The sequence below is a fragment of the Prunus persica genome, chromosome G2 (genome assembly GCF_000346465.2).
Source record: "Prunus persica cultivar Lovell chromosome G2, Prunus_persica_NCBIv2, whole genome shotgun sequence".
In the NCBI taxonomy this organism is placed as follows: domain Eukaryota; kingdom Viridiplantae; phylum Streptophyta; class Magnoliopsida; order Rosales; family Rosaceae; genus Prunus; species Prunus persica.
This window is the reverse complement of record NC_034010.1, coordinates 19072120-19140929: the sequence shown is the minus strand read 5'-3', so window position 1 is coordinate 19140929 and position 68810 is coordinate 19072120. Positions and strand designations below refer to the sequence as shown.

Here is a 68810-nt window from a genome sequence, read left to right as displayed (position 1 = left end):
TGGTGTTGCAGGAAACCACTCAAAATTCACCACACATACACTATTGTAAAATGAACTCGTTGCTCTTTCACCAATTTTTGCATACATTTTCCCTTAGTTTCAGCTAGAAAGCTCCAAACTATTGAAGAATTACAAAGTTACATCAATTGTTGAGAACTAGGATGAAATCAATTAAAACAAACATTCAGAAGTGAGAGAAAAGGTAACTGTGTGACGAATCAAAATTTCAATTCAACCGAAACTTGCATACACTATAATCACAAAATTAGGAAAAAAATAGAGAAAAATATATAAAATTGGCTCACGCACCACAGCAATCTAGAATATCAGAAAACATCAAAGGAGTGATAACTTCAGCGATACTAGGAGCTCAATAAATCTGAGTAGCAGATCTGAGCTCCGAATTTTTTTTTTTAGAGGACAAACGCTGAAAGAGATAAAAGTTTTAGAGAGAGAAAAAGTTTTCTTTCTAAGAGAAAGGAAGAGAGAGAGAGAGAGAGAGAGAGAGAGAGAGAGAGAATAGGAAAAAAATAGAAAAAGCGAAGAAAAATAAAAGAGAGTAAGCGCAGACTACCAGAAGTTGAATGGCAGGTGTTGCCACGGTCGAGACCTTGAGAAATCCTCCGAACAGCGACAAATGAGCCTCCTCTATCGTCCATAATACTCATCCACTACACCATAACCACAATCAACAATCCGATCAATCACCGCAGGTCCTAGCCCTAAGCTCCCTCTCTCTTCCCTCTCTGAGTCTCACCGGAAACTTGCTGGAATCGGAAATGCGGCGCGAACCGGCACCGAACCGCCGAAATATTGCAGAGCTGTAAGAGCGAGCACCGGAGCTTCTGGCACTTCGCCGAGCAAGACAAAAGAGCTCGATCGGAGACGGAGGTGAAGAAGAAGACGAGCAAAAGAGGTGCGGCGATGGAGGTGAAGTGAAGAGAGAGCTAGAAGCGGTTCTTGGAAGAATGGGAGAGAATCTTGACGAAAAAAGCTAGGGTTTCTCGAAGATCTGGGACTCAGATTCCATTGTAGAATCGGTTACAAAGCTCTCTCTCTCTCCTCCCCTCTCTTTCTCTCTCTTTTCTTTCTTCTGTTTGCTGTGAGTTGTGAGCATATATGTTTGTTTGGTGCGGTGGCGTTGGCGTCGTTTTGTTTGTTTGGAGAGAGAAGAATCGGAGGTTACGAAATAAGTGTATTAATAAGTATCCTAATTATAATTATTATTTTTTAAATGAATTAATTTGGTAAAGCCGGCACACACACTCTCTCTCTCTCTCCCCCCGAGTCTCCGTCTTAAATTCTAAAAATCTTTTGGGCCTTTTTTTTAATTTTGGGAGTAACGGAATCGGAGATCGATGAGAACGATGGGTGGAGAGAGTGCGGTTTGAATTAAATCGGAACAAATTACAAAAAAAATGGGATTTTCGGTTGAAACTGAGAAAACCAGTAAAGCGGGAAAAGCGAGGCAGTGTGTCATGACTCACGACTGATAAGTCTACAGTTCGATTTCCTTCAATGTAACCATAGAAAAAAATCGTGATGTATCTCTAGATCATGATCTTTGAACGGCTACGCCAGGAAAGATTGTTACCCATGCGTGCGAAGTCCTTGGCTGCAATGTAGCCACAACATCTTTGGGTTGGTAATTCAATTATTTTTGTAGACAATGATAGAGTTACAAAAAAGAATCCTATTTTTTTTATAACAATTTAAAAAGATAAATCATATAATATTAGGGTAGCTTCTTTGGCCAAAAATCGTATCCCAGTTTTCTTGGCACGTTTTCTTTGTATAGATAAATTTGCGTATAGTACTAATTGTATGTAAAGGATGTGGGCCAAAGTTTGAAAAATCTATAATAGGCTTTGTTTGGTATTCTACTTATAAAATTAAATTCAAAAATTATGATTTATTTTACAAATATGAGTTTTCAAATAGTGATTTTAAGATCTAAAAACTTGTTTGGTATTGAACTCCAAACTATTTTTAAGATCTAAAAAAATTGAAATTAAAAACTCTAGATTTCCAAATTGAAATTAACAAAAGAAAAAAGGAAAGAGATGAAGAGATAGACGGAAGAGTGAGGAGTGATAGAGATGAGAGAGTGAGGAGGAAGAGACGAAGACGAGACATGGAGGGGAGACAGAGAGAGAGAGAGAGAGACCGGAAGGAGAGAAGAAAAAAAATTATAATAATGGGAATGTTTTTGAGTTTTTCTTGAATTAGAGTTTTTAAAAATGGGACTACCAAACATCTTTTTATGGCTTTAGACTTAAAATTTATTTTTGAGTTTATAAAATTGAATCAACGTAGGATACCAAATAGGCACTTAATATTCTATAGACATAGTTGAACGTGGATAAAAATTATGTGTATATGTGCAGAAATATAATGTTTGGCCCAAATTTTGTGGTATGTTTTATTTATGAAAGTTTATTAAGGTTTTTATTTTATTTTTTATGATCCATACCTTCACGCCACTAGCATTTTTGGATGGGATTTTGGATCGTTATTAAATGATGTCATAGTGTAACCCAATTCATTGTCATGTGAGATTCGAAAGCTATATTTATAATGACGACTCCTTATTAATGAAGAAAAATAGCACCGCTTGTTATCCATTAGAATCTGTTTCTTAGTATAAGTAATTGGGAGGAGGGGGGAGGTTTACACAAATATTCACTGGTGTTTGGGTTTTTGAACCTCTATCCATATTATAAATTGAGGTGGAAGAGCTCAACCAATCAAGCTATATACCCACTGACAATATTGGGAGATTTTGTAATAAATAAGGGTTTTAGCTATATTCATAGAATACTCACTAAAATTTATCATAACTGTCTTCATTTTCTGAAATGATCTCTTTAATTTCCACTACTTTTTTAAAAAATATAAAAGAGGAGTTTCTCACACACTGTCAAAATGTTATGAAAGTTTACACATAAGATCACTTGTCTGCAACCATTTTTCCACTGGGTTTTCATTCAATTTTCACTTAAATGAAGTCTTCTTCGAGTTTCATCATTGTGTTCATGTTTAATTGGTTTTCAAATCTGTAATTTTCCAAGGCACAGCCAAGAGGTTAGCTAGGAAGTTTGATTCTGCTACCTATTCAATCAATCTGTAAAAGTTTTGCACTTGGGCTTCATAATCGAGTCGCCATATATGGGGGGAACATTGGTATTTTGTGAGGAACACTGGTATTCTTTTACTTTTTTCAAGCCTACTCCGCTGTTATTTAAAAATAATAAAAAATAAATTATATTTCTTGAAAAATATAAACTCATAACCTCATTCAACAAAATAGAAATTAAATAGTGGTAGATCATTCATTGGGAGGGAATTTGTAGCTAAATTAAAATTTGAATTTTGATAAACATTTTCGCTTGTTTTTATAACTGCGAGGGTTTTGCAACTTTTATGTAACGTCGTCAAAGTTTAACTTTTTTGTTTTTTTATCAAATATAAACTTCAATGATACAATAAATATTTAACTCCAAAGTTTAACACTTGTTTTCTCGGTTTTCATATAAACATTTAATTCTTTACGAAACAAAATATATATAACTTTTTTTTATGTGGAGCAAATGAGGCCAAAAGGCCCGAAACAGAAAAGATAAACCAGGATGTCTCTTCATATAGGCATAATTTTTAACAACATAAAGCGGGGGGGGGGGGGGGGTGGTTGTTTCTTTATCTAATAACTAAATAATGAACTTTCTCCTATTATAAATAAAATTATTAAAAAAAAAAAAAACTTTTTAATTAACTTTATGACTTGCAATGACAAAGTTTGACCTCTTGAAAAAGAGAGGAAAAAATCACATGGGCTGTAGCCAAGCGTGGAACAAAGCCATTATGGATGGATTCAATTTGTGAAGAGACCCTACCAGCCTATAACATCATTTTGTACTTTGGTTCCATATTATTAAAGCCTTCAAATTGTAATGGTCCACACGCATGGATCTCTAACAAAGTTGATACATATTAGAGAAAAAGGCAAACAAATTTTTTTAGTAAAAGCCTCTGAGTTTACCCTAAATTTACTAAAATCTTTGACGGATTAGTTGACAGAAATGATCAATAATACAATATAAGACCTAATTTGACAATGACAACAACAATTATTGAAATTTGAAAACGAAAATACAAATCGAGATATAATTTAGAATTCATTGTTACATTATAACAAAGATGTAAGATTGTGGGCTCAATCTATCACATGAGAGAGAGAGGTATACAAAAGCTTTATATTACTTTTATTTGTATTGTCCCTTGCAAACTTGGAGTCTAAGTAAGAACTCCATGGACCATAGTGCTGAAACATTGCCTTCTTGATGACATTTGGCGCACAGAGAGACCATATCTATCGTGCAAGCCTGGAGTTCTACAGTCGACATCGCTTTGCTGAATTCAAGAATCCTATGATGCCAAGCCACAGCATCATTTCAATGGAAATCGACATTGACTTTTCCAATTAAAAAAGGCATGAGTTTTTTTTTTCTTTTCTTTCTGAGTCGTGCTGGGCACATCAGATATGTATTTATGGGAAAAAAGTAGGTTTAGAAAGGACTTTGAGGGTTTTAGTTTGTCGGCCAAAAATGGGAGGGTGGTGGGGTTTTTGGGTTGAAAAATTTTAGGGTTCATGACCTTCACAAATGCGACACTGACATATTCATGTTTCACCCATTTGTCAAGCATCATGATATTTGATTTGTACAAAACAGATTTACTGGAATGCCATTGCCATGATTGATGTAAAATTAATAGCAACGCAATGCCGGGGGTCATTCATTATTTATTAGGGATACACGTTTACTTACAAGCAATGAGAATAAAAATAAAAATGTATATTTATGACTTCTAATCCGTTTATTTACACACAAAAAATCATTTGATATGCAACTCCTACCTTAAAATCCTTAATCAAATACCCTCAAAAATCAATAATTGAATAAAGTAGAAAGAGTAGTTGATCTGATTTCCATTCATTGTTTAACATATCTCATTTCTTTTTATTCTTGCTACTTGTAAACATGTTTAATAAGATAAAATTCGCCGGTACTACAGTTCCTCATCTATAAAAAAATTTTAAATCTCACAAATTCGCTATTTTAGTTGTCGCTAATCACTCGAGATTTGTGTATAATGCAAATTTATACATATGAAAATGAAAATGTGTTTTTGAAGGCTCCAGCTTTTCTTAGAGCTATGTTAGCTGCTGATGTTTGAGGTGCTGATGTTTGAGGTGTTGCTAGACCTCATCTAGTTTCTATTTAGTTTCTTTTTGATTTGGGACTTTATCCCCCCTCTGTACCAAACAAATAAAAAATTAAAAATGAAAATGTGTTCCATGGCGACGCGTTAACCATTCTCTACTGAAGTGTAGATTTTATTTGATCTCTTAGAATGATTGAATTGATTTCCTCAGTGTCAGTCAGATTTTGGCAGACACTTGGGCAGGCTGGGGGTTGTCAAATAAGAATATACAATGGCATATGGTGTGGGCAAATAAATGTAGGACTTTGGCAGGTAAAGCTTTGTACGAGCATATATGTGATTTTCTGTAACTATATATATGAAATCAGTCAGGCATTTGGCTTCTGATCTGATGGGACGAGACTCTGGAAATTGGGTAACGGACAAGGGCTGGTGCAGCTGCCATGCCGAGCTAGCCCGCAAGAACCTCACCAACTTTGACCAGCGCATATCACCAAGGAGGAAGAAGGGGCTAATATTACTAATTAATTAAAGAAAAAATTTGGTCGAAACTAATTAATTAATATCTAGGGGAAGAACATTGGATAATCAAAGTATGTGGCATTAAAATTTTATTTTTTTGGGATAATAATCCAAATAGTATGAAGATTCTATACCAAACACACTTGCATCATGACTACACGATTATTTTCTTTTAATACAAGCAATATTAAATTATAAGAAATTAAAAAGAAAATTAAGTTAGATAGAATACTCTCAACTATTTGAGGTATAAGTCATTTGGGTTATATAATCATTTTCAAATAATACAACGATGGTCAGATTCATCTAAAAAAAAAAAAAGGAGGACATTAAGAGATTGTTAGTGAATGCAGATCATAAAAAGTCAAAGTCTTACGTCGCATTTTAATCTTTGTTGAAAGTATTAAGTAGCATGTCCTTTATAGGTTGCACCGAAAAACTTCTTAAAATAAAACTCAACAATTGAACACTCCACGTATACAATGGTTAAGTTAGGGACAATATTCAAATAAAGTGGGGGTTGAGTCAGCCACTGAACCTCTAAATAATAGCATTAGTGTATCTTAAAACGTTTAAGGTTGCAACGACACAAAAAGTATAAATGAGTATGCATGATTACTTACTCAAGGTTGAGTGATCGCCTCCAATTCAACAGAGTAACTCAAGGTGGTAGTGATCATTCTGTAACAATGTCATGAGCGGATGAAGTATGATTTGGTGTTTAATTACCACGAACGCATTTGAAATGATGAACGATTAGAATAAGCAACCATCAAATAGCAAAAACATTCGGGCAAATTTCTTTTTGCGGTGGAACCTTTTGAGTTGCAACTAAGTTGCTAAAACAAAAATTAACATCACGTAACGGTGGAATAATTATAAATAAAAATTTCTAGAGGACAAAGGTTGTTATCTTCTTTTTTTTTTTAATTATTTATTTATTAAAATAAAATATCACCAGTCATTTGTTGCGTGTTCTTGAGTTGCCCTGCATACACGCAATTTCGTAACACGTGGCCTGTTCGTAAATCTGCAAAGGAAATTAAGTAGAACAAAAGTGACCAACTTTTAGCATCTCTTTTCATAAAGAAGTGACCAACTTTCCAAAAAAGAAAAAAAAAGTTGCAATATTATTATTCTGATAAAGTCAAAGAAATCCCCACCCACGTAAAAATAAATAAATAAAAATAAAGCATAAATAGTTAAATACTCCGATCAACTTCCACTTTGACCTAAATAGACTTGGTAAAAAGCTTAATTAAGTAAGGATAATTGGATCACACCACCATGATTAAACTAAGCTAAACTCAATGAAGAGCATCTTCTACGATTTTTTTTTTGAACTAATTTATTTATTTATTTATTTTTGCTTTTTTGACTCACATTGCTCATTGGAACTTGTATATAATTATTTTCTTTCGCGTATGAAATTGGCTTTAGGTTGCAAGCTACAACTATATCCAAGAAAGTGGTACGTTCATGGACACAATCTTGTGATTTAGTTAGGGTTTAGTCAAAACTAAAATAAGATGTGGATGTCATGTTGTGCCCATGGCCCCATGATAATAATGTTAGTTTATGTGCCTTGCCAACTGAAGATTACGTGGAATTTTTATTTGATCAAGACCTTTGTCTAATCATATTTCTTAAACAGAAAGCAACCACGACGTTGAAGCAGAGACAGGTATCAATATCATGTCCGAGGGTTCGGTTACGATACATTCACATATTCAATACGAATATATGAAAATATTATATTTTTATTTGGTCATCATAGTTCATTGAGTGGAAAATGTCCCACCCAACATCACTTAACAAGTGTAGTCTTTTTACGTGTTCGGACTGAATATTTCAAAATCAGAAAAATTCATATTTCACTTGAGCCAATAATCACGACATTTTAAGGTTCAACGATGTGAATCTTAAACATAATTAAACATAATTAAACACAATGAATATATGTGATCTGGACTCTGTATTCTAATTGATTAAAGAACTCTGAATCTAAAATGAATTAGAAAGCTAATGATTTCGTCGGAGAATATATATATGTTTGTTTATTTATCCATTGCTTTGGAGAATGCAGCCACACACCTGGTGGTGCTGTTTGCAATGTTATGAGGATATAGATATGTGTGAAGAGATTATCCAAAAAAAACAAACACTAATTGGAACTTTGTTAGTATGATAATGAGCCTTTCTTTGGTCAACTGAGAATCCAGATCTGTTGAATACATCTACTTTTCTAATTTAACAATACAAAAACATAATTAAATTGCAAATATATGACCATGAATTTGTGCTTAATTGTGTAATTATAATTAACAGTTTAATAACATAACATGTTAAATTTGATTAAACTTTTATAATGATGATTTTTTACCGAAGATCTAATAAATAAATAATTATAGGATCATATGTGACACATTGTTGAATGGACTTAAACGAGTGGTTAGTATCGAGTCGACAGTGTAGTGAGATAATTCCCTTGATATATTGCCCACTAAAAGTTGTGGTGGGGTTTGAATCTAGGACAATATATAGACACCAAATCCATGTTTACCTACCAATAATCCATGATGAAATGGGGATTAGAGGGCAGGGTTGGAATAGGAATGAATAATGTTTCAACCACATCATGAAATGGGCTCATGATAATATATGTTAGGAAATAATTAAATTATATTCTAAAGATAGAGGAGCAGCTAGAGGTCCTGATGACATAGAGCAAAAGTGAAGAAAAGCTGTTACCCTTTTCAGGTATGGGGGGGTATATATATGTACCAGACGTTCCTTGTAGATTTTGTTCCACTAATTCAAGTTTGTGTGGACTGGTTTGCAGGTCACTGACCAAACATTGGGTCATGAAGAAAATCATTGAGATCACAATGTCACTCGGAATCATTATTAGTGGACAAGAACTTTGTGAGCTGTCCATGACATTGTTGAGCTCATGGTGGCCTAAATTTGTTTTTCTATTTTCACCGTTTCTTATTTTTTCTTCATTTTGTTGTAAAAATGACCTCATCAAACGATTTGGGTAAAAAGAAAGAAAATGAAAAACTAATTATAATGTTTGATTCAACTCGTTTACGTTCTTATAATATGAATGGATGATATGGTTAAGATTTCTCATTTTTAGAATATAACATTGATAAAATTAATTATATTCTAATACGTAAACGAATTATACCACGTGACCATACTCAAATACCACACTATAATTACTCATCTAACCATCAAAACTCCCTAACTGAGGTCTAGTCTAGTGACAAAAGGTATTGACTTGCAGACTATGGTTGTCTCAAATCCTCATGACACTGTGGCAGTGTGTGTGTGAAAAAAATTCTCATCTTCTTATAGTTTACACGATCACTTGTACTGAAAAAAAACCATCGAAACCATCGAAATCCACTAACCCTATGTTCATATCTTCTCAACTCAAACCACTACACACCCATCCATGAAAAAATTCCATGAATCATGACACAAGGAAAACTCGATTAGCCAATACCCAATAGCCATTGCCTTCAATTTTGTAGGTTTGACTTTTGGTGAAACTAGGTTTTGAAACATCTATCTAACTATTTTCGGGATATGTAATCTCTTATCTGTAATGACATCTATCCTTCTTATTTATTTATAATAACATCACTTAGAGCATCTGCAATAGTTAAGATCAATGTAATTTTATTGCATGAAATTGAACTAAAAGAGTAAAATCTCACTTGCAATGGTGTGTTCATTGTAATAGATGCAATTGCAATCGAGGATGCTATGTGATAAATCCTTTATTGAATTGCAATATACTACTATTTATAAGACCTACATGCCAATAAACTGAAACTAATAAAATGTATTATTTCAAGTAAAACTGCAGTTCAAATCAATCAATTCCTCTATGACTTGACTTATAAGGGCATATAATATGAACGATTTCACAAAAGTTTGCTTTATAATAGTTCTAAGGTTCCAAAGATGATTCATCTCCCATGCACAACAATGGTGGAGCCACTATTACGTTAAAAGGTGGGGTGGACCAAAATATGAATTCCTTGCCATTAATTTCTTAATTTAATTTGCTTGAAGGTATTGTCTACGTTGACACCAACAGACCCATCTAATTTCGCAAAAAAGAAAGACTAGTCATGCACATGACCGGGTTTGGTTTACTTAATCAAGAATTTAAATACCTTTATCTAATCCTAAGGGTCCCCATATGTGCCGAAAGAGAAAGACTTATGCTTTCTATAAACTATAATCTAGCTGTATAGATATCCAACTTTTTGCCTACAAAAATATTAAAGAGAAATGGAGTCCACCTAGCTTTAACACATGATTTTTTTTTCTTTCTTTGTTACACTACAATCGATTGCACTTAAGAATTACTCCTACATGGGATAACCCCCATTTCTCTAAAAATAGAGTTCGCGGAGGAATTCGAATACAGAATCTCAAATACAGGACTAACTGCTCTTAACTACTTAAGCTATATTGCAGTTACTCCCCATCTTATAGTCGTCTTGGTTGGTTTTTTTAAGATTTATTTAAATCCTCCAAAGTTATGAATTATTTGTTCAAATTTCTCATTGTTGATCCAGTATCCTTATGGGCCTCATCATCTAATACAGGTCTTCTTTTCTTGGATCGAAACGCAATATTTGAATATTGGCAACACAAGCACTGGATTAGGCACAACCATTTCCAGCCCAAATCCAAAGGCCCCAAATTTATCCCTCTATCCCTCTCACTCGCTGACCATTGCTCTCTCTCTAAAACAAAAGCAAAATCCCCAAAATGCCCTCACCGTCGCTCCGGTTGTCCGCCACCACTCACCACCTCCATCACTTGGGGTTCAACCACACACTCTCCTCCTCGGCGGCCCAAAACCTCTTCACCTCTCTCTCCTTCCCCTCCTCCACTTTCCCAATATACCCTCGGAAGCTCGCTGCCCAGTGCCAGAAGAAACCAGCACCCAACAACAACGGTGGTAGAGCCAAGGTCAAGGGCAAAGCGGAAAATGTGTGGAGCGTGGACAACGAGCTCGCTGCGATGGAGAAAGAGAGAGGGAGAAGCCCGAAGAGGAGAGGCAAAAGGAGGGTTGTGAGGAGGAAGAGAAGTGAAGGCGGTGGCGGGAAAGGTGTGTTGGTCTCTGGTGCTATGTTAATGGAGGACGAGACCGTTCTTCAAACTCAGGTACTTTGAAATTTTTTATTCTGTTTGGGCTATGTTGGGGTAATGGGTTTGCATTTTTTTTGTTTCCTTGCTGATAGAATGTTGGGAAAAAAAGGAGAGGAAATGAGTATTGAGAGTTGGAAATTGGCTACTTGGTAATGAGTATTGAGAGATGGGAATTAGCCACTTGGTAGAAAATATTTTAATGCTCAGGTGCTTCTATGTTTCTGGAGCATTTGGTTCATGAATTTATAAGTTCACTTAAAGTTGCAGATAATAGATTGGACTCCTCTGTTGAGAGAGTGTTCTTTGATCTCATGTTTGTTCAGTTCTTCTCTAAGTATTATCTTTGAAGCTTTTCCTGGACATCTGGGAAACGTTGCACAACTTATTGCCATCAATCAGAACATTAGTGAACTGTTTCCGTTAAAAAAAATTATGGAAATTTGATTTCTTTGCAAAGTTATGGGGCATTCAGAGAAAGCTACCCCACCCCCTGCCCAACGGGCGAAAATAAAACAAACAGAAAAAGAAGAGGACAGGAAGAAGAAAATCTGTTACAAGTATGCATTCATGTTTGCGGTTTGTATACATAAATTTTACGCTGCACTTTTGGTGTCTTAGAGTTAACCTAACTCAATGCTGGTTTTTCCTGTCAGGAACCTGTGATAAGACCAGAATGGACTACATTTGCTAGTAGTGTCAGTGGGATATGGAAGGGCGTTGGAGCAGTATTTTCACCCATCAATGCTGAAATGGAGCCAATTGAAATCGGAAGCAGGGATGAACATCTATATGATTGCTATACTCTTTCCCACATTGAGGCCGTGCCATCCTATTCTGGAGGGCCAACATCTCAAATCAAAAGGAAGATTAATTGGGTGACTTTAAATCCTTTCGGTGAAATACCACAACATATTAGAGGAAGCAATAGAATGAAAGAAGAGCATGAAGGTGGAGACGCTGCTTCACACAAAAACGATATTGATGGAAGTGGAAAAAAACATGTTTTGCCTGAATTTGAGTCTTTTGATTTTGGAAGAAGTGACGTGATGGAAGAAGATGTCATGGATAAGGAACCTGGTCTTGTTTTCTTTGAGGTACGCATGCTCCCTGTCCCTCTTCAATATTATTCAGAATGCATACTAAGTTAGTACTACAGTACCAAGAACAAGTGTTGACATTATTTATTAGCTTGCAGACTTCAAAATTTTGGACTTTCTTGCTGCATGCATTTCAATATTATCATTTCTTGGTAATGAGAGAGTGCTAAAAGTTGAAATATTATTTAGGTTTTGGGAAGGAACTACTACTTGCTGTTTTATTAGTAAGTATTTGCAAAAACATTTCCACAGGTTGAATTGGCCAATTTAGAGATTTCATAAATCATCAGTATTTAGAGATGTTAAACAATTTTCTCCTAGGCCTCAGATTGAATTGGCCAATTTAGAGATTTCATAAATCATCAGTATTTAGCCTATGTGATAAAATGCATATTCAACTTTTGGAACAAATACAGTACGACTAGGCACTTGTATAGTATTTTTCCTTGAATCTGTTAAATATGAATCTTGTTCATTATAAAGATAGCTTCTCCAGAGTTTACAACAGTGCTTTCAATATTATCTTAGAAACATCCACGGCATGAATATCAGTTCATGAAAAGAAATTATAGGTCTCTCTCTTTCAAATTTTACAATGGGTTCGATTCCCATCAATGCTTCCTGTAATTTTTCATTTATGGTTTTCATTAGACAAAAGTATCCTCCATCTTTTCTTGAATACTAATGGGAACTATTTAAGCTTCTGATTGATAATGTGCAGGATGGATCTTATTCTAGGGGTCCTGTTGATATCCCGGTTGGTGAAGATGATGACTCTAAGTATTACCTTTCACCAACTTTCAAATTTGAACAAGTAAGTTTTGTATGGCATATACTGGACACTTTCCAAGTCGCATGTAGATAGAGGTTGTTAAATTCCTTTCATGATCTGTAATAAAAGTGCATGTACAAATGTAGTCGTAAATGCCAATGAACAGTAGATGTGATAATTGCAGAACAAAGGTCTTGAAATCTAAAATATGTTGATTAATATTTTAAACTTTTTTATTATTGTATTGATGTGGGTTTATAAATGTTGTGATGATTGTTTTTTATTTTATTTTTACAAATGATAAGATCGTAACCTAAGACCTACCACTTCCCCCACCCACCTCAATCAACGAGAAACTTAAAAACTAGTTATTCATTTTCTTAATTTTTCCTTGTCCAGTGCTTGGTTAAAGGTTGCCACAAGAGGCTACGTATCGTTCATACTATAGAATTCAGCAATGGTGGTTCAAGCATACAGATAATGAGAGTTGCTGTTTATGAAGAAAAGTGGGTTAGTCCTGCCAATCTTCCTGACCCGAGGTATCCTATGCTAAAGTTTATTTCACATTGGAGTTTGCTACATAATGTTGTAAGTTGTAAGTTGTAATGCATTGGTACTATTTCGTCAGAGCGTAAATGTGTTTTATGTTATTTTCTTGTAATTTCAGTAGGACTGGTGCATCAGAATTTCAGAAGTTTCTGTTTGGGCCACTCTAACAGCCATAAAGATTTTACATATTGTTACCTTCAAATCTAATTGAAATCTTATTTCTTTTGTGACTTATGCATTAATGGAAATTCCATTTTGCTAGTAGGACATAGATGTCCTGGAAACCTTAATGCAATGGTAATATCATCATATCACAGGGAGTAAAAAAGAGATATATAAAACTTGAAATATACATATATAGATTTTTCTTTCAGTACATCTCTGGAAAAACTATAGTATCCTCTTGCACTCAGTGTCCTAAAGACTTCAGATCTAAAAGAAATAGTTTTGGACTTATAATCTGTAAAACTCATTTGTTTGCACATGAGGAAAATTTGTTCTTATGCACCCTTATGTGTCATTGGGGCTCATGCCCCAGAGTTCTGTAGAGCATATGGTTTTCTAGAGTTTGCATTGCTTATAAACTATAGCAGTAATTTCGTTATCTGTATTGACATTGGAGAACTCATTTCATTCCTATTGTACCATAAACAGTGATCTGGAGTTCGATTTGAAACCATTTTCTCAGCGCAAACGAACCCGACCATCAGAGCTGACTGGGTCATGGAAGGTGTTTGAGGTCAGTGGCACTCCAGTATTTGTTGAGGAGATAGACCAGATGGTAATGGAGCAAAACGATAGTACTCCGTATGTCTATCTTTGCACAGAAACTCTAAAGAAGAGGAGCTTGCCGGGGAATCCAGCGTACTTTGGAGAAGAAGAGATGCTAGACATGCAAGATGTGACTATGCTTTGGCTTCCGGGTGGTGTCACGGCCTATGTTGATGTAAACAAGGATGGCATCCTTTGCATTGGAGTCGGATGGTACTCAAATGAAGGGATCAACCTTGTTATGGAGAGGGATTATGGAGTAGATGGGAAACTTAAGGAGGTCCGATCAAAGTCGGAGGTAAAAAGAAGGTGGTCTGATCCACTACCTGTGTAAATTTTCCTTGAAAACAGTTTTGGTTTGTTTCTTTGTACTGATTATTACTTCCCCACATTGGATGGTAATTGCTTGTATATTATCTCCATCAGATCAAAAAAGAAACAACACAATGAATGTTAAAAAATTTACATATTGATGCTTTTCAAAAAGCCAAAATAATAATAATAATAATAAAATAAAAAAATATTGAGGGCAAGAATAGTGGTGAGGAATTTTAAAGGCAAGTTTACGCCGTCAAACTAAAATTTGATGTTTAGCGTTTGACTTGACATGCTTTTACTTCGTAACTAAGCAATTATTTACTTTATTTATTTATGGGAACTATACAATTTTTAAGCCAAAGAACTAGGTGATGAAATTCGTTGTTCAAATATGTTGATCAAAACTACATTACACTTCGTGTACAAGAAGATCATTCTGGGTACTCATAACCTCACGCCTGAACATCTTCTGCTTCCTCAAGCTCTCATGGCACGAGGCAAAGAATTGGTGCCTCAGAGCTTCTTCTGCGCTGATCCTCAGCCTTGGGTTTACTGTCAGGCACTTGTCCACAAGATCAAAGAGTGATCTTGGAATGAGCTTGAAAAACTGGGCTATTTTTGTGTGAGCGTTGCACCGACTTTGCAGTTCCATTGATGGCAAGGATTTGATATCCAATAACTCCTGAACAATCAAGAAAATGCAGCAAAAACTTAAATGGCAACTCTGATGTGAAGGAAGTAAAGAAGTTAATAACCTCTCACATAAGGGTGTGCAGACCACCATTTTGGGTGTAGATAACATGAATAAAACTCAAAGCACCCTCGTTTTTCTGATGATACAAAAATAGCAATGCATTTTTCTGTCTGAGTAAGAATATGAGATCAGCAAAGAACTCCAATTAATTTGAAGATAGAAAGTATTCGACGTCAAATCTTTCCTCTGCTTTTTTGGTTGTAAACCCTCTAATTGATAAATAAAAATCGGGGAAAAACAATTATAAAAAAATAAAAAAAGATCACATTCTCTATGTCAAGAGTATAGCCGCACGGCTGTACTATTCATAAAAAGGAATTTCAAAAAAGGACCCCGGTATAGCCGGGCGGCTTTACTCTTATTTAGAAAAAATCCGGCGTCTAGCCGCACGGCTATACTATTTATTTTTAAAAAAACCAGGCTCGAGTATAGCCGCGCGGCTAGACTCTATAAATAGAATATTTCAACTGTACAGCCGCACGGCTGTAATATGTAAATAGAATTTTTTTTTAAGTATAGCCGCGCGGCCATACCATTCGAATTCTGAGTTTCTCTTTTTTAATTACTTTAATTAGTGGTTATGTTTTAATTATTATTTACTTAGTGAATAGTTAGTTTTTCATTTTTTAATTGAAGAAGAAGAAGATGTGAAAACAGAGGACGAGGCTCCTTCTGTTGTGCCCTGGAAGATGAACCTTTGGAGTAGGAAGAGGAAGCGCCAAGATCACCATAGAAAGCCCAAGAAAACCACAAAGAAATCAAAATCTATAACAAAACGTCAAAAGCAGAATCAAGTTGTAGCAGTTCCCGATCGGAGTAACAAGAAATTGGTAAAACACACAGTGGCAATATGGTCTGCAGGGAGGTGAGGACTCTGTTCTTAATTAGTTGTTTTGATTAGCTATATTAGTTATTTTGATATTTGTTTAAGAAATTGGGTTTTGTTAATATGTGTTCATGCTTTGATTTGGGTTTAAGGTACAAGGCTGCAGAGGAAAACATGCTGAGGGTGATGAAGGCCAAGGGTGCTAAATTTGGGAGCCCAATACTGAGGCCAGCGCTGAGGTCTGAGGCAAGGAAGCTGATTGGGGATACGGGTTTGTTGGACCATTTGCTCAAACACATGGCGGGCAAGGTGGTGCCAGGTGGAGCCGAGAGGTTTATGCGGCGCCACAATGCAGATGGAGCCATGGAGTATTGGCTGGAGAGATTCATGAGCTCAGGGAAGAGATAACCAAGATAAAAAAATGAACAATAAACCCTGTTAATGTCATTCATCTTTGATGTCCTCTTTGTTTAATGTATAATGTGTATGTGAGTTCCTTAATCTAGCTCTCTACTTTTCTAATTTTTTTTTTTGGGCAAATTAATCTAGCTCTCTGTTTAAGTTGGTGTTGTATGTGTTTGTGATATTTCTTGCTAGATATACAGGCAGCTTCATGTGTCCAAGAATCAAGAGGATAATCTAGCTTAGTGACCACGTCAAATTCTTGTTTGACAAGTCTTGACTGGGAACATTAATCCACCAAAAGGTGAACCAACAAATTTGGACATTTCAATTTAATTTGTTTATGTTGATTATTGCTGCTTTAATGAACTGCTACTAATTGTTCGATGGGATATTGCAGGAGTATGCAGTACTGATGCTAACAATGCAGCAAAATAAGATTAGAGAACAACTTATGGAAATGTCTCAATCTCTGTCTCGAATGGAGGTACACTGCAGTTCTTCAACTGGATCTGAAAGAGTTAACATATGATATTCAAATGTCTCGTAAAGTACTAAACTTTGCTCATATAATTCAGCTAAGTTTTATGTTCATGGAAATTGATTAGGGTACATTACATTGCCAATCAGCTAAGTTTTATGTTCAAGGTGTGGTGTGGTTGGCAAATTGCCACCTCTAGCTGGTGAGCTACCTAGTGTCTCAATAGCAGGGGTTCGAAGCCCGTTGAAAGCACTTTATGGTCAGGGACAAGCCGAATCCCGAGTGGGGATTAATCCCACCATTCAGGTGTTGGGACACCTTGTGGTATTTACTGAAAAAAAAAACAAAAACTTTAGGGTACATTACATAGCCAATTCGGAACAAATTCTCTTTCTACTCTTTTAAGCCTTGATATCATTATCCCCCTTACAATACCCCATTTTCACAATTATATAAAGAAAAAGAAAATTTGTACTTGGAATTGATTACAATAAATTCAAGATAAAACTTAGAAATCAGCAAGATGGAAAAAGTTTAAACACATAACATAATGTGTGCAGTACACCAAACATGTGAGAAAACCAAACAGAAAATGGTAATCCTTTTTTCTTTTTAACTCTGTTCTTTATATAATTTGGGTTCTAGGCAGATGGGGAGTGGTGGAGGAAGGAAGCACATCAAAACAATTGGGAAACATGGTCAGTGACTCACTCAACAATCAAAGTTTACGCCATTGCTTTGCACTTCCCAGACCAGAGGAATCACTATTGCAACGAGATAGGATGCAGGCAGTACATTTTGCTGTAAATCCAGCGAAACAAGAAAATAGAGACGGAGCATGATCATTTTATTGCAAACTTGTTCTCATCGGTGCTTACCATCAAGACAAAAATTAAGTTCACAAGTTTTCAAACAGTCATGTAAGCTATTTCGATTATGTTCATTTCCTAATCTGGAAACCGTATTTACAGATAAAAAATCGAACGTTTGTTGAGAACTAAAGAGTTATGTCCAAGAAGAAAAAGTATAGCCGTGCGGCTATACTCGTTTTCCCCAATCTTTTAAAAAAATAGTATAGCCGCCCGGCTTTACTGTTCTGACATGTGGCACCTATGCGCTGGGGGCGTCCCTTTTTTAAATAGTATAGCCGTGCGGCTATACCGTTTAAAAAAGAAAATTTAATCTGGGAATGTTCGCCGGCATAGACTTGTGCCGACGAACTTTCGTCGGGACAGGTTTTTCTCCTTTTTTAACTTTAAAAAACATATAATTAGTTTCTTTACTTTTGTTTTTTGGCCTACTTCTTTAATTTAATATATGTAATTAAGTAATATCTTTGCCTTTTTGAATTACTTTAATTATTAATTAGAATAAAAAAATTATAAAAAAAGTCCACAAAATAATTAATTTCTATTTACTAAGTCTTTTGTGAAATCGTTTGGGTGACAAAATTAAATTTCTCCATAGCCCAAGAGCCCTATCCATTACTATTTGGCCATTACTCGAGTATCTATTATCCCTTTGTCATTTTTTACTTTTTCAGAGTTATTACCCGTATAAAGATTCTAGCACCTTCACGTTTAATAATGTATTATACACGTACGCACGTATTTCTCATCTTTAATATGCCTATTTTTTACAAAAATTTCAATAAGACACACAAAATTCACGTATTATACACATAATTCTCACATACTATTGAATAAAAATGTATTTTTAAAAATGGTATAGCCGCAGGCTATACTCAGTTTTTCCCTAATTGTCTTTTAAAATAGTATAGCCGGGCGGCGATACTCCTTTTTTTTAAAAGGCTTTTTATCACAAAACGTCCTTGACGTTTGCGAAACTATCAGATTGCATCCTTAAAGTTTTTTTGTATCATTCATGGTCCCTAATGGCACGTGTTCTTGTTTGACACGTGGCGCATGTGCACTGGGTGTGTCTTTATATACGTATATAAATAGTATAGCCGTCCGGCTATAATAGATTCTTTTTTATTTTTTTAAAAGAAATAGTATTTTTTTATATTTATATTTTTATTCAATAAAATGTGAGTATTTTGTGTGTATTATTGAAAATTTTGTAAAAAATAAGTGTATTAAACATTGAATGTTTGATGAGAACCAAAGAGTTATGTCCAAGAGGAACACCCAAAATGCAGCAAAACTTAGAAGGAAGTTAAAAAGTTAATAATCTCTCACATAATAAGAATATTAAACATGAAAAATACGTACGTACATATACAATACGAATATTAAATCCGAAAATGCTAAATTCAATATACAAAAAAAAGATCACATTATTTATGTAAAGAGTATAGCCGCACCGCGGTACTATTCATAGAAAAGATTTTTTTATATAAAAGGACCCCAGTAAAACCCGGCGGCTATACTCCTTATTTACAAAAAACCCCGCCCAGCACTTAGCATGTGTCTTTTGTGCAAAGTGTATAGCCGGTCGGCTATACTCTATAAATAGAATATTTCAAAGGTTTAGCCGTATGGCTGTACTCGATAAATATATTGTTTTTATAAAGTATAGCCGTGCGGCTATACCATTAATTACTTTAATTAGTCGTTGTGTTTTAATTATTATTTACTTAGTGAATAATTAGTATTGAATTTTTATTCAATAAAATGTTAGTATTTTGTCTATAATAGGTGAATTTTGTGTATATTATTTAAAATTTTGTAAAAAGCAAGTGTATTAAACATGAAAAATATGTATATACATGTACAATTTGAGTATTAAACCCGAAAATGCTAAATTCTTTATACGGGTAATAACTTTGGAAAAGTAAAAACTCAAAAGGGAACAATAGAGACTTGGGTAATGGCCTAATAGTAATGACTAATGCTCTAAACCACTCTAATCGATAAACAAAAATTAGGGCAAAACAATTATAACAAAAAAAAGAAGATCATGTTATCTATGTAAAGCGTATAGCCGCACGGCTGTACTATTCATAAAAAAGAATTTCTTAAAAATATATATACAGAAATGTTAATTCAATAAAATCATTTGACAACAGTCATAAACAACATCAGGAAACCAGAAGCTCACAGTTATTAACTTAATACAATTGTTTTCCATATTATCACCTGAAAACAGGAAACTTATGAAGTTTATTCTCTCTAATATTTGCCTCCTTTGTGTCAGCAACCAGACTATTTGTAAACAAACGGACTCTGAGCTCTGAAGAACTATAGAGAAAATTTTCGATTAAAAGAATTGCAGAGAAGGGTGACTAATCTTTGTTTTGGTGCCTTTGGCTAGAGATGAAAGCTTTGCTTTTGAAGCAAAGAGCATTCTTCAACACAGTTCAGGTTCACCAGTCTACTTGTTTGGTCCAAAAAGTAGAGGAGAATAAGATTTTCTGCTGCCCTATTTTAGATTTTTATGTACGCTTATAAGTATAAATGGGACGTACCCGATGCCACCTTTTGAACATAACTCTCTTCCTTATCCAGACAAGAAAAAATATGGTGAGAGGAGCAAAATCATATCTTATCTCGTAACAATACAGAAAAGACATTCATAATCTCAAAAAGGAGTTCTTCCCATCATCAGGTAAAGCAGGGTGACTCCAGCTGACCAGACATCAGCCTTAGGGCCTTGATGCATTCTCATTAGGTAAAACAGATCTAAAGCAATTATCTATACTGTCGTTGCTCTTAGTTTGGTTATAACTCAAATTGCCTAGCAAATCGGTTGTAAAAATAGGGTATACTTATAGAAAATATCTGTTGAAGAACAAGAGAAAAACTCATATTAATGCTCTGAAGGAACATGAGGATGAAACGAGTGCAATAGCAGAAAACTATCTAAGAAATAAGGATGAAGGCAAAACCTCATCCTTACGAGAATCATCTGTTCGCTTAGAATCTATTGTTGCCCCTGAACTGATATCTACAAGATCACCTCTCACAAACTTTTTTTCTCTGTTTAATGGAGCAGATTTATGTGGAGGGAGAGGGACATGATCAAAGGACACATGACGACTTGATTTTGGTTTACCTTAGAAACGTGTAAATCCGTCAGTTAGTCAGATAAAAGTCCAGTTTTTCTTGCTTTTATTGCTAGCTTAACAAAGTTTCTTGATGACTGCAGTCGGAGACATCCATTTCATTTGGCACAGCAGCTATCCTGAACATGAAGGCAAACGTTCCTTATTCATTTTCACACACACACCACGTAGCCTTCAAAATGAACAGACCAAATTCATATTTGCCTTAAGGGATAAGCACAACAGATCCAGATGTTTTCCTATTCTCAAGGTCTTCGTGTGCCTGTGCTGCTTGAGACAATGGGTAGGTGTGATTTACTCGAACCCGCAACACACCTGATTGAACATTACCAAATACCTCACCTGCCATCCCTAGTAATTCGTCTCGAGTTGCAGCGTAATTAAAGAGACTAGGCCTAGTCAAGAACAGTGACTTCACTGCAATGTCTGACAATGGAACCGGATCTGGCGCACCTGATGACTGCCCAAAACTCACCATGTATCCACGAGTCTTCAAGCATGCCAGTGATCCCTGAATACAACAATAACTCCCAATTAAGGATTCTTCGTCCAAAATACAAATTAGCAAAAGACGGTCTACCCAGAACTATTATCTACCAGATTATGTTGATCTGGGAGACCAGTTGGGCTTGCAACATTTGAATAGATCACGACACAACACACTTATTTGAGGGTGTCTTTTCTTCTTCTCTTTTAATTACTGATTACCAACCGTTTGCACTACCACAATCACAATGTAACTAACTTTAGGGTCTATTAGGGAAGCGAGATTTCAGGTCTAAGAATTTAGTAAATAAAATATAGCTAGATTGACTGATCCGACATAAAAGCCTTTTGTCAAAATCCAACTCCTAACTTTAAAGCATTCCATCTAAATGGACCCCCTCATCATTTAAAAAATTCATAAACCCGGCTGCAATTCAAAAATATCTGGTTTCATAGGCCTGGTCCAGCATTGAGAAACTTCAGCACCAAGTTAAGGTGAAGCGTACTCAAATGTACTCATGCAGAATTTGAACATGGTACGATCTCTCCCTAAACTCCCTTGATTGTGTTTTTGTTCATTTGTAGAAAAAAGAGAGAAGAAAAGTATAGCTTACCTCAAAAGTATCCTTCCCTACAGAATCATAAACAACCTCGACGCCATTGTCAGATGTTATTTCTTTCACTCGAGCAACAAAGTCCTCTTCCTTATTGATTATGACATGGTGACATCCATCCTCCTCGGCTTGAGCTGCCTTCTCTTTAGTAGATACAGTTCCAATGACAGTGGCACCAAGGGCATTAGCCCACTGGCATAAAAGGGATCCAACTCCACCAGCTGCTGCATGGACAAGGACTGCGTGTCCAGGTTCAACCTGTATAACAACACTCAAGTCAGACCTAATAACAAAAGCAACATAAGTTTCAAATTTTTGAAACATATATAACATTAGGAAATAGGATGGGCTATGTTAAGCATGCAATTGTAGAATGAACCCAAATTAAGATTGAAGTACTTAGTTGATTACACGTTGCTGGTTTACAATAGAGCTTGTTTTTTTACGTGTACTATCTTGATGGTTTGGACATTTTACTCATTGAATTCATACTTAGTTGTTATGTTTTTTTTAAAAATTTTTTATTCCACAGATTGTCCAGTGGAACGGAGTCAACAAGTGCGCCACAAATGAAAAAGTGAAAGAACAAGAATGGTAGTTTTATCTTACATCAGATAATGATAGGACATGTTAAAATTTATAGTCTCAAGGGAACAAATATAAATAGGGAGGGGGAGAGAGAGCTCCTCAACTCCCATGAGTGCTCATGATTAACAAATGAAAAAGACTAACTCAAACACAACTGAGCATACTTTGTCAAAACAGGGGCATCTCTGCCCAAAATGTTTTACAATGACAACAATAAAAATCAAAACGGTATAACAGTAATGAATATTCTCCTTGACAGGAAAACTCATAGGTGCATGCTAATAGCTCTATAAAATGTTTTGCAAGGCCACGCGCATATTCAAGGAATATTAAAACAAGAATGGCCTAAAATATCACCACCAGGATGTGGTTATCTCGTGTTTTGTAATTCAAACTATCTTCATTTACAGACTATGTGTGGTTCCTGAAATTCCAGATGCTCCTGCATAAATATAAAGCTACCTTGAAACAACTGCGTAGTAGGAACTGAGCTGTCATACCCTTGGACAAGAGGGATGCAGCAACAGTAGGATCAATGGAAGGAGGAACAGGCACAACTCTGTCTGCAGGAAGGATCTGCTCTTCCGCATATGAGCCCATTGGCTGACCAGCATAGGCTACAAGATCTCCAACTTGCCTGCCTGTTAGTCCTGGTCCCACAGCTGTCACAACTCCACAAGCCTCACCACCTGAAATCAGTTTTGATTTATAAATAAATTGTGCAAATCCATTGTCAAAGCCCAAACAAGTTTTAGATGTAAATATATATAACAAATCTAACAATGGAAATCGTTCTCGGATGTCATGCTCTGCGTTCTTGTATTAGGTTGTATTAGGTTCACCCCAATCGTTCCTAATCATATTTCAAAAAATATATTCTCATGGTAAAGGTTTATTAGAGAAAACTGTGAAGAAAAACCAAAGTTTTTTAAAAGAACATGAAGTCAAAAATTGGCTAGAACTCAATCTTGGTTGAACTGTATCTTCATAATCTTAGAAATGTAGCGAAACCTGGGGTGTAGGGAAACGTAGCAGCCTTATAAACGCCTTTGCGGAAGTATACATCAATGAAATTAAGCCCAATGGCCTTGTTCTTCACACGAACCTCTCCCTCCTTTGGCTCTCCTATTTCCACATCTTCCCATTTCAAGACCTAACACCATCACATGACAAAAATAAGTAAATTGACGATGAAAATAAAGGAATAATGGCATTTAGCTGACAAAAATGGGAGGTCAAAGACAAATTACAACAAAGATAAATTTTCTTTAAGCAAAACTAGACATAAACTGATACTGCCTTACCCAAAAAAAAGTAATGGATACTGAATAATCAGTGTCAAAAACTATATATTGTTTTCTGATCTGGCCAACTTATGTGAAGGATTATTTATGAAGACACTTGATACACTATACACAAACTGTGAATTGAATTCAGCAATCTCAAATACTTTAACAATCATAAAAATAAAGACTAGTAATCACTGACCAGTAATTATACACAAGTGAGTTTTGATAATCTGATAAAAATAAAAAGCACAACCCAGCAGCCGGCCAATTCAAACATAAAAGCATATGTATGGAAACACAGAGAGAGAGAGAGAGAGAGACCTCAGGTCCACCAAGCTCATGGACTCGAATGGCTTTGACCATCTTTGCAGGTGGGGGTGATGCTGATTCAGTGGCAAGTGCTCTGATTTCTGGGTCCAAAGTGTAAAGGTAAACACTTGCTCAAAATCTGTGAAAAATGTCTTGAATTTGGAGTGCAGTGGTATGAAGCAAACAGCAATTGTGTTGAACAAGGGTTCTGAAGCAGACAGCAATTCTGCCTAATTTTTATGTGCAACAGAAAGTTAAAATTTGCCGATCAAAACAAAACAATATTGACCAACTCTCTCTCCTGCCTCTGGGGTGGGAGTAGAGTAGAGTAGAGTAGAGTAGGGACCACTCCAATATGAAAGGAGCACGTGGCCTCCAAGTTATTCAACGACCAACTATTAAATGCTAAAACATTATTGTTCCCTACGCTCGCCCAAAACGCGCGTCTGAAGCGACTTGCGTCCATGCAGAATCGGCATGTGTCAGCTCAAGGGCAAAATGGTCCTGAGCAATTTTGTAATAAAAAATTTAAAAATGAGAATTTTTTTTTTTTTAAATGAACAAAAATGCGAGAAAACATATATTCCTATCCGTGCAAAATAATATTTTGTTATTTTCTGTTACGCCGTTTTGGTCTATATATATAGTGCTTGCGGTGAATAGTGTGTGTTGTGTGTGTTTTAGTTGAAGAGAGAGAAAGAGAGGGAGGGAGAGGGTGATGAGTGTACGTGGGTTTATATGTAATGTAAGTGGTGACTCTGGGTCTTTCTCATTTCTCAGAAGATGATGAAATACTTGGAAAAGAAGCAAGGGCAAAATAAGGCACCAAGCCCTTGTTTGCCCAGACATGCTCTGCCCACAACTGCCACTCCATCGCCCATCTGTTTGCTACTAGGTGCACTACCTTTTTTATCTTCTTATTCTTCCCTGCTTCTGATTCGTTTTTGGACCATTATCTGCAATTGTTTGATTCATTTTGTGCATTTTTGTGGGTTTTGCAGAGGCTATAGATCACATTAAAGTGGGCTCTTACTATGAAATCGACCACTCTAAGCTCCCTCCCAGAACCACCCCAGAACAGCTCAAGGCGGTTCGGGTCGTCATGGTACTCGCCTTCACCAAAACCCACAAATAGTTTTCACTATTCTTGTTTCTTTTTCAGATTTGATTTTGATTTCATATGGGTTTTGAGTTTTGGGTCCATTTGTGTATGCAGGTGAGTGAGAAGGGTGCGCTCAAAGTGGCTGTCAGGTTCCCAAGCATTCACTCTCTCCACACGCACATCACCGAAGGAGGCTACGCAAAACCATTGGCCAAGCAGATTCCGGCGCTTAACGAGAAGTACGTGATGCCAACAGAAATGGCTTCAGAGGTGCTTTACCGGAGAATCCCAGCTCAGGAGATTGCAGATCGGAGCAACATTTGTAGCTTCTGGGCTGCTGCACCCTCTGCGACAAAGAGAATAAGCTCTTCACCGAGCTCAGCAGTCAGCGGTGAGGTCATGAACAGGAGTGTGGTTTCCAAAAAGGGTCCATGCTGGTCGGAGCTAAAGTTCACTGGGATGGTGACGTGGGGTAAGCGCCGGCAGGTTCGGTACCTGTGCAGGCACGAGCCTTCACCGAGCTCTAGTACTGACGAAGAAGAAGAGAAGGGGAAGGAGTTAACAGAGCTAGAGGAAAATGGTGATGATTTCTATGTGGATGATGAGAAAGCAATAACTGTGATAGAGGAAGATGATGATATTGAAGAAGAAGAAGAAAATGTGAAAACAGAGGACGAGGCTCCTCCTGTTGTGCCCTGGAAGATGAACCTTAGGAGTAGGAAGAGGAAGCGCCAAGATCACCATAGAAGGCCCAAGAAAACCACAAAGAAATCAAAATCTATAACAAAACGTCAAAAGCAGAATCAAGTTGTAGCAGTAAACTGGATTTCACCAGAAAATTAAGAGAAGCTCTCTTAGAATAATGTTATTAAAAACTGAGTTACTAGAAACGTTAGACAAACCTGTCTAAATACACAATTCTCAACAACCCTCAACCCTTCAACTGCTAGGGGAGTTATTACATAAAACTGAAAAAATAGAATTAATTTGGAGTCTTAATAACGTAACTCCTAAACTGTCCAAAACAGAATTTATTGAAAAATTAACTACCAAACTTTAACTGCAGTTTTGGAATGCCAAACGACCTCAGAATGCCAAAATCCATCATATGTTACGGCTAAGCGGTGAGTTACACTCGTGGCGTCGTTCCCTTTCCGAAATGGTATTTTGCGTCCTAATCGGAGCTTGGACGACAAAACTGCATATTCCCACTACGTCCTTTTTCTAGCTCAACCGCGATAAAATCTGCCATCTGTTCTACATCAATGTGAGTTCCTCAATCTAGCTCTCTGCCTTTTTTTTTCTTTTGGCAAATTAATCTAGCTCTCTGTTTAAGTTGGTGTTGTACGTGTTTGTGATATTTCTTGCTGGATATACAGGCAGCTTCATGTGTCCAAGAATCAAGAGGATAATCTAGCTTTAGTGACCACGTCAAATTCTTGTTTGACAAGTCTTGACTGGGGAACATGATGGTTCATTAATCCACCAAAAGGTGAACCAACAAATTTGGACATTTCAATTCAATTTGGACATTTCAACCTTTGGGTGAGAATGGGAAATTTGGATGGGAAACCAAAAGAAGATGAGAGCAAAGAGAAAGAGGATGACTCTGTAGAAGTTGAATATAAGATTTGGGAGAGCTGCAAGATTGAAAAGAAGGAATTCTCACCGGAGAGGAAACAAGAGCAGGAATCCTTTGAAGATAAAGTGGACTCAAAGGTTGGGGGTGGTGAGGAGGGATTGGATCAGATTAATGAAGTTACTTCAACCGAAAGCATTGATGATGGTAGAATCTCTCCATCAAAGCAACATCACCGACATAAGAAGAAGAAGCCTTTACTCCGCAAGTTTGGAAGTCTACTCAAGAAGAAGAGCACAAGCTGCAACAGCAGCAACCCAGCCCAAATAGTGATTTCTTTTCCAGATTCTCCCAAAATTCGAACCCCACCTCAAATTTTGATAAGTCCTAGCCTTCTCCAAATTTCCCTTTCTCACTCAAATACTCCATTTCCCCTTTTCTGAAGCTGAAAAAACCCTTATTCTCCAATGTTAAGGATTAAAACGAAGTGGGGCCCAAAGCACATAACAGAACGTCTATAATACTAACGGAATGGGTAACGTGAAACAGTCTTTAAAAGTGTTGGGGGTATTTTGAGACGTTTCAAAGCCTAGGTGGTAATCTGAGACAAGTTTAAAAGCACATGGAGCATGTACATAAATAAGCCTTAAATGTATTAGCTTTTATATTTCCTTCAATTTATCCAAATTTTGTTACAACTTCCTTAGCACATTGTTAAAAATTAAACTTTAAAAAAAATGTCATTAAAAATAAATAAAAATAAAGTTTGTTTCATGACATTGTTATTATGAAAGTGACATCATCATTATTTTGTGTTTAACAAAACATACGTCCTCTTTGAGAAAAAAATAATTAAAAAAAACTTTAGTTTTTATTTTCTTATTTAATTTTTTAATAAGGTAGTAAGAAAGTTGTAAAAAAACACTAGCTTGTTAGTAAAATGAGTTAATACATTCATTTCACATCCCGGATCGGCTCCACCGTAGCACGATATTGTCCGCTTTAGGCCATTCCCATGGAATCCGAAGCCAGTAAGCTCCCAAAAGGCCTTGTGCTAGATGAAGGTGGGCATGTACATATGAGGCACATCATCCCTTCTCCGTTGGTCGATGTGGGATGTTACAATCCACCCCCTTTAGGGTTCGTCGGCACACTCGCACCACACGACAGAGTAGCTTTGATACCATTCTGTCACATCCCGGATTGGTTCCGCCGTAGCACGATATTGTCCGTTTTGGGCCCATGCCCTCACGGTTTTGTTTCTGAAAACTCACGAGCAACTTCCTAGTGGGTCAGCCATCCTGGAATTGCTCTAGGCCAAACTCGCTTAACTTCGGAGTTCTCAAGAATCCGAAGCCAGTGAGCTTCTAAAAGGCCTCATATTAGATGGAGGTGGGCATGTACATATAAGTTACAACACCCCCTTTCCGTTGGTCGATGTGGGATGTTACAATTCAATAAGGGTAAACTTGAAAAATAAAAACTAGTTTGTATGATGCATTAATGATATTGTTTTAAGTGTAAGGAAAATGACACTTGTTATAAGAAAAAAGAAGAAGATTAAAAAAAGAATGTTAGAGAAAAGATTTTTAACATTCCCCTTATTCTAATTAATTCTATTGCACTTTCTAAACCCCAAGTTGCAAATGGCCCACTCGTGTGCTTGTGTTGTGGGCTTTAATTCTACGCAAGCGAAGTTGCTGAATACAATTATTTTCCTCTTGTCCTCTTGTCAAGTTTTGAAAGTTTCTATCCACATCAGCAACTAACGAAAATTTTAACGGTAAATTGTGGGAGTAAATATTTCTTAAGATTCAGGATACTAAACTGAAACTAATTCAATTTTTAAAATGTTTAAACTGAGAATATTTCAAAAAAACATACGGTATTTTGATATTAGACCCAAAAAAACCTTTGAAGGAATATATTCTTTTGAGAAAACATAATGGTCAAGTTAATACTATAAATCACCACCCTCAACAGTAGTAGTATGCAGTTGTAAAGGGCAGACAAACCAGAAGGCACGGGCGAACTCACATCTGAAAAATAAGTGCACCTGAGTCTCATCTTCCTGATCACACAAACCGCATTTGATCTCCCTACCCAAATATCGTCTCCACAGATTGTCCCGTACTGCTAGAGTATTCAAACACCCTCTCCATAGAAAGTATGTGGGGAAAATATGCGAGTGTGATCAACCCGGGGATCTCATGCAAGTGTTGGCTTATGGGTTATGGAGAGTTTGGAAATGCCGTAATGCTATGGTCTTCCAGGGCACCGTTATAACCCAACGGGAGCAGCAGATCTACTGGCTATGCATGTGGGGGAGTTTCGGGATGCTGGTACGGCGAAATCCTCTTTGATCAATGAGTTTTCCAGACCTCCTGAGCAGACCCCACGGGTCCAGCACAAATGGGAAAAGCCCAGACCTGGTGTTGTGAAAGTGAACTGTGATGGGACTTGGAATGCACAGACAATGAAGGGAGGCTATGGGTGGGTAATCAGAGACTTTGTGGGTTGGATGTTGCAAGCAGGAGGGAAAAGAGATAGGCGGTATGGGTCTGCTCTTATAGCAGAGGTGGATGCCATCCGTGCAGCTGTGGTGGCTTGCCAACAAGGAGGTTTCTCTCATATCATAGTGGAATCTGATTCTCTCTCTGCCATTCAAATGGTGAAAGGGGATCGAGTGGTGGATGCGGAGGTGGAAGGTTTACTCTTCGATATCCATGCTGTGACAAGAGAACTCCAAGAGGTGACTTTTACGTATGCTCCTCGCAGCTGTAATATGGCTGCTCATGAGGTTGCAGCTTTTGCCTGTAGGAATGGGGGTCTGTTTTGGTGGGACTTTATTCCCCCTAAATGGTTGTTTAATACTCTGGCATGCGAGGCCAATGTAAGTGTTCGACTTTAATAATAAATTTTGATTTCGGAAAAAAGAAGAAGTTAATACTATAAAATTCCAGAACAAGGGTTTAAAGCTATATTAATCCGATTTGACACCCAAGATGAAATCCGTTTGAATACTTTCTTTTTTGGCAGGTTACATACGGCACAATCAACTGCTGCAACCCCGAAACACACACATACACACAATGCACTGAAAATCTAGAGCTTTTGCAGCATATTGTAGCATTGCATTTGCGCTTACATTTAATTCTGGGTATAGCCGAGCGGCTATACTCTGTAAATAGAATATTCCACAGGCACGGCTGTACTATATGAATAGATTTTTCTTTCCGGTATAGCCGTGTGGCTATAACCATTGAATTCTGAGTTTCTCCTTTCTAATTACTTTAATTAGTAGTTATGTTTTAATTACTATTTACTTAGTGAATAATTAGTAATTAAATTTTTTAATTTTTATTCAATAAAATGTGAGTATTTTGTGTATAATATGTGAATTTTGTGCATATTATTGAAAATTTTGTAAAGAACAAGTGTATTAAATATGAAAAATACGTATATACGTGTACAATAAGAGTATTAAACGAGAAAATGCTAAATTCTTTATGCATGTAATAACTCTGAAAAAGTAGAAACTCAAAATGGGGTAATAGAGACTCAGGTAATGGCCTAATAGTAATGAATAATGCTCTTATTCCACTCTAATCGATAAACAAAAATCAGGAAAAAATAATTATATATATAAAAAAAAGAAGATAACATTATCTATGTAAAGAGTATAGAAGCACGGCTGTACTATTATTCATAAAAAGAATTTCAAAAAAGCACCCTAGTATAGCCGGCTGGCTAGACCTGTTGAATTCTGAGTTCTCTTTTTTTTTTTTTTGATGAATGAATTTCTATTTTTTAATTACTATAATTAGTAGTTATGGTTTAATTATTATTTACTTAGTGAATAATTAGTTATTATTATTTTTTAATTTTTATTGAATAAAATGTGAGTATTTTGTGTATAATACATGAATTTTGTGTGTATTATTGAAAATTTTGTAAAAAATAAGTGTATTAAATTTGAAGAATACGTACGTGCATAATACGAGTATTAAACGTGAAAATGCCAAATTATTTATACGAGTAATAACTTTGAAAAAATATCATAGTGGAAAGGGGATAATAGAAACTCAGATAATAGCCTAATAATAATGAATAATGCTCTAAACCACTCTAATCCATAAACAAAAATTGGGGAAAACAATTATAAATTAAAAAAAAAATCACATTATCCATGTAAAGAGTATAGCCGCACGGCTGTACTATTAATAAAAAAGGATTTTCGAAAAATAGGACCCCAGTAAAGCCGGGCGGCTAAACTATTTATTAGGAAAAAAGAAAAACCTGCTCAGCTCTTGAGACAATGGTCAAGTTAATACTATAAAATTTCCAGAACAAGGTTTTAAAACTATATCAATCCGATTTGACACCTAACTGCTGCAACCCGAAAACACACGCACACAGGAGAATGCACTGAAAATCTAGTGCGTTTGCAGCAAACTGTAGCATTCCATTTTGGCATACATTCCGAAATCCCCTCTCATAATCATTTTTTTTATGAGTCTCATAATCATCCGAGTACCAAAAATTACAAAAACTGTCAATGATTAGGCCTACATAGTACAAATGTCAACTCTATGGAAAAGCATACACAACCCATGAATGCAACTGATCTGGCAGATACTTGATACTCGGTTGCATCTTATATAGGCTTGATCTTGAAGTGGAGAGAGATGAGTGAGAACACAAAGCACTTCAGATCCTGCAATCAAATAAAAGCATAATTGAGAAACAGTGTTGGGTTAAAAAAAACCTCATGCTGCGTCACTGACAGACATAAACAATAGAAATCAAGTCAAAATAAAACTTGTATAAGAGGGTAAAAAACTAGGATGTCTCGACTCATAAATGGAATGCTTAAGTGGACAGACTAGCATAATTCGTTCTCTCTTTCTAAGACATATAAGTGAAGAAGAATCCATTAATAGTAGAAGAAAATTCGACCAAAGAAGTTCACACCACACAGCAATTTACACGTTGAGTCGGAACACCAGCACTAACAAGAGCGAGCTAAAAACCATTGATCCCTATGTATACAGTATGAATCCAGAAAAGGAAAGGCAATCTTAATACCATAAAATGAAAGTGTAAATCAACTAACCTGAACAAGATAATAAAAGATGCGAAGACCTTCAGGATCTTTACTGCTCTGGACATCAACAAGGGATCCAATCTTTGAAGTAGTAAAGGAGATATGCTCATTCCCCATTACAATTTCAAGCTCCTGCCGCCCAACACGGTCAGGTTCTGGCCAGTTGACATCATCTTCCTTCAAGATCTAAAGATAGGCAAAAATGTAACCAATTTAGGAAACCAGGACGACGACACTCCACTAACCAAATTCTGGGAAGAATATATCAATCAATTTGCACGAAAAGTCAACATGAAGGGTAACAATCCTACAATTAGTTTAACCAGAGTCTGAGAAACGATTTTCACGGTGCAATTTCTTTTTGGTAAGCACTTCCACTGTTCAGTAAAGATACAATTAATGGGCATTTGTTTTCCATCATTTCATAAGACATAGCTAATGCCACAGTGCCACCCAACTCTTTCAATTCTTATTGCTTAATTGGAAAGAAAAAGAACTTCCACCATTTAGAGATGATTTGCTTGATCTTGATTCCCAAAATCCAAATGGTGTTAACTTTAACTAAAACACAAGAAGACAATTCAGATTGCTTGCAAGATTCCAGAGAAACCCAAGCTACAGAAATGTTAATTCAATAAAATCAAATCACAACAGTCATAAACAACATCAGGAAACCAGAAGCTCGCAGTTATTAACTTAATACAATTGTTTTCCATAGTATCACCTGAAAACAGGAAACTTATGAAGTTTATTTTCTCTAATATTTGCCTCCTTTGTGTCAGCAACCACACTATTTGTAAACAAACGGACTCTGAACTCTGAAGAACTACAGAGAAAATTTTCAATTAAAAGAATTGCATAGAAGGGTGACTAATCTATGTTTTGGTGCCTTTGGCTAAAGATAAAAGCTTTGCTTTTGAAGCAATGAGAATTCTTCAACACAGTTCAGGTTTCACCAGTTAAAATTGTTTGGTCCAAAAAGTAGAGGAGAATAAGACTTTCTGCTACCCTATTTTAGATTTTTATGTACACTTATAGTATAAATGGGATGTAACCCATGCCACCTTTTGAACATAACTCTCTTCCTTATCCAGACAAAATAAAAAACATGGTGAGAGGAGCAAAATCATATCTTATCTCATAACAATACAGAAAAGACATTCATAATCTCAAGAAGAAAGTTAAGCCTGGTGATAACTGTCCAATCATAAACATCCGTGCATGTCATGGTTCGGGAGCTCGACAGTCAGTTATAACTGAACAGTCGCAATTGTCCTTACTGTTTCCCTAATCTCAAGTTTTCCACTTTTCTCTCAACCTCCACGCAGGAAACCAGGAAACTTGAAAGAAAAATTAATACTGAAACCATAGACTAAATTACATCTATAAACAACTACTGATCTATTACTTACAAGAACTAAACACATAAATAACTTATTTTTTCTCAATCTCCTTGAACTCCTCAACAACGAAATAGAAAATCCTAAGCCCTCAATTCCACGACTATAACAGTCATAAAATGAAATGCATGCATGTCTATTACACAAGAAAAATGAAAGGCCAGGTTACAAACTCAACCCATCTTATTCTCTTCAACCTCAGTTCTCTGAGGAAATAGACATGAAAACCCCAAAACCCTCCAACCCTAAAAGTCTCCTTAAGCTTACACCGAAACTCCACATCTTTTCCCTCCTCACATTCTGAGAAAGCAAACATAGGAAATCCCACAAACCCAAATTCCACTCCAACCCATCAAAATTTCCCAGAACAAACACAAATTCACACAACTAAATTCCATTAAATAAATAAAATAAACCCGGCACCCTCAAAATTTCCCAAAACAAACACAAACCCACATGGTCAAATTCCAACATATCAACACACCCTGGCTCATAGGGGTTGCCCTAGCAAAACCGGTTTGCAAGGGAAGGGTGCTTATGAGATCATATACTCCTCCAAATTAGTGTTTCTTTTTTCCATGTAGGACATTACGGACATTGTACAACCCCAAAAAAATCTCCCTAAACAAATACGAACCCTTTTTCAACAAATTAATTAACAAAATACCATAAACCCTAAAACCTAACAACAAAAACCAATAGAGAGAGATCATAAGTAATTAAAACAAAGAAATTAGGAGTTGCAGACCTCGCTCTCTGAAATGATACGACGACACTCTCTGACAACAGCAGGCGTGACATAGACCTCCTTGCGGATGATGGTGTCGTTCTTGTAGTTGGAGTTGTTGGCGTAGCGGAGCTTCCCGTCGGGTCGAAACTCGAACTCCAAGAACTCGTGCCCGAACTTGCCCTTGTGCCCCACGTAGTACCTCAGGTAGAACTCGCTGTTCTCTTCCTCACCGGCCATCTCTCTGTCTCTGTTTTTTTCTCTCTTGTTAGATGAAGGAGGAACGAGGAAAGGGTTTAGATTTAGGATTTTTAGCTAATAAAAAAGGGAGAGGGTGGGGAGTTGAATATTGTGGATTGAGCTGGATCTAACTAGGAATGAATTTTTATAGGTCCAGCCCAAAAAATTGATATGTGTCTAGTTGGGCTGGTTCTAATGGGGATGCAGTGTATTGGGCTGGCTGGGTAGGTCATCAAATTTATTTATTTTTAATTTGGTAGAGGTTTTTTTATTACAAAACGTTTAAGAGGGTCGGGAAACTATCAAGTTGCATTCTTTTTTTTTTTTTGTTATCTTGGTCCTCAAAGTTAATATACGTGCTTATAAATAGTCATTTTCATTAGGTTTAGTAATTTTTTTTAACAATTTTAATTAAATTTTTTAAAATGATTTTTCCATTTTGAAATTCTTTAATTCTTTAAACATTTAAAATCATATAACATAATATTATTAGATTTGTGGGCTCCATATAATACCACATTAGCAAACTAACGAATTTTTTTGACAAAACCTAACCGCATAGACGTTTTATAACAACAATTCTTTGTGTGTGTGTTATTTTTTCTTCTTCTTAAAATTCTAAGTCAAAAGGGAAAAAAGGAGAAATCATGGACAAGATTATAGTTTGGTGAGTAACTTGGATAAATGCTACGTTTGTAGAAAAGCACTCTTGTTCTCTTGTTTTATTCTCATGAAATTCCGTTAGTTTTTGGGTTAGGTTCTTTGGTCGGTTGATTAAGTCAAACGCGTTACTTAAATGGTGATGGATACAAAGTGCTAAAGATTAAAACATACAATTAGAATAATAGAAACAAAAAGAACAACCAATTGTCGTCCATCCAGAATATGATATAATATAAACATAAAAAATCTAACATCTCTCATCTAACATCACACCAATTCAACACAATACAACACAACAATATGTCCGGTCAATTATTAGAAAGAAGAAAGAAAAAGATCAACCGCACTGCCTCCTCCCTAGCCCATGAATGCAACCAAGGTTGCCAGCGCAAGTGGAACCCCAAGCATATTCATGCTAAGAGCTGCTGCTCCGGAAGGTGGCGGGGGTGGCGGCGACGAACCATTATTGCTGGCAGGAGTGGTGGGTGGAGACGGAGTGGAGGTGGGTGGAGACGGAGTGGAGGTGGGTGGAGATGGAGTTGTGGGAGAAGTGGTAGGAGGGCTGCCAGCTGCCACAACAGTGACTGTAACCTTCATGCCACTGGCACAGTGACCTGGAGTAGGGCAGATGAAGTAGACTGGACCAGCTTGTGAGAGGGGGATTGATGTGTTCCCATCACTATGGGTTCCGATGGCATTGCTTGAACTGCAACTACTGTAGCCTGCTTGATTTACTTGATCCACTGAGTGGGAAGCACCATAGGTGAACACTGGTAAGATCAAAAAATTTGGTCAGCAGGTGTTACATCAAATTGACACACACACACACATATATATAAAACATGTTTCATATTTAGCCAAGTGTCCATACCCAATTTTTGATCGAAAGTAAACTAGAATTAAAACAACCACACCACCATGTTATGTGCCGTTAGATGAGTTTAATTTAATAATCTACTCACTCTCGGAATCCCAAAAATAAAACAAATATGGATTTTAATTTCAGTTGTATAGATCTGACTAACAATGAGAAAGTAAGAAAGGGCTTACAAAGAGTGTCACCAACAGTGAAGGTTTTACTAGCAGCCCAAGTGACATAATCTACATTTGATTCCCAGCCAGCTGTGTCACCAACAGTGTGCTGCACTCCATAAACTGCTGGGGCTGCAAGCAGCAAAATTACTAGCGCTGTTGCTATGGCCATGTCTCAAGTCTTCTCTGTGTTGGGGAGAGAGAGAGAGAGAGAGAGAGAGAGTTGAGGAGCTTGAAAAATGCAAACATGTCATATATAGACAGCTAGGTGAAGGTATAAGATGTTGTTCGTAATATACAATAGAGGGAAAGTCATTCACCTACCAAATAATACCTTTATTTGGTTCAAGTGCATACCATTTTCTTGCTGCCAAAACAATTATATAAAAGTTTAGTTGGTATGGGATTAGTGGAGGTGTTGCACATTCAGAATCTTTCTTCTTCATTAAAAAGTTTACTTATAAAATGTTATAAAGCTAGACAGCCAAAACCCCCAACTCTATCCAATCAAGCACAAGGTCAATATATATCTCCATCAATCGGGCCGAATTGACCAAACGGCCGATCTGAATTATAATGTCCAATTTGGTTGGGTTTTGGTAGTAAAAAGTCAAACGGTTTAAAATCGAACAAAATCATATATGTTTTGATCAGTTGCAAGCTTTTGTAAACTGACGTAAATCGAATTGAACTGTCTTCTTTAGTATTTATTTTACACGTGCAATTCTCTCATTGAATAATATTTAGATAAGTATGTTAATTAATTTGAAGTTTCATGAAACTTTGAAAATTGATCCTTGAATTGTAACAATATTAGTTATTGGACTTTGAAGTTTCATGGCATGTTGAATTTTAGGGTGGTTTGATGTGTTAGAAAATGAAAATTTTATAGCAAGTTATGAATTTTTTATGTTGTAATTGAGCTAACAAAGTTGAAAAATATAAAAGAAAAAAGGATTGGACTTAGGCCAAAACTTGCCAAACCAAATTGTTCAAAATTAGTTTAGTTTAGTTCAAGTTCCTAATGGTTTTTGTCAATACTAAACTGAATTAAACCATTCTATTGTAATTAATTCAGTTATAATTTTATGGTAAAATCGGTCCAATCCAGACCATACTCACCCCTATCTTTATACATACAACATTTCACCACTTATAACTCTATTTTATAATTTCTTTTGTATTGCCACCTAACACGAGATAAGGAACATCATCATCTAGAGATTAGGTAAACCTTGAACCCACTACACCTCTTCAAATATAGAAAAAGGTATTTGTTATACTGGGAAAATGATTGTTGACTTTGTAAAAACTAAAGGAAACCGATGGAGTTGTTAAAGCGTGCATTATTCTACTCATAGAGCCATGTTCTTGTTTTCTTTCCAATGACATAACTTTGAAGCCAAAAATCAGCTATGACCAGTCCACGTTGGTAGTTTATAGGATAAGGATATATATATTCCCTTATAATATTTTTTCAATGATCGAAATTATTTATTTTTCAAGTCTATGTTCATAGATTATGGTTGTAAAAAATTAGATAAATTATGCGAAGACTCATTCACGTAGATCAACTAGCCATCGCAATTTCCTGCTATGTGTCATGATTTGAATAATTCTATCTTCTTATTGACCCTATTTCATAATCGCAGTGGGCAAATTCCTAATGATTCAAACATTTTACGAGCTTCAATTAATTTATAATTTTTTTGTTTATGAGGTGAGTATGATATAATAGTTGGATTTTGTTTTTCTTCTTTTGAAATAGTCGTTACCTCATAAGGGCTTATTGAATATCGCCTGGCGATACCCAAAGATGGGACGGCAGCAGCGGAGCTAATTTATTTGTTGGCTAAATTGTAACTGTGGTTATTGAATTATACATTGATTTGCATTTTCGTCCATAAATTTTAATGATAGTTAATGTCGTTCTCAAATTAGGTTTTGCGTACTTTTCTATTTTTTTTTATTTTTATAGTTAATGTCGTTCTCAAATTGGATTTCTTAAAAAATTAATAACTTCAAAGAAATCCAAAAAAATCAAAGCTTTGGAATTTGGATGAAAAAATTGTCCGTTTGTCGTGCCAAACTCACCCAGTAGCAGTCCTGGTTTCTGTTTAACTCCATTCTGTATTTCTCCAAGGTAAACTCTCAACCGCCCAGTTTGACATTTAGAAATGAATTTATGAATTTATGAATTCATTTTACTTTTTTTTTTTTTTTGTTGAGTTATTTGGTGGTTTCTGTTTGTATGATGTGATTGAATTGGGGTTTGGGTTTTTTCTTTCCTTCGTTATTTGGCAGCCTTGGCCGCCTGAGATCGGTGCCTAACTTTTACTGTAAATAATGCTGATTGATTGGGAATCTTGAATTGGATTTTCTCTGTTTCTTTTTTTGGTATCAAAGTGTTTTGGAAAGAATGAATTAATTTAATATTCAAGACTTAGTCCATATATAATGCTATATTATATCAAAATTTAATCAGTAGGAAATGAAATTTTTCCCTTGGGATGTTGCTTTTTCTTAGTATATGGATGATGGTAGGGTAGATGAGCAACTCTGCAAATGTTTTTTTTTTCCCCTCATATATTTAGATGATATGATATGATATGAATCATATGAGGATGGAGGAGGGATGCAAATATTCTGTACTTTCTGTAGAATCATGATTCTGAATGATAGAAACCCAACCATTACTCTATTTATTTGAATTTGAATGTGTACCCATGTAGAAGCGTGTACATGTCGAAAGCCGGTTGTTGTTTTGGTTTACTTCAGCCTGCATCTAGCTAGTTCTGGTATGACATGATACTAATTTTTTACAATAAGTAGGCTTTCAGTCAAACGGTTCATGTATTAAGCCTTTTTTTCTTTTCAAATTAGGTTTGGTTTGTCTCATTGTTGTTTGGTATGATTTGTTTGTATTATCTTTGCTTGCTTAAAACAAACTTTAAATTGTTGTGGACTATTTGAGTGCTGTTTTATTGTTGTGTTAATGTTATTTCTTAAAATAGATGTCCATGGGGAGTCCATATTTAACTCCATCGTCATTAAGTGAAGATGGGGATATGGAGTTGGAGGAAAAAAAAACAGCATCAGCAGCATTCTTTCCATCCTTCGGAACGCTTAATACCTCTAAATTTCCTAATTTGAGTGGATGGTGGAAGAAAAATGAGCAGCAACATCATCATCTACTAGTCTCATAATTTCCTTGTACCATTTACTTGTATATCAATGGCTGCCCTAAGTTGACTTCCTTCCCATTATATTAACAATTTGAAGAACTTTACCCAAAGAATGTCATTGAAATATTATCAAGACTATTAACCATGACAACTGAAAGGAAGTCTGATAATCAACAACATTTCCCTCTTTCTGATCAGTTGAAGTTCTGTCTCTTGAGGGGATCCAGGATTTAGAATCACTGCCCGAGAAGTGGCTGTGAGGCTTCACTTATCTCGAGGATGTGTTTATTATGTACTGCCCTAAGCAACAAATGTCCCTGACACAACTTAGGCAACTTCTTAGCACAGTTGAAAGCTTCAGGTTTGGTAGTTCTGAGGAACATGATGTGTTCAATAATGAGGATCATGGCAGCATGTGGCGGAGATAACTTAACCTTTGCCGCCTACGCATCCAAAATGTGTGGTGGAATGAATTGACAAAGAAACAGGGAAGGTTGGCCTAAAATTCCTCATTTCCCGAACTTAACACAGGGCCTGGATCCTTGCGAAAGTGATTCAGAAACTTCGACTTCCTGAGGTATGTGTACATGCTATACACTATCTGATGCAAATGCTTCATCTACAATCCTATACTGTTTCTTCTTCTTTTAGTCTTATCTTGCTCTTTAGGCTTCTGATAGTTAATGTTTCTTGATTTATATGCAAAACTTAAATAAAAAAATGACCCTTGGCATAATAGTTGTAGTTTGCTCAAATCTTGGAGACGGCATCTCTGCTGCGGGGCAGCAAGTGGTGGTGACCTGTTCCATGTTGTCTATTTTTGTTTCTGCGTGACTTCTATTTCGAATTTGATTTCTTCACATATTGAGGGAAGAAAAAGGAGATCGTGCTTCCCTCTATTTCTTTCTTTAATGTAGTGATTTACTTTCTATTTTTTGTGTATCTGAACTTGCTTTGATGATCAATTAATGTTTTTGATTACTTTCTTGATGATTGCATAACAGAAAGGAATCTAGCAGTAGGCGACGATGAAGTAGTAGTACGAACTTATGGAGGAACGTCAACGTTGATGTAATAATGCTAGATGGAAATTTGTTTACCAAATGACTCCTGCAGGCACAACAGCTGAGTAAGAGCAGCAGCACACAGGCACTATACTTGCACACCTGAGGTTGCTCTTCATAATAGGCATAGCAATTGTTACACAAAGCATGAAGTAGAGAATCATATTTTGGAAACATTTTCTGGAACTATGGATAAGATCAAGATTAAGACAACGTTTTTAGTTAATTAGTTAAAGCAGTTATGATTCTATTGAAACTCGTTAACAGAGCAAGTCTTTAGACAAAGCTTGTGTTTTCTTAAAGGGAGCAGAGGCCATATTTTTTTGGAACTTGTAACGAAGTTTTAATTCGGAGCTTTCTCTATTGTATTTCTTCTTCTTTAGCCATAAATGGCCTTTCTTCTTCTCCACAAGATTGTGAATTTCATGAATATGTTCAAGGATTGGTCTTAGACTGCTCAAATCCTGAAAACTGAAGTCGATTCCAGTACGATCTTACACTTCTCTGTTTTTTCTATAATTTCATCTTGTCTTTCGACCTTAAATCAATTTGGGATGATCAGTCACATGTTGATGATGAATTTTCTCTATGGTTTTAAATCCTGGATGCACAAGATCAAGGGTATAGGCTACAAACACAACAGGGACGTGAGAAAGTACTTGAGGCCTGAGCCTCATCAAATTTTTATTTATTTATTTGGTTCTGGCCAAAAGTAAATTAAAAATGAATAAATAAATTTCTTATTTTAGAAAATGATGTCTGCCTCCCTTGCTCTGCCAACCTGCTGCAACTTCCCAAATTCAAAGGCACTTGCATCATTGATTCAAACAAAAAGCAGCGAAAAATGAAGATATAAGAACAAAAATGGCATGTGGTCATCTGCAGGTTTTGTGCTGCAGCATGCACGCTCTCCAAAATCTCCTAACCTAGGACCTTGGCCTGGTCTGAAGCTTAAATTCTTACATATAGATCCAAAGAATTGAACAACAAAAAATATATATATATATTTATATATATATATATATACACACATATATAATATAGTCGCCTAATAGGGTTTAGTGCTGATCTTTCAGGCAACGCACAAATGCCAAATACTTTTTTTGCTTTTTTCTTTTTTCTATTCGAAGGAAGCTGATTGCATATCCATTGATCTTACATTAGATATGCCAGAGTGGGGGATAGGTAGCTGGGAATATTGACATGGCCACACGTGTGCCTCAACCTCCTCTAGCCTATGAAAAGTTTCTTTGAGGCATTTTATCAAACACTTTCCCACTTCCTTTAAAATAAAAATTCAATACCGTTGGCTGGTTTTCCCAGATGCATGAAACCACCATAGCCAGCTGCTTTTACCCATCAGGGTTTCTTCAAACCTAATCAAATATAATTATTTCCAAAAATCATATTGTATGGAATGTGTGCATTATATATATATATATATATATATATATATATATATACACACACACATGCATGCATGGAATGGAAGCAAAACCCATGTTGGAAGTTTCTCCATATATATATAGAAATAAGAACAGTTGAGCCATCCTTCGGATAAGAATGTTGGACATGCAAACAAAACCCTGTTGACCTAAAAACGTACCCGCATTGCATTTGCCTTGGTAGCTATGGTTGGGCAAGCAAGTAAAAGGTGTTGACTTGATGGGTCAAAGTTGTAGAATGGAAAAGGAAAACCCCATGCTCATATCTCTACATCTTGCTTGAACAAAATTGCTTGTCCTGATTAATTGGAATATATGCTAAATTAACATATACAGTTGAGGATGTTCCACAAAATTATCAGATTTGTTGATGTTGACCATATCTCTAATGCAAGTTATTAAATCTGATACTAGATAACATATAATATTGTTTAACAACATCGTTACCTACTACATGTATAAGCATATGTATGTAAAAAATACTCATTTTTCAGACCCAAAAAAGAAAATATTATATATATATACAGAGAGCTTCCATTGAGGGATTCCTCAAATACTTATTTGAGGGACACCCCTTGTAGGCCCCACTCCGAATTGTATTTCACTAATCCAAACCGTCTATTTTGTAGATACTCATTCAAAGATCATCTCTACAAAAAATCACTTGAATCCGATATCATATGACCGCTCAATTGAGTTATTGAAATTTTAGTACTTTCTTAAAGCACCGTGTTCATTGATTTTGTAAGACACAATTGGATGTCGAAACAGTTTTCGATTTGTCTAATTTTTTGTAAGGATGATCTATGAATACCTAAAAAATAGATGGTTTGGATTATTAGGAAAAGAATTGTAGGGTATCCTAAAGAGCGTTCTTCAAATAAAATTATTTGAGGGATCCCTCAATAGAAGGGAATATATATATGTGTGTGTGTGTGTGTGTACAAATATATGACTATATGTACTACAACATGCGATATAACATAAGCCTCTACATGTTACGTGCGAGAATTAGGCCTCATCATTTGGTCCGCGGGCTCATGGGCCGATAGGGGCTCGCCCGGTCCATTGAAAAAAAAGCCCGGCTCGGCCCGTTATGGGCTTTGAGATTGCCCGCCTGCCTTGGGCTGGGCTAGGCTTGGGTGTCTGAAGTCTAGCCCGGCCCGATTAAGCCCAAGAAAACCCGGCCCAGCCCGCCCACAAAAGGCCGGTCCGTTAGGCCCGCATACATATATAATTATGTATAAATAAGAGTTTAGGATTATTATTATATCACTTAAATCACATATATAATTTGTTTCATTTCATTTACTTTTCTTTACTCATTCCTAGTTTATAATTGGATGATTAGCACATTAATTTGTGTCAATTATTAATACAACAATTATATATATAAATAAGATGAACAACATATCATATCACCAAATATAATCATATCACGAAACATAATCGTACCACCAAATATAATCATGCTTTTCTTGAACACATCACCAAACATTTGCATATTTATTCATACAATCCTATAAAAAAATATATCTTTTTTTAAAATCATTTCTTAACGTGTTACGGTCTAATTATGTAATAACCTCAAAAATAATACTTGATTTTATTATTTTGTGAAAAATCTTATTAAGTTGTGTGACTTTATTAGGTGTTTTATAAATTTAGTTTGATGTGAAAATATTGGAATTAAGTGAGTTTAATCTCAAATTTGAACTAAAATGCCCTTATGATTAAGTTTATGATTTTTTTCGAATGAAGTAGGCCTGTTTCGGCCCGGCCTAGCCGCGAGTCTAGTCGGGCTTGGGCTTTGAATTTTCTAAAAAAATCCGGCCCAGCCTGGCCCGGCGCGATGGGCTTTCTCAAGCCCGACTCATGGGTCGGGCTTGGGCTTTGAATTTTCTAAAAAAACTCGGCCTAGCCCAGCCCGATATTTTCTTTCTTCTCTTTAAAGTCCGGCCCAAGTCCATTAAATTTGGGCCGGGCTAGCCCAGCCCTGCCCATTGACGAGCCCTATGCGAGTTAGTCAAATTCGATTAAGAAAGCTGTTAACATTATTATATCCATTGGGCTTTTTTCTCCCTTGTGTTTTGCAAAATTTGTCTCATTCCTACTTGTTCTTAGGTCTTTATACTGACCTTTTTAGTTGGATCTTTGTATATTTGTGTATTTGCAATTTTGGGGTTGATGATGTGGATCTCCATTAGATCTTCGTGTTGAGGGATGTAGGTGTTGATTTTGTGGAATTATTATCAATTGGTGCTTTGGATTTAAGGGTATTTGGGAGACACTATGACCATGTGTCCTGGTAGAAGTTGAGCGAGATTTGCTTTTCTACTGATAGGTATTTCCTATTCCCAATTCTCAAACTCGTAAAGAGTTTCTCATCTCTCATATGATCTTATTTTAGCATCAGATTTTTTTTAACAAAAAGAGAAATAAAAAAATGAAATAGTTATCGAACAAATGCTTGAATATAATCACCTCATGAAATCATAATGAATTATGACTGAAAAGTGGTCTAATTCATACTATAAGCATAACAATTTTGTTCAAGTGCATGCCCATTGATGAGGCAGACTATACCATAGAATGAAGAAAAAAAAAAAAATTACTGCATTGTGATTTTTGAAATCCGGAGGCTATTGCAGTAATTTGGTCAAATGATAGGTTAACTGCGTCGCAATATAATACGGCAGAAACAAACATTTCCCTTCTCTTTCTTCTTAAAACCTCTCTGACGTTACAAAACAGCCCTCTCTCATCTGGCGCGTGAAATACACTCCCTCCACCTCCTCCCACCCACCTGCATAAAATTAGCAGCTCACTTTCCTCTCCATTTTTCCAGCAGATTATTTGCAAGACATAAAAAAATAAAAATAAAAACAAAGACAAAGATAAACAAGATTTAACTTGTGGGTCCCTTTCTAGCAGAAATTTAGCACGGCTTTGATGGGCTGCCTTGTATCAAATCAACCCAAAATTTTGCACCACTTGGTTCCAAATGCTTCCCTCACTCAAGCTGCGTTTACTTATGTACCCCAAAAAAAAGCACTTTTGTGTTACTATTATTCCATACAAACTTCTCCAATACATTGCAACTGTGCACAAAAGCAAAAAACATTTTTAGTATGAATAATGCTACTCTTATCATATTTGTATATTACATTCTCATATCACTTTATGTGGTAGATGAAGTGGACAACCACATCAATTAAAATTAATTTAACATTTTCTTTTATTTTATGATTTATTGACATTTTTTTAATTGATGTGGCTATCCACTTCATGTGCGACATAAGATGGTGTGAGAATATGATATACAAATGTGGTAAGAGTAGTATTACTATTCAAGTTCACCTTATAAATATAGCACCCATATCACAAATAGTATATGTATAGCAGAAGCCTCTCCCTCTCTTTCTCTCAAAAATTAAAGACAGAAAATATGGAAGGTCACCTTGTGGGAAAGAGCTCATCATCAAAAGCAGAAACAAAAGCTTCATTTACAAGTGCACTAACACTTACCAAATTGGGGGTGCCTCATGTGCCTCAACGCTATGTTCTTCCTCCTTCACTACGCCCAAACCCTTCTTCCTCTAGGCTCTCTACCACTCTTCCCATTGTTGACCTCTCCTCCTTGCAAAGCCCTTCTCTTAGGCCTCAAATCATCAACAATATTCGGATGGCTTCTAAGGAAATTGGCTTCTTTCAGGTACATATTGTTAGCTACATGTATAGGGAATCGTTATTTTGATTTCAAAATTAGAATTTTTAGTTAGTATTACATCTATTGATTGTTGCACCTCATGTATGTGAAGGTGGCTGACAAAATTTCATTAATTATTGGCTTTAAACGTAATCTCGTTTCTACTTACGTTACGATTGTTTGTTTTTGTTTTACGTTGCATGCATACACGATTGCGATTACTATTATTATTAAAATTTGAAGATCGCTAGTGTGTGTTGTTCTTCAATTCCCTCTTTGGCTCCAATCCGGGAGTGCTTTTACACTCACGCGCGCTTAGAGCGTGTAAGTTTAACATGAGAGCGCGAGTAGCGCCTCCCTCATGATTACTTACCTAACCTATTAAACTCTTATGTTAACGGATATCCTCTTTTCAGGTGGTTAACCATGGAATCCCGTCTTCGGTCATGGAAGATGCCCTAAGTGCTGCAAACGAGTTCTTCAACCTGCCTCTTGAGGAAAAGATGCTTCTAGGTTCGGATAGCGTTCATGCACCTGTAAGGTACGGGACAAGTATAAATCATGTTGTGGATAGGGTTCACTTTTGGAGAGACTTCATTAAGCACTATTCCCATCCTATTTCAAAATGGATCCATCTTTGGCCATCAAATCCTTCTTGTTACAAGTAAGTAACCAAACATTCTTTTCGAAACTCTATTGAAAATTATTAATTCTTGCCAGTACATTTGGAGGCAACCTAGCTAGCTAGCTCGTCAATGAAACTAATATTACCCCAATTAAATTAAGTTAAAGTCTAAAACGTCTGCAAATTTCTATGACAGAGAGAAGATGGGAAACTATGCCAAGGCTGTGCAAGTGCTACAAGAGCAAATAATGGAGCTTGTCATAGAGAGCTTGGGGCTAAACCCTAAGTACTTACAAGAAGAAGTTGAAAGTGGGTCCCAACTAGTGGCTGTGAATTGCTACCCTGCATGTCCAGAACCAGAGCTTGCCTTAGGAATGCCTCCCCATTCAGACTATGGCTCCATAACCATCCTGCTTCAAAGTTGTCCAGGGCTTCAGGTCAAGGACCAGAACAGCAACTGGCAATCGGTCCCGGCCATCGAAGGAGCTCTCTTGGTTCAGCTGGGAGACCAAATGGAGGTTCTGAGCAATGGACATTACAAAAGTGTTCTGCACAGAGCAACAGTTAGCGCTGAGAAAAGTAGACTTTCCATTGCAAGTCTCCACAGTCTTCCTTTGGACAAGAAAGTAGGGCCTGCACCAATGCTCGTGGACAAACAACATCCACAGTCTTACAAAGAGTTCAGCTTCAGAGACTTTCTGGATTTTATCACAAACAATGATATAGTTAATGGAAGGTTTATTGATACACTCAAACAGAATTAAAATCCATAAAGTAGCTAGAATTATATGTATTTTTTTTTTTTTTTATTAATGTAGTTTTGTTTAGGAATCAAAGTCAAGTTTGTGCTTTAATTTTAAATAAACATATTAATTTAAGCATAAATCTTTCTTATTTGTTCATCTAGCTATCATTATTATTAGTTCTAGAACTCAATGTCCGGCAATTAATTGCTCTAGATTTGGAAAATATCCAATATTGTAATAGTTAATTCATTAATTTGATCTGATATTGTAATAGGATGAAAATCTAATATTGTACAAATTAATAAGACCAAGAAATTAAATATATAAAAAAAAAACTCAAAATTGGTGGAAATTAAATCGAGTACAAGTAACTTCCTTTTGTAGAATTTGCTGAGAAAGTAAGGTCACTTACAGATTGTTCAAATTATCTAAAAACTTGCCCCACTTTATTCCTTATGTTCCTGCAATTCACTGGCGATCCCTTTCCTTCTCAGTTACAGTCTTACAGAGACGAAGAAAGCCTTCAAGAGAGAGAGAGAGAGAGAGAGAGCCATGTTGGTATGTGATGCAACATCCCACTGTCTATGGCTATATCAATTAACGGCTGAGATTAACTCTAGACCCAAAATATCTGATATATTAACACAATTGTTTAGACTGGGATGGCCTGGCGTGTGACTACTCATACGGCTGTTTAAGTCTCAACGTATCATGAACAAACAAAAGATCCAATTTATATCCCGTAAGGACAAGCGACTTTTTATATGGAAAATGATAGGCTTATCATATTTTTATACCACATTGTGTATCATCTTTTTAATAGAAGTGGAGCCTACCTTTATTAGAGATGTGATACATAATGTAGTAAGTCTAGCATTACCCTCTCTATATAACAACAATTGAGGAGAGATGTCATCATTGAACTTGGAACAAATGATTTTAATCAATTTAGTTATAATAATGGCGGAGCTACTTTTAGACTAGGGTGAGCTCACACTTATAGCTTAAGTGTTTAAAAAATTTACTTATGTATGCGAAGTCATAAGTTCGATTCCCCATCTCCAATATTAATTGTATAAAAATTGAAAAACAAATCACTATATTTTCTGAAAATTAGGATACCTCATCCCATAAAATTAGTGCACATCCCATTGCAACACCTCCTTAATCAAAAGAAATATATATATACTCCATGTCGATAAATTTTTTTTTGCTCCGTCTTTAGATATAAGTACCCACCAATGAGAAAAAAAATGACTTAAATGACTTAAAAACTTAGGGTTTGTTTGATAAACTTTTTTGTTTTTTGTTTTTTGTGCTAGAGTATAGAGGAAAATAAGAGTGAGGATGAGATTGAGAAAGAGGATAAAAGGGGAGGATGGGAGGGAGGAGTAACAAAAGTAAAAACAAGAACTAAATAGATTTCAGTTTTTAGTTCTTATTTTCACTTTTGTTACTCTTCTCTCCTATCCTCCCCTCTCATCTTTCCCTCTCAATCTCCACTTTCATTCTCACTTCTATTCTCCCTCTTTTTCTTCTATACTCTAGCACAAAAAATAAAAACTAAAAACTAAAATTGAAATAATTATCAAATGGACCCTTAAATTACATGATTCATATTCATGGTAACTTCGAAAATATTGAATAGGGTGTAACCTTCTCTATTCATGTCCTAATATTTATTTGAGATTCAATAAAGGATACTGCACCAATCATACGGATGTGGAATTAATTGGTGCAATCAAAATTGTAAGCAAGAACACTTGATCGGGTTTGAGTGACATTCATAAGAGAGCTCTATTAGATTTCTTTAACACAATCTGAAATACGTAAAGACATGAACACATACCTGGAGCCATCTTCCTAAAGTACACAACCTTTGAACTCATCCAATCCGTAGTAGCAACAATCCTAGCAAAAACAGGAACAGCTCAAGGCTTTTGCTCTCTCTCAGAATTTGTTTTAGCTTTCTCTTTATGATGAGAATAGGGTTAGAGAACGTGTCTGATGAGAGCAGGGTCTTAAGCTTATATAGGGCTAGGTTAAGTCGTCTCTACTCATCACCGAGGGCCGACTTGACTAATCTTCAAGCCCACTTAATCGGTTCACGCAAAGAGGAAATAAAATAGGTTATCCTTAATGGGCTTCAAAACCCTTCCTTATTTCATAAGATTTTGGGCCTCAAGATATAACTTAATTTAAACTCTTATCAAAACCTGATATAACTTAGTATCTAGTGCACCGATCTAAATAGGAAAACATAACAAGCTCCCCGTGTGATTATTTGGCGGTCGGCATGAACTTGTCAATCAAACATATGCCAGAGGGGCCACGTTTCAGGATTGGGCGTGAGAGCTCTTACGCAAGAAAGGAAGTGTACGTGGAACCAGGTTGTTTTGCAGAGTTGGTTGAGAAGAAGTAGAACAACATAGAGTAAGGGCAAAAGATAGAAAAATATGAGAGAAAAAAAAGGTAAACAATTCAAAACAATGTGTAGAGATGCTAAATCAAATTCTAAAAGTTTTGATTCGTCTATTGATGTTTGATGCGAAACTAAAGCAGACTCGCTAACAACTACTATAAAGTCCACAAACTCAAAATAACCAGACCCTGAAATAACACATAAACCTAAATGAATCATACCATACTGCCATCACCTAAAGAAGCAACACTGTCAACCCCACCATCGCATCTGGGCTTAAGATTCCTCATTTATTTTTATATGTAATAAGATTCCAAAATGTCACCTAGTGTATAAAATTTATAAAGTTGACTCATAACTAATATTTCTCATACAGTCACGAAATCATCATTTTAATAAGCAACATTTCCTCCCTGAGAACTTCAACTTGCTATTACATTTCAACAAAGCTAGTACCTAGTAGTGAACTTGACTGTTAAAGCATCTATGGAAGACACGATATCAATATCTTGTACTATGGTGATTCTTTTCTAAAAAAAAATTACCAAGTTTGGATGGACAGTCATCAATTTCCAATTGGATCTTTCTAGTTTTGCTTAAGCATATAATTAAGAATTGGAAAACTAAAAGCACCTCATAAGATGAAAAGACATTTATAACCTTTGATTGTGATTGTAGTGGTACCATCGTCGACCCACAATAACCGACCAAGCGGTCTTTTCCGATAGAATTTTTATTTTTTTGGGTCTTTTCCTATTTGGTATAGTGGTACACCAAATAGGTAAGTCACATGGAAGCCAAGATACAACCCGGCATATAAAAGCAACTAACAATGATACTGCTAAAGAAACATAACAAAAAATACGAAGCAAAATCAAAAAGGTAAGGACAAGGCAGACCATCCCGGGCCAACACCAGCACCAATTAGGGAGGTGGTTGATTAGAACATGAGTTTTCAACTCAAAATCAATTGGTAATATTGAATAGAGAGGTTCATAATCTTTTAAACTTTTTATGTTAGATTTTCATATCTAATATGGGATTCTTTCAATACATCCCCTCATGTGAGGTCTTATGTTCCTAATATGTGGACAATTTTTATCGACTGACATAAGAGTACGTGGGGTCGTTGAGCCTATCAAGTAAATAACCTAACTTTGATACTATGTTAGAATATCAACATCCAACTCAAAACCAATTGGCAATGAGTTGTGAGGCACTAGATCTTTCAAATTTGTTTTGCTATCTACGATCTTCAATGTGTTGGAATTTTTTGGTAATACTAGTAGCAAATCACTCAAGAGATTATGCACAGATAAGAGAAAGAGAATTTTGGAATTGGAACTCAGAGATGTAGCTTTAGAGAGAAATCCAGACTGATTTCTCTATTTTTGCAATTGATTCACCATGAGAGCAACTCTCTCTACAACAAAATATCTATTACAAGCTTAATTGCCCATTTGGTGGCTAGCTTATAACTACTAAAAGGAAAGGCTAGAAATAGCTAATTCACATACCACCTATGCCTCTTAAGAGCACTTTCATCCGTTGTGTCATGGCAAAGGGTTTTTTCTTCTTTTTTTTCAATTTTTTTGGTGTTTAAATTGGTCGCTGACTTCACATTGACATTAATATGACGTCAACTTGCTCAGGCAACAACTTAGGTAAATCTTGCCTTCGAACTTGCCCAATTTCATGATTCACTTCTTGCCATAACAATTTTTCCTGGGTGGAAATTATTTTTTCTTCAGAAAATTACAATAGGAGCATTACTCAAGTTTAACACAATGGAGGATGCTCTCAACAGTCGGGTCGATGGCTTTGGCGATTAGAACGGAGGGGATATGGTTTGAAGTAAAAAAGAGGATAATTGAGGACCTAAAAATTCCCCAATTGGTGTGGGCTCATGTTTTATAGCCCTCTATGTTCCACCAATAAATTCCCCAATTTCACTATCGTGAATGGTTTAGGTGGAGGTCTTTGTCACCTTGGATCAAATCACAGTTTGTTTACAAACACGTTTCTGACCCCACTTTGAATCATTCCAATTTCACTATCGTGGATGGGTCCTTCCAACCCCAACACGTATGCAATCAAGATTTTCTTGAGTCCGCTCGGCCTATGAATTTCCTTTGAGCTACTCATTAAGTCACTATTAATCGTACTCTTGCCCCATTAATATTTCAAAGAATTAAAGGTTGAGGCAAATTTCTTACATATACAAAACAAATAATGATACGGGGGTTTGAATTTTAAACCTTGATTTGCAAGTTAAGGTACTTGTTTATTGAGTTAGACTCGTTGGCATATTTTATTTAATTTTTATTTAGTGAGAAGGTTCAATATTATTTAGGAAACCATTTTCTTTAAATTGGAAGAAGAAAAAAAAAGCAATAAAAACCTTCACTTTCCAGCTATTATTCATATATTAAATAACCAATAACAATTAACAGGGAAAAAAAAATATTCTTAAAATAAAAATATAATTATTTCTCCGTGAAAGTGTGCATGCAAAAAAAGATTGAAAGAAATTACATTATTTGTAGTAATATGCTTTTAAGAGAAATTGATTGGGAGGTTAAAAAAAAATTTGTTCTTATTACAATTCAAACTTCAACTAATGATTAATTACGGATAATTGATCAACATTAATTTTCAAAAATAGAAAAAAATACTGAAATTTTCAACTAATGAATCTCTCCCTCTCTCTCTCTCTCTCTCTCTCTCTCTCTCTCTCTCTCCCCCCTTTAATAGGATAAAGCAATTTTCATTTTCAGCTCCGTCAAAGTTACATAACCATTGAAAGAAAAAAATATTTAAAACAAGGGGAGAAAGAGAAGCAGAAATAGCGAGTGATTAAGTAAGTTTAAAAGAAATTTCAAGAAAAAAGTTTAATCCAGACTCTGCAGGCTGCATGCAAAACCAACCTGGTCTGTTTACCTGGATTCTTTTTCGAGCTCAATCCCCCCCTATTGCTTCTTCACTAATTCATAGGAAACAGCTTTTTCATTTGCTTCATCAATATTACCCATTAATTTTTTTAAAAAAGAATATGATTATATAAAAAATATATATCTTATATCTCTAGCAGATTATAGAGTTTCTTTTCCCTAGAAGTCAATTATCTTCGTTCCGATTTCTATTCTATTGCGTATGTGCAAAACCGCTTGCTTGGATATGCAAAAAGCTATTGGCTCTGTTTGATCACAGCTAGCTTAGCCATCATATATATGAGGACAGCTTTGGTCATGAATTCATTCAAAGCTCTCAACTGATGCCTTTTGAGCTTCTCATTGAGACAAGCATCGGAAAATACAAAGAGAAAAGAAACTCGCAAACAAACAAGTAAATGCACTTATTATATGCAACAAGTTAGTCTGGGTTCTTGTTTCTGAGCTTGTTTTTTGATTTGTAATGTGGCAGTTTTGAGCTAATCAATCACATGCATGGGGCAGTTTTTTCCTTGTTTGGTATTAGACTTTTTATAGTATTTGCGAATCACATGGGGGGTGGTTGGTTGCTGGGTTTGCTTACACACGAATAGGGACAAAACAAACTAAAAACCAAACTTTCTATTGTGCACTGTATGCATTAAAGCAAATATACGTATTAGGGCACATGGTATGGGTTGTTGCTGGCTTAATGTGGCACCAGTTTTTCTGTGCCAGATGATGTTTTCTCTTTAGAGCAATTGGGCTATGGCGGCACGATATTAAGTAGACAATAAAATAAGGGCAAACAAGAGGCCAAAGGGTGGAACCAGATATTTATACTTTGGCTGGTTTGAAAAATCAGACTCAAAAGCGGGTTAAATATACAGCTATAGGTGGATGGAGGCTAGAAGCTACAGTCAAAGCCACCAACACCTGATGCAAAACAGATAGCACCAGAAAAATAAAATAAAGAAACATACTGAAAGATTCTAGCCCAACCCGGTGACTACTACTAGTTTTTGTCAAGGCTTGGACCAAAACTGTGGAATGAAATAAAACACCTTGCACCTTATCAGCGTTTATTCTAGATTGTGGGTAAGGCTTCTTCTTTCTTTCTATTTTTTGCCCTGGTCCCAAACGTTTTGGGACAGAGAATTAGAAAAAAATATTTAACCAATGTGCGCTGTATGTGCAGCAGCTGAGCAGCAAACAAAGAAAGCCTCTTTGGGCCTAGACTTGGCTTTTTTTCAGTTACTGGGTCTAAAGCCTGGACTTGCTTTGAATTTGCCATAAGTGAGAGAAGCTCAGAGAGAATTTGATCCGGGATGAAAGATTTGTTAAGAATGCTTCAATTCTGATTCCTATTTACAAAAGAGCTCGTCTTGAAAACTTTCCTATCTTTACCAAAGTACATATATAAAGACAAAGATAATTAGGGTATTTTGGGGAGAGTGTGATTTTGTGTCGAAAATTAAGTTAAAGGAATTTCTAAACGTGTGTATTAAATCTTATGATTTATAATATTATTTTTTCTGAAAATCAAAAGGGTCTTTTTAAAAATAAAAATAAGGCTAAATACAAGAATTACAACGGTCATATGCCGTTGAAAACTTGCGGACCACGAAATCTTACTTTTCCTAGTGGAATTAGGATCTCGAAAGCAAACCCCAATACCTATATATACCTGATATCTGTAGGAAATTAGAAACCCTACAACTCTATTCTCATCTCAGTGTCCACTTCTTGCATTCTGGGTTTGCTCTGTTTTGGTCAGCCCGGCCGTGAATCTATGGCTTCTTTGAACGAAAGTAGGCCACAAGTGATCAAGGTTGGGTTTCAAAGCCGCAAGCCAAGGATGCGAGTTATGAAGCCCCCTCAGGTTTTCCACTTCAGAATTCCAGAAGCAGAACCAGAAGAATGTGATCTCATGGATGAAGAAGAATTATCTGCCTATGGTTATAAACCTGTTGCCCGGTCTTGTTCTGAAATTAAGCCTTGCAGTCCCTGTGAGGCCTCTTCTTCCATGGAAGGTAGCAACAATGGCGGCGACCCTTTTGAGTCTGATAGCTTTGCTGTTCATTCTGTTGGTGGTTCATGTTCTACCTCACCTCCGGACGCTTGGAGCTCTACCCATCATCATCATGATGATGATGAGCAAGAAAGCCATGAACTTGGCGCTCCATTCTGCCCTGCAAGTCCAGAGCCATCGTCTCCACCAAGACTTGCTTTCTATTTTGACTGCAAGCTGTGCTTGAAGATGGCAAGAGAGCCAGTGGTGACACCATGTGGTCATTTGTTCTGTGGGGATTGTTTGGACAAATGGCTGCACTTTTTCACATCTCAAATGGAGTGCCCTGTTTGTCATAGTAAGGTGCTTGATTCATCGATTATTCCGATTAGGCCGACACCGGTATGCAACAGAGACCTTGACTTAAATGTTCCACCAAGATCAAAGGGGGGGCTTTGCTTTTGAAGATTCAGTCAATGCGGAGAGCTTTGGGTGCTGCAGGAAGCTTAATAGTACAAGATATATTGTATATTTTGTTTATAGTACAATGAAGCAAAAGCCACTTTTGCCAATCATGATGTTTTCATAATGTAATCAAAAAGCCAATGATAATACAATTGCAAAGTCCATTTACTTTCTTTTTCTTAATACAATTAAACGATGACAGTTTACAAATTTAAACCCACATCCACTTTTTTATTTAGTTCAAATTGCATCTGCAAATCAGGTGCCCATCGGCAAAATTAAAATATCTCGCACCTATAATGTTCCCCCTCTTCTCTGAGCTTCAGATTGAAGCACAAGAACCAATCTATCTTTTTCATTGCATATCTAAACTCCCCTGATGTTATTGGCAACTTCAAATTTAGCAAGCTACACATTTGGGACTCAAAGGCTGTGATACACAGACACACAGACACACACACACACACACATATAACAGAAGTTGCAATCCACATTTTTCTCCTATGAATCAGAATACGAGGCCTTCAGTCTTATAGATCACTAGTATAAAAGAATGATAAAAAGTTTTCCAATGAATATTTCCATTTACTTTTTTTTTTTTACAACATAATTACAATAATCTTGGTCTACTTACAGCTGTTAACTCAAATCCAATTTATCAATTACTTCAAAATGCATCTGCAAATCCGGGGGCCTATCAGCAAAATAAAATTTCTCAAACACCTGTAATTTTCCTCCACTTCTCTGAGATTCGGACTCCAGCAGATGAACCAATTTGTCTTTTTCTTTGCGTATCCAAGGTCGTCTGCTGTCACACCATTGCCTGGGAGTTCCATGAAGGACAAAACTGATTCCTCTAGCCCCTTGCATTAGGCATTTGGGGATTTTCTCAATCATGCTATGGTCAGTGATATATGCACCAGGGGAATTTAATCCAACATCCACGTAATGAATTTCTCTGATGCTGTTTAACAGGCTTTGTTTTGTTCTAGGTATGATATGAATCTCGTCTTCGACACCAATTTCCTTTTCCTCCAAGATTGGTGGATCTCCAGAGGGTTTAACATCTGAGAAGCCAAGCTCAGTAACTAGCTGGTTAAGTACAGTGCCACCCTTGCTGAATCCAAAGAATAATGTTTTAGGTAGATCAAAATGTGATGCGGATATTCCTGGTTTAAGCAATTCTTTCCCTCGCGCAATGTCATTCTTGACCTGCAACCGTCAAAAGTTTAGAGATGAGAACCATCTACCGCTAAGAGTGATTCAGAGTTCAAAAGAAGGATGAGTCTTTTAAGTATAGCCTCAGTCTATCCAGTTTAAATTTTGACAATCATTGATATTACACAGAGCATATTTCATCGCCTGAACACTCCTCTTCCACACAAAAAGTAGACTTGAGTGATTTAATAACCAAGAAAAATAATGATGGCAGAAACACTACAACGTCAGGTCAATATGTACCTGTTGAAGGCAACTTGATAAGAGCGAAATAATTGACCCAAAAGCTGGAGATCCAACAGGGCAGTATGACTTCGGCTCTCCCCATTGATTAGCCGATGGGACAAAGTCATGATACACAGCAAAAGGCCCATTGAAAACAGAAGCATCAATAACCCAAGCATTGGTTGAATCACCAATCTTCGAGACCAGTATTTCAGCTATATTTTGTATGTCAGATAGCCTCTCAATCACTGGATTCCCAGTGCCTGATACTCGATCTCCATTGAAAAAGATAGCATTTGCTGAAGGAACCTGTCTCCCAGGAAAATTTTAAGACATAGTCAAGTCTTCATTCTTCCAAAGTCAGATAGTAGAAAAAATATAGCAAGGGTTTAAGATCTGTCCTGAAGATACATTCAGAATTCATACACTACGCCTCATAGGAAATTAGTAGTCATATATTTCTAACATTTTTGGGAGAAAGAAGCTATCCTGACTAAGGTGTGAATGTTTCAGAAGAATTCAGTTGAAGATAGGAAACAAAGGTTTGCATGTCTTTGAGTTATTCAAAGGGTTGAGTATACAGAACTAACAGTTAGTGTTTTGGAAGTACGTGAAAGGCAAAGAGATGCTGCAACTCGGTAGCAGGAACTGGCACTAGGGTTCAATGGGACCTTTAGAACTCCACGCCAGCGGTCCATAATTAACTGTAAGGAAAATTGACAATTAACAGAACTGAGAATGGGATGAGCCACAGTTTAATAGAACTTAACAAGATGAAAGAAATGACTTTCTTTCTGGTATATGTAGATAGTATCCAAGGAGTGAGAGAACTACATAAACACAATAGAAATTGCAGTAGAGCAAGCAATGAACTATATATTTATTTATGTTTAAAATTAGATATACATTACATACTAAATAGCCTTCGTTTTGGCTTTAATCTTTCAAGTTTAATTCATCACCAAGCCTGAGCGTGGCGGATAGATTTAAGAATTAGAGAAAAAAATTCCAAATTCATTCTAGGCTTTCTCTATAGAAGGTGCTGAATATGTGAGCCAATAGAAACCTAATACCCTTGCACAAATGTTCAACATCAAGTGTAATATTTATTTCCACTTTTTCTTCAAGGTCTTACCTTCCTCTTTCTCATTATATATCTGACAAAAACTGATTGATAATAGAGACACACAAGCTGATTAATGGAGAACTTTCCAAAAGACTCTTACTTTGGCAAGTTCAAATTATATAAGAAAACCTGAAAGCTAAACCCTTTTCCTTAATTTTAAAAACTTTCTCCATAACGCGGCAAACCCAGATCATTAGAATTGTGAATCTTGGCGCTTATCAAGCAAAAACCCAAAAAGAAAATTACATCAGAGAACTTCTCACAAACAGCTAACAGGCACAAAAGGTTATTCAAATAACAAACAGCAAAATATTTTAACAAAAATAATCAGAAAATTTTGGGGAGAGAGAGAGCTTACTTTAACTGAAGCAGAAGATGTGAAATTATATAAATCTTTGTGCACGGTTTTTTTCTGCGGGCTTCTGATAGAGAAAAGGGAGCCTCTAAATTTACTTTTATTTTCTATGTTTTTTTTTTTGTTACAAAAGGGAGGAGGCAATATTTTATTCGACCTATATACGTTTATTCGACCTTTGGGCTTTGTTTCCAACCGAACAATATTTTTTTTTTTTCAATAATTAAAAAGGCCTTTCTTTTTTATAAAAATCGAAAAGGATTATTTTCCAATAAAAAGTTTTATTGGCAGAAGATGTACCAGTTTGGCTTGATGCTATGATTCAAGCTGTCTTGTGGTTTCTAATGAAGTATTCCACTCTTTTAACCTATATATACATATATATATATATATATATATATATATCTTGAGTAAATTTAGAAACCCCGTCAAGCTTATGCTCAGTGTCCAATTAGAAACCCCTCGAGTTTCTAATTGTTTTTTATTTCAATAAAAATAACCTTCATTGACAAAATCGAGTAATGCCACATATGATATTGCTAATTAATCACATTTCTCGTATAGATAGAACCGACTTGTGTTACATATGATCAGTAAATATAATACAATTAAATTTTCCACTTAGCATGAGCAAGTGAAATTAATAAACTGAGAAGCTCACTTGTAACAGTTAATGTTCTTTAAGATGATTTGCTACCTCAAAATCTCTTAATCAAATCCATAGAGAGAGAGAGAGAGAGAGAGAGGTTACTTTAATTAGCTTAAGCAAAAGATGAAAATAAATGATAGAAATTTGATGTGCTCAGTTTTTTTTTTTTTCTAATACAAGCGATGGGAAGGGAGATTTACACAAATATTCATCAGTGTCTCAGGATTTTAAGTCTCTAACTATAGATGGAATAACTCAACTAACTAAGCTAGAAGCCACTAACGCTTGGCTTCTTTTTTACGAAAAAGAAATAGATAAGGGAGTTAAATAGCGTAATTTGTGTCTAGGCCCAAAAGTTACTCTACTCTGCGCAACCCAGCCTTATAAACCTTTTTTTTTCCCCAGGAATGAAATGGGTCATTTTATTTTATTTTTAAATGAAAAGGGTTATTTAGCAAAAGGAAAAATGAAAAAGGTGACAGCTATGGAAAACTTGGAGACCAAGGATTTCTAGTCGTACAACTAATCCTAGTAGACTTGGAAGTCAATTGGGAAATCACAACCCTACTATTTAAGAAACCCCTCTAAGTTTAGTGGGTGGTCATTTGTTCTTGAATTTGGCTTTGGGTTGGTTCTTGATTAGGCTTCTTTTTTGGGTGTTCAATTTCTTTGCGTTTCTTGGCATTCTGGGTTTGGGTTTGATTAGTTTCATCTATGGCTTCCAACAAGGAAAGTATGATCAAGCGTGGGTTTCAAAGCAGCAAGCCAAGGATGCGAGTTATGAAGCGCCCTGAGATTTTCCACTTCAGAATCCCAGAACCAGAAGAATATGATCTCATGGATGAAGATGAATCTGCTTCTGGTTTTGAATCTTGTTCTGAAGTTAAGCTTTGCAGTCCTTGTGATGCTTCTTCTTCTCCCATGGAAGGCAGCAACACTGGTCCTCAGTATGACCCTTTTGAGTCTGATAGCTCTGCTCTTCAATCAATTCGTGGTTCATCTTCTACCCATGAAAGTGATGATTCAAGCTCTACCCATCATCAAGATGATGATGATGAACAAGAAAGCCAGGAACTTGATGAGATCAACAGCCCACAGAGCGAGTTCGGTCCATCATATTCTTCACTCTCCTACGCTACTTCTCCAGAGCCATTGTCTCCACCAAGATGTGCTTCCTATTTCGACTGCAATTTGTGCTTGAAAATGGCAAGAGAGCCGGCGGTGAATTCATGTGGCCATTTGTTTTGTGGGATTTGTTTCCAAATTGGTTGCAGATCTTCTGCCTCGACCATCCGGAGTGCCCTCATTGTAAGAGTGAGGTGTCTCCCTCCTCCATCACTCTGATTCTGCAGCCTGCCTCTGCCTCCTCCGAGACACTGGTCGGCCACGGAGACCTCAGTTCTGGCTTCAATACACCACCACCACCAGGACCAAAGAAGGGGCTTTGTTTTGAAGATTGAATTAATGCGGAGGAGGGAGCTATATAGCCTTTGATGTTGCAGTGTTTGCTCAATGTTGAATATTATTATTGTGCTTGTAACTCTGGTTTCCAATTACAGCCTGAAAGTTACTTTAAGCCTCAGTTTTGGTTAATTCAATTCGTCTTGAGAACAAAGATGCAGTGAATTATGGAACAGAAGCACCAAGAATATCATCTTTTGAAAATCTCGAGTGTTGATTCAACAGAAAAAATGTAAAGAGGTTTTGTTAATACAAGGAATGATCACATAATGACATGATTTAAGGAAACAATCCTCAATGCTACCCATACTGGTCCAATAAAAAAGTATACAGCAAGCGCGTTTTATGATCAATACGGAAAATATTGCATATTTCTTGAATATTGCTAACCACATCTCTTGCATAGGTAGGACTTCGCTTTTACAAGTAGTTACACTATTATTAGATAAATGATCGGTAAATGTGGTACAAAATTAAAGAGTTATTTGCCTAATTCAAAGCCACACTTTTTCTTTGTAAGTACCAGGCTACGACATCAAGTTGTGAAGGGTAGATTGTGGCCAATGTCGTCTGGATTAAAAGTATTTTCAATATTAGAATCAATCAAATTACTATTTTTCATTTAGTACTAGATCAAAGTTAGAAGGTGAAAACTAAATTTAAACTGACACTCCAAAAGACTAAAAAAAAATTACACAATGTATTTACGAAAATGGTAAGATGGTAAAAGTTTAGCATGCTAGTAAGTAAAGTTCGGTTAACTTGTGACCTAAAACTCGTAAAAGAAATAAAACATTACTCTAAAGGTACTCAAAGGTATATTTAGTGAAACACTTTACAATAAAGTGTTACTCAGTAAAGTACTTGCGAGTTTTAACTTTATCCTACACACCCTTCAAAATCAAGTTCCTAATTTCCAAGGAAAATTAGGGATAAGACAATGCGAGATTTGATCCTCCCTGGGAGTTCAATCCACCTCGTTACGTTGTCTTGCCTAGACCTTAGAACATTAATTCAGTAGATAACTTTTGGAGCTTGACAGTGGGAACGGAACAGTGAAAGGAATCTGAATGAGATCATGTCTAGGGGGGAATACTTCAAAAGAGGCATCAAAGACACTTTCAGGACATACAGATGAAAACATTTATCATTTTCCATGTATCAAGAGAAGAAAATTGTGAAAACTCGACTCCCAGGGAACCAAGTACTGCCTGGTTCCAGAATCCAGATAAACGAAAAAGAGTCGAACATGTATTGAAAACAAAACTTGTCAAGGATTATATCTGGTAACGAATAAATCCTTTCACATGCCCCAAAGTCAGAAAATCAGTAACATTGCATAAGGATAGAAAAAGAAAAAAAGAAAACAAAAACTACTAGGGGGTACATATGAAACTGAAATTTACAATTTTAAGTCATAAATTTTTAAAAAAAAAAATTAATACAGGAAATCCAATTATTCTAGTCAATTTCCTGCATCAGACGAAAGGAAAGAACCCAAAAATCGAATGTCATCGAGACTGTAAGTCGGGTTCTTAAGAATCTCACTTGGCCCCCAAGGTTGGGAACTGCCCAGGATCTTCAATGGATGGTGCTGCAGCGCTGCCGTGAGAGTAGTTGTTGCTAAACCCTCCCCTGGGACCACGACCACGCCCTCGGCCACGCCCACCTGGGTTGTAGAACCTTTCTCCTTCAGCAGGCTTTAAGAACTCATTGATGCTGACAGACTAGGACCACCAAACCAAAAAAAAAAAAAAAAGAGAGGAGTTCAGAATCACCCATGAAGAAAACAAGAAATACATTGAGAAAGAATCTCAGTTAACATTACAAAGCAAATCACCAAAAACATTTACCACAATGTCACACAAGTAACAGAAATGCTATTCTGCTCAGTCATAGGGTGGAAGTGAAAAACAATGTCTTGTGTCATGCAGAGCAAAATATAACAGAAAGTTGGGAAAGGAATTTTTAGTAATACTTTTTAATCAAATTCAGAAATTTAATTGCAAAAGGCAAACAAAAATAAGATTTTTGAACTTTGTAAGTGATTCAAACCACGCTACCTAAGACATCCAATCAATTTTAGACATCATGGTTGTTTCTACACCCACAAGATATTCAACAAAATTCTAAACAGGCACACTACAAGAGATCTGTTGCAAAGATTGCTAATGGACTAAGGAATTGGATATCAGCTCATCTCCCAACATTATTTTGTTTATGTTCCTATTGTGAATAAGAACTCTTCTAATGATAGGAATAAAGCATTAACTAGAGATTCTGGTGAACAGACAGTACGGGATGGGAGACGAATAAAGTCACCCTATGTTCCATTCAACTACGTATTACAAGAAAGATTATTCCTCCAATGCAGGATGAGTGTTATGGCATTGTTGTAGGATTCGAGTAACAATCAACTGGTGAAACCACTAATAGATTGGTACTCACATCCAACAACAATCATACAGCACTCACCTTCCACTGGAGAAAACCCCTTGCCAAAGTAGGAGGGAAACTGGATTCTATTTGGAATAAAAAAAGAAGCTAACATATATGCAAACACAGATGCAGTGCAAACTCATCAAGGGTGATAATCAAGAGGGGATGTAACAGTCCAACATACATCATTGCTACACTAAAAGCATCGGCATTGCTAGCACTTAAATATGCAGACACAGATGTGCAGTGCAGACTCCTAAAGGGTGGGAATCAAGAGCAGATGTAACAGAGGCCAACACATATGGGTCATCCCTGTAAGTACTTGGCGTGCTAAGACAATCCCAATCAATATGTGTAATAGAAAGAGGTGCACAAATCTACATCATTTTTCCATCTAAGAAACAGAGAACATAAAGGTATTTCTAGCAAGCATGGTAGATAAATCTGCACCATAACGTCTTTAAAGCATGGGCATTGGTCCACTAAGGCCAGCACACACATTATCACAAAGGCCAGTGCAATAGTTTCCACAAGGCCGGTGGATTAAACAACCTCCACCGCCAAAGTGGCAACAAAAAAAGGCAGAACAGGTAAATGAAAGCAAGAATAGTCCTCCTAGAAGGCCATAGGCCTATAAGGTGCCAAGATAGAGAATAAATAAATAGATAGGATGTAAATTCCAGGCAAGGTTAGGCTATCGTTTCGACCAAAAAAAAGGGTTAGGCTATCGTACCTTTTTGGACTTTTCTTCCTTCTCAGCAGCCTCTTTCTTCTTATCCTTGTCAGAGCCCTGTAAAGAAGAAAAGGTCAAAAGGCATGGACAGTTATTGAGATGTTAAGTTCCACAAGATGAACGTGAACTTAGAGACATAAAAAGGATAATCAGATCTCACCAATTTAATGAAGATATCATCATTGCCCTTCTTGTTTGATAGCTGTTGCAAAGATGCAAATTCCTTAGTGTCAACCTTTCTTTCCTCAGAAGTCTTAAGTGCCTGCAGGGCTTTCCTCTTCTCTTCGAGCACCTTCTCATACTCTTCAAGAGTCATTTCCTATTCACAAACCATGACAAAATAACAAGCTGGGTAAACACAAAGCTGAAAAGCTAGGATAATATACTAAGTTGTTGATAAGTGGGCAAGACAACGCTCTAATTTACAGATACTGGAAAATGAGACATTGACCTGTGATAAATCATGGTAAGAGTTCTTGAAGAACAACAAAATATCTAATTTACAGAAACTATTCATCTTTGAGTTAGTTATCAAAAGAAATTCCAGTGGAAAATTTAGAATGAAGAAGGAAGCCACTCACCTTATCCTCAGGTTCCTTTTCTTCCGGTTCATTAGCAGGTGTCTCCTTGTTTCCATCTGCTGCATCTACCTCTCCCACAGGCTTCTCATCACCCAAATTCCTTTCAGTTACATTGGCAACTTCTTCGATCACCCTAAGTATGAAGAATGATAAACATCAGGGAGAGACTAACAAAAACAGACAGCATCTTAACAAGAGAAACCTAGGTAGGAAAAGAGATTTTAAAGTGATAATGCAATTGGGTTGTAAAACAGATGCAGTTACTGTGAAAGTTCATCTGTTTCTGATCCCCAGTTGCCACGACCAGAACCCTCACGTTTGATTTCACTTCTGCAAACAGAATAAAAGAAGTTGAAAGTATATTAAACAAAGATTCTCCTTTCCAGAAGTGAAAGTATATAGCAGATTAAAATGGACTACAAAATTAATATTTACCCGCGCCCAGTTCCGCTACGACGTTCAAATACCCTGCGAGGGCGTTCCCCGTCACTGACTTCCCCATTTCCGAAACCACCGCGGCGACCACCACGGTAAGGGCCACGAGGTCCACCATAGCCACGCCTTTCAGACTGATTTCCATCACCATCTTCAAAAGCACCTTGGCCGGCAGGTGCTCCACTGTTGGTGAATGTGTTTTCATTATTGGGTGATTCACGATTGTACCCACCACCACCGCGTCCACGGCTATATCCATATCCACGTCCACGTCCACCTCCACGACCTCCACCAGCTTCATTCCTTGCTTCCCTCACTGTTCAAAAAGAAACAATTAAGTAAACAACAGTAAGAAGGGGCAACTTCAAGAAAAACATCACAGAAAATGCCCTCGAAAAAAATTTGAATTTTCATAATAGGCACAGGAAAGGTTTCACTGGTACATTTCAACACCAGCTTAAGGGCGAACACTATATAAATCATATATAGCAGTGAAAAAGCAACATGTAGTCATTGTCTCTAAAAGAACCATTTGAAAACGGAATATCCTTTAGCAAACAAAATAGTGAAATACAATTTTCCACATTGTTATTTTTACCCACTTAGCAAACAAAAAAGAGGACCAAAGAAAACAAAACAAAAATTTCCATGGTTTTACCTTTTATGGGATTCAAGGAGGTTCAAAATGTATTTTCAAATGCAAACATAATATAATATTTTCCTAAACATAATCGTAACATAAACACCAGTACCACTTGGTCACCCACAGGACAATATATCTAACAAGAGGAACAAAGTAAACCACACTATTAATCAATTCATACACATGCATACAAAACTGTTAATCTGAATGATATCTTTTGTGTATTTTTGCACGCAAAGCATGCATGTCTAAATGAAAGTACCATTATTCATCTAATAAAATATGCATGCGTGTATTGTACATATGCCAATTAATAGGCATATACTAGAACACGGACATATATTTGTGTACAAAATCTATGTGCAGGCGTGGGTGTATACATTCTTATGCCTACAATGTATGTAACAAATACCAATCCACTTCATATATTCCCTCTCTCTTGAGAACATTTAAGGACACACAGCATTCAACTTCAAGGAAAACGAAAAAACGAAAAACAAAAACAAAAACCCAAATCTAAATAAACGGCCAGGACACAAAAAAAAAAGTCAGTTTCACAAACAACTAAATGAAGAAAAGAACAGAGAAGCCAGGATTCCATAGAACCCAAATGAAAACAAAAAGAAGACAACCCATCTCCAATCACAACTTCATCAGTACTATCAATTCCAGTCTATAAACAAAGACCCAAAGAACCTCACAAAAACCAAATAGCCAAGCAGAATACAAAGAAAATAGCCCACAACTCATTCACTTAGAACTACATATAGAGCAAGAGCTCAAAACCAAAAATCTCACCAGCCTGAGCAGGAGGTGCAGGCTTGGAAGGCAGCTTAGCCGGCTTGGTCTCTTGACCCTGAGCCCCCGACTTGTTCTGAGCCGGAAGAGCCTTCTTGGGTGCCGCAGCCAGTTTCTGTTGCTGGGCTGCGAGTAGCTGCGACGGGTCCTCGGCATCATCGTCACCCAACAAATCAAATGGGTTCATGGTCGCCATTTTCACAATATACCCACCACAGAAACCCTAACTTCTTGAGATTCTTGCTGTCAAAGACGACAGAGAGACCCTACCTTACCAATATATCCATTTATGTATTGAGATATAGATGCTTTCGAGATTATAGAGAGAAACAGATCTGAAAGATTGAATCTTTAGGGGTTAGAGAAGGAGAGAAGGAGAGGAGAGAGAGAAAAACCCTAGCCGCAACTCACAAGAGCAGAGATAGAGAGTGTGTGTGGGAACCTAATCTGAAATGCTCAATTTATTGTTGGCGTTTGTTCTATGGAGCTCGTGGTGTCCTGTGCTCTCTCAATATAATATTATTTAGTGCACATACCTAATATATCCAACATTTTCTATTAAGTTGTATAACTTTTCATTTTCTCATCTCTAATACTTATTTGCATATAATTTGCGATTATAACCCCACACACACACACAAAAAACTAGCATATGCTTTTTTAATCAGAAACTAATGTATATATATATTTTTTTTTTCAATCACAGGGATTTGAACTTGATATTCTTCCAAAATTAAGAAGAAAAAGATCACTAGACCCAAAGCTTCTAAGTAAACGAAAAAAATATCTTGATGGTAATAGGAAAAGAGAAGTTATGTCATTTAAAATTACCTTCACTTATTCATACATACACATTACATTCATAAGAAATATAAGACGATCTGTAACGCAAGTGTTTAGGAGCATTCACTTTTGCACATGTGAAATGTTTGATTCCACTCTACTCAATATTGTTGATAGGGAAAAAAAAAATTGTACAAAGCTTTTTTAAGAATGGAAATAATAGTCTTCTAAAGATATTTGAGTGAGGGTAGAACTAAGAGATTAACTCCACAATGGTACAAATTATATCCTTTCATATATTTTTATTTTATACTTTCATATTATTATTATTTTTCGTTTGGAATTAGGGGGGAAAGGATAAGGAGAGTCAAGCTCTATCCATGCGTATGTGATATACTCTTCTAGTGAAACTATAAATCCCAACACAAAATGTTTTTCTTTTGTTTAAGTTGATTAGTTTGGTTAACAATGTGAAATGATTTCAGAAAATGTTACTTTCACACCAATGTGTTACTTGACCGTTTGGTTCATGGGAAAGGAGACTTGGAGATGGAAAATCAATTGCTTTCCCATGTTTGGTAAGCCTAGGTATGAGAAATCGTTGCCTGGCTCATGAAAAAGTAGGGGAAAAGTGAAGTCATCCTCCTAACTTGGGTTTTATTTTCCCTTATCATAGGAAAGTTTGAGAAAATGAGCCAATATTAAATTAAAAAAATTTCATAACCATTTTGTCCCCATTAACAATTTACTTTATAATATATCATTAAATGCATTCTTTTTTTATTTGATTTAATATGGGTGTAATTGAAAATTGGCTTAAGTGTCAAAATGGTCCCTGTGTTTTAGCACAATGGCCAATTTAATCCCTGTGTTTTTAATTTGGCCAATTCGGTCCTTGTGTTTATGATCATTAGCCAATTTAGTCCATCCAGTTAAAATAGTCGTTAAATATGAACATGATTGGTTTTTTTTTTTTTGAAAACGTATAAAGCTTTTTTAAATTAAAAAAAGTTGAATTGATTTAAAACTTCAATTAAACTAACATAACATTAGGGAAAAAAAAACTTGAAAAAATGAAGGAGGCGTAGTCCGGGGAGGGGAAGGGCTACTTAATGAGTGGAGTAGTGGGAAGAGGGGTTGACCATTGCAGGGTGGGGGTGGGTGATGAATGAAGGCATACAACAGAAGAGGGAGAGATGGGGGTTGGAGATGGTGTGAACGATCTGGGAGCCATGACTGAGGATGGGGCAAATGGCTAGGCAAGGGTTAGGTTCTGGAAGATCTTGCTGGGAGCTGGTCAAATAAGGGTAAATGGCTAGACAATGGTTGAACTCAAATAATTATGTTTTTAATTAATGTTTAAATAGTTTTAAATTTTTTTAAACTTAGATTTAAAAGAATAGATCACATTGATTAATAGTTGTAAACACAAGGACTTAATTAGCTAAATTAGAAACACATGGACTAAATTGACCAACGTAATAAAACACAGGGTCCATTTTAGCATTTAAGCCTTGAAAATTTATACAAACTTTGTTTTCTATTTCTACTCAAAAAAAAAAACATGGGAAAGGAAATAAAGTGATATCTCCGGTTACTTTCCAGGCATTACCAAACGTGAGAAAAGAATCTTTCATTTCCCATCAATTGGGAAATGACATGGAAAATGATTTCCCCTCAAATTCGTTCCGTAAACCAAACGGGGCCTATAGGTGTAAAAATATCTATTTATATTAGAGAAAGTCTAAAGCCCTAATTACACTACAACCCTAATATTTTGCACACAACAAAGTCCTAAAATATTCTGATAAAAGAAAAAACCAAAGACCCAAAACATCAAAATTCAAAGACAAAGCAATGCAAAGCTAAAGAAAAAATGAAATGGTCATGAAAAATGCGCAATTAATGCTAATCTATTTTTCTAAAGTTTTTAATGAGAAGGGAAAATGAAACTCAAAGTCAAAGGGGAGGAGGGTTACATTTCACCCCTTACTTTCTCATGTGCCAGACAACTATTTTCCATGCTTGAAATTACCAAACATGGAAAAACAATTAATTTACCATCCCTATACCTCCTTTTCCATGAACCAAATGCAGCCTAATTCCAATCCCAAAATGTGAACATAAGGATAAGTTTCATGTCTATTTTTATTTTAGTTTTCGGTTTTGGGATTTGTTTGGACATCTACAAGTCTGCCATTAGGAGGATAGAAGTATTTAGGGCTTATCAAGAATGTCTAATGTGGCAGCAACGTGGCATCATCTGGGCCGTTCTGTGGGGGTGAAATTGTATTATTGTGGTTTTATGTACGAAGTTGTCGTTGTCTCTGTCTTTCTTTTTAGCGCATGGATAAGTTGTCAATTTCTTGTCTGCCTTCGTGATTAATAGCAATAATTTGATATAATACCCACACACAAATTTTAAAATGACAAAACATCTCCAGTCTATGACTTCTAAATTTCTAATAATATGACCATACGATCTCTTCTTTAGGCTGAGATGTTGTTGATTTAATTGTGAACTGGAAGAGCTAACCCGTTATTGATGAACTCAAAATTACTTTTTTTTGGTAACACAATTGTAATATTCGCATACAAAGGAATTAAAACACACAGGATGAACGTGTATTCAATCCATACTTTTGGGGAGCTTTTTTACGAAGAAATTGGCACAGAAAGCGAAAAACCAACACATTTAGACAT

At 36.2% G+C, this 68810-nt stretch overlaps 11 protein-coding genes and 1 long non-coding RNA gene across 15 annotated transcripts in view; 6 read left to right on the top strand and 6 right to left on the bottom strand.

Annotated features, from left to right (window-relative positions):
* Positions 1–1420, bottom strand: part of LOC18785579 (ELMO domain-containing protein A) — a 5899-nt gene extending 4479 nt beyond the window's left edge. Inside the window, exon 1 of one of the 2 annotated variants that reach the window (XM_007220368.2) lies at positions 575–1420. In XM_007220368.2, coding sequence (XP_007220430.1) covers positions 575–668 — 94 coding nt within the window. In that variant the 5' untranslated portion in view covers positions 669–1420. Of the gene's footprint in view, positions 1–309; positions 462–574 lie in introns of those variants that run through there. The other variant, XM_020557527.1, reaches the window with a different exon arrangement.
* LOC18785799 lies at positions 10360–14592 on the top strand. Its single transcript, XM_007218967.2, has 5 exons — positions 10360–10941; positions 11580–12020; positions 12745–12837; positions 13195–13334; positions 13999–14592. The coding sequence occupies exons 1-5, from the start codon at positions 10543–10545 to the stop codon at positions 14447–14449; spliced, it is 1524 nt and encodes a 507-aa protein (XP_007219029.1). The 5' UTR covers positions 10360–10542; the 3' UTR covers positions 14450–14592.
* Positions 15810–16562, top strand: LOC18784936 (protein DYAD). Its single transcript, XM_007219188.2, has 2 exons — positions 15810–16052; positions 16166–16562. The coding sequence occupies exons 1-2, from the start codon at positions 15877–15879 to the stop codon at positions 16419–16421; spliced, it is 432 nt and encodes a 143-aa protein (XP_007219250.2). The 5' UTR covers positions 15810–15876; the 3' UTR covers positions 16422–16562.
* Positions 20641–24502, bottom strand: LOC18787703 (2-haloacrylate reductase). The gene is made up of 5 exons (XM_007218278.2): positions 24222–24502; positions 23623–23764; positions 23074–23300; positions 22024–22281; positions 20641–21434 (listed from the first exon to the last, which is right to left on the bottom strand). Exons 1-5 carry the CDS (start codon positions 24261–24263, stop codon positions 21129–21131), a joined length of 975 nt encoding a protein of 324 aa, XP_007218340.1. The 5' UTR covers positions 24264–24502; the 3' UTR covers positions 20641–21128.
* Positions 24993–26154, top strand: LOC18785989 (protein DYAD). Its single transcript, XM_007221106.2, has 3 exons — positions 24993–25104; positions 25211–25314; positions 25426–26154. Exons 1-3 carry the CDS (start codon positions 24993–24995, stop codon positions 26152–26154), a joined length of 945 nt encoding a protein of 314 aa, XP_007221168.2.
* On the bottom strand, positions 31268–34482 carry LOC18785741 (protein mago nashi homolog). Its single transcript, XM_007220361.2, has 3 exons — positions 34146–34482; positions 32007–32183; positions 31268–31607 (listed from the first exon to the last, which is right to left on the bottom strand). The coding sequence occupies exons 1-3, from the start codon at positions 34362–34364 to the stop codon at positions 31548–31550; spliced, it is 456 nt and encodes a 151-aa protein (XP_007220423.1). The 5' UTR covers positions 34365–34482; the 3' UTR covers positions 31268–31547.
* Positions 35168–36458, bottom strand: LOC18786386 (uclacyanin-3). 2 transcript variants are annotated; one of them, XM_020557886.1, is made up of 3 exons: positions 36384–36458; positions 36078–36245; positions 35168–35797 (listed from the first exon to the last, which is right to left on the bottom strand). In XM_020557886.1, the coding sequence occupies exons 2-3, from the start codon at positions 36229–36231 to the stop codon at positions 35385–35387; spliced, it is 567 nt and encodes a 188-aa protein (XP_020413475.1). In that variant the 5' UTR covers positions 36232–36245; positions 36384–36458; the 3' UTR covers positions 35168–35384. The 2 variants fall into 2 exon arrangements, with proteins under 2 accessions (XP_020413475.1, XP_007219192.1); XM_007219130.2 differs by lacking the exon at positions 36384–36458 and having other exon boundaries at positions 36078–36363.
* Positions 37780–40718, top strand: LOC109947082. 2 transcript variants are annotated; one of them, XR_002270075.1, is made up of 3 exons: positions 37780–38202; positions 39074–39821; positions 40249–40718. It is a non-coding gene; the product is annotated as an uncharacterized LOC109947082 (long non-coding RNA). The 2 variants fall into 2 exon arrangements; XR_002270074.1 differs by lacking the exon at positions 37780–38202 and having other exon boundaries at positions 38226–39821.
* LOC18784940 (protein DMR6-LIKE OXYGENASE 1) lies at positions 44841–47237 on the top strand. The gene is made up of 3 exons (XM_007219775.2): positions 44841–45468; positions 45879–46126; positions 46284–47237. The coding sequence occupies exons 1-3, from the start codon at positions 45148–45150 to the stop codon at positions 46849–46851; spliced, it is 1137 nt and encodes a 378-aa protein (XP_007219837.2). The 5' UTR covers positions 44841–45147; the 3' UTR covers positions 46852–47237.
* On the bottom strand, positions 55143–57789 carry LOC18784767 (UPF0565 protein C2orf69 homolog). The gene is made up of 4 exons (XM_007218282.2): positions 57589–57789; positions 56695–56808; positions 56123–56413; positions 55143–55873 (listed from the first exon to the last, which is right to left on the bottom strand). The coding sequence occupies exons 2-4, from the start codon at positions 56800–56802 to the stop codon at positions 55301–55303; spliced, it is 972 nt and encodes a 323-aa protein (XP_007218344.1). The 5' UTR covers positions 56803–56808; positions 57589–57789; the 3' UTR covers positions 55143–55300.
* LOC109947078 lies at positions 58373–59984 on the top strand. The gene has a single exon (XM_020556481.1). The coding sequence runs from the start codon at positions 58949–58951 to the stop codon at positions 59576–59578; it is 630 nt and encodes a 209-aa protein (XP_020412070.1). The 5' UTR covers positions 58373–58948; the 3' UTR covers positions 59579–59984.
* On the bottom strand, positions 60927–65918 carry LOC18787199 (RGG repeats nuclear RNA binding protein A). The gene is made up of 7 exons (XM_007218093.2): positions 65325–65918; positions 63884–64199; positions 63713–63778; positions 63449–63581; positions 63028–63186; positions 62868–62924; positions 60927–61422 (listed from the first exon to the last, which is right to left on the bottom strand). Exons 1-7 carry the CDS (start codon positions 65518–65520, stop codon positions 61240–61242), a joined length of 1110 nt encoding a protein of 369 aa, XP_007218155.1. The 5' UTR covers positions 65521–65918; the 3' UTR covers positions 60927–61239.

Excerpts from the sequence above, each read along its gene's own strand:
- LOC18784767 (XM_007218282.2), bottom strand. The coding sequence starts at position 56,802 with ATGGACCGCTGGCGTGGAGTTCTAAAGGTCCCATTGAACCCTAGTGCC. Across the intron at positions 56,414-56,694 it reads GTACTTCCAAAACACTAACT|GTTCCTTCAGCAAATGCTAT; the intron begins GTTAGTTCTGTA and ends CCTGGGAGACAG. Across the intron at positions 55,874-56,122 it reads TATCAAGTTGCCTTCAACAG|GTCAAGAATGACATTGCGCG; the intron begins GTACATATTGAC and ends TGACGGTTGCAG.
- LOC109947078 (XM_020556481.1), top strand. The coding sequence starts at position 58,949 with ATGGCTTCCAACAAGGAAAGTATGATCAAGCGTGGGTTTCAAAGCAGC.
- LOC18785799 (XM_007218967.2), top strand. The coding sequence starts at position 10,543 with ATGCCCTCACCGTCGCTCCGGTTGTCCGCCACCACTCACCACCTCCAT. Across the intron at positions 12,838-13,194 it reads CAACTTTCAAATTTGAACAA|TGCTTGGTTAAAGGTTGCCA; the intron begins GTAAGTTTTGTA and ends TTCCTTGTCCAG. Across the intron at positions 13,335-13,998 it reads GCCAATCTTCCTGACCCGAG|TGATCTGGAGTTCGATTTGA; the intron begins GTATCCTATGCT and ends TACCATAAACAG.
- LOC18786386 (XM_020557886.1), bottom strand. The coding sequence starts at position 36,231 with ATGGCCATAGCAACAGCGCTAGTAATTTTGCTGCTTGCAGCCCCAGCA. Across the intron at positions 35,798-36,077 it reads CACTGTTGGTGACACTCTTT|TGTTCACCTATGGTGCTTCC; the intron begins GTAAGCCCTTTC and ends TGATCTTACCAG.
- LOC18785989 (XM_007221106.2), top strand. The coding sequence starts at position 24,993 with ATGATGAAATACTTGGAAAAGAAGCAAGGGCAAAATAAGGCACCAAGC. Across the intron at positions 25,105-25,210 it reads GCCCATCTGTTTGCTACTAG|AGGCTATAGATCACATTAAA; the intron begins GTGCACTACCTT and ends TGGGTTTTGCAG. Across the intron at positions 25,315-25,425 it reads AGGCGGTTCGGGTCGTCATG|GTGAGTGAGAAGGGTGCGCT; the intron begins GTACTCGCCTTC and ends TTGTGTATGCAG.
- LOC18784940 (XM_007219775.2), top strand. The coding sequence starts at position 45,148 with ATGTATAGCAGAAGCCTCTCCCTCTCTTTCTCTCAAAAATTAAAGACA. Across the intron at positions 45,469-45,878 it reads AGGAAATTGGCTTCTTTCAG|GTGGTTAACCATGGAATCCC; the intron begins GTACATATTGTT and ends TCCTCTTTTCAG. Across the intron at positions 46,127-46,283 it reads TCAAATCCTTCTTGTTACAA|AGAGAAGATGGGAAACTATG; the intron begins GTAAGTAACCAA and ends TTTCTATGACAG.
- LOC18787703 (XM_007218278.2), bottom strand. The coding sequence starts at position 24,263 with ATGGTCAAAGCCATTCGAGTCCATGAGCTTGGTGGACCTGAG. Across the intron at positions 22,282-23,073 it reads TACTACGCAGTTGTTTCAAG|GTTGAACCTGGACACGCAGT; the intron begins GTAGCTTTATAT and ends GTTGTTATACAG. Across the intron at positions 21,435-22,023 it reads TAGGGAAGGATACTTTTGAG|GGATCACTGGCATGCTTGAA; the intron begins GTAAGCTATACT and ends TGTTGTATTCAG.
- LOC18784936 (XM_007219188.2), top strand. The coding sequence starts at position 15,877 with ATGAACCTTTGGAGTAGGAAGAGGAAGCGCCAAGATCACCATAGAAAG. Across the intron at positions 16,053-16,165 it reads GCAATATGGTCTGCAGGGAG|GTACAAGGCTGCAGAGGAAA; the intron begins GTGAGGACTCTG and ends TTTGGGTTTAAG.
- LOC18787199 (XM_007218093.2), bottom strand. The coding sequence starts at position 65,520 with ATGGCGACCATGAACCCATTTGATTTGTTGGGTGACGATGATGCCGAG. Across the intron at positions 64,200-65,324 it reads TGCACCTCCTGCTCAGGCTG|TGAGGGAAGCAAGGAATGAA; the intron begins GTGAGATTTTTG and ends CTTTTTGAACAG. Across the intron at positions 63,582-63,712 it reads GAAACAGATGAACTTTCACA|GGTGATCGAAGAAGTTGCCA; the intron begins GTAACTGCATCT and ends CTTCATACTTAG.
- LOC18785741 (XM_007220361.2), bottom strand. The coding sequence starts at position 34,364 with ATGGCCGGTGAGGAAGAGAACAGCGAGTTCTACCTGAGGTACTACGTG. Across the intron at positions 32,184-34,145 it reads GTATCATTTCAGAGAGCGAG|ATCTTGAAGGAAGATGATGT; the intron begins GTCTGCAACTCC and ends GCCTATCTTTAG. Across the intron at positions 31,608-32,006 it reads TCTTTTATTATCTTGTTCAG|GATCTGAAGTGCTTTGTGTT; the intron begins GTTAGTTGATTT and ends ATTTGATTGCAG.